This window comes from Somniosus microcephalus, chromosome 5, assembly GCF_052327205.1.
Source record: "Somniosus microcephalus isolate GS21.2 chromosome 5, FLI_Smic_1.0, whole genome shotgun sequence".
NCBI lineage: Eukaryota > Metazoa > Chordata > Chondrichthyes > Squaliformes > Somniosidae > Somniosus > Somniosus microcephalus.
The window spans coordinates 283,835,215-283,907,303 of record NC_140991.1 but is presented as its reverse complement, the minus strand read 5'-3'; the positions used below and the strand labels follow the sequence as shown (position 1 = coordinate 283,907,303).

The following is a 72,089-nucleotide window of genomic DNA, read 5'->3' as shown; positions in this document are numbered from 1 at the left end:
CAATCCGCTTTTCGGTCCGTAGACTATAAATCAGGCGTCATGCCTTTAAGAAGTATCACACCTTTAAGAAACTCAATCTGCAACATAGTTAAGCCCAGAGCGGGGGAGGAGCAGTCGAAGCTGTGGACTGATGAAAGACAGTCAGACTTGGTGTAGTCTCTGATGCCATTTTTGTGTTCAACATGTGGTCTCAACAATTAAACCTTTTCTGTGAACCTCTCCGAGTTCAGTATATTTTGTTAGGAGTACGTAGACTCCTACACCCCATTCTTACTTTCCCTCCCCCATTTCCCATCACCTTCCTCCCATAACATCCCCGACGCCCCTCCTTAACATCTCTCTAACTTCCCCTTCTTCCCCACTGCCCCCAACATTGCACTCTGACTCCCTTAAAGTGCGGCGTTCCCCCTTTCCCTCCTAATATCTCCTTCATTGGGTCGGTGGCAACTTTTGTCTGGTTACATTTCTGTGAAGCACCTGGGGATATTTTTCAATGTTAAAAGCGCTATATAAATGCAAGTTATTGTACTACACAGTAAAAGGATTTCTCTCAAGATTTTATCATTGTGTTTACCAAGCTATAATTGACAGCAAAAGCAAAATGAACTAACACTGGCGTGGTAGGTAAATGATTTGCTGCTGATATTTGAGTACCAGAAAGAAAATGGGATTGTTGTTAAACATCCTGTGGAAAAGCTAAAATAAAATAAGCCATCTGTTTGCAACTTAGAGGAATACCACACTACTTGGCAAAGAGGTAAACGTTCCTGAACTTGCAGTTACCATTTCATCATAATCAGCTCCTACAATCATGGGATTTCAGCCAGTTTGGCATGTGACCTTAAAGCACTCACATCCTGTCTGACTGCTGTTGGTGACGTCGATTTAGGGAACAGATTCTCCTTTGGGTGAACTCAGTGAACAAGATGGAACGAAGAGGAACAACCCATTGAACGATCTCTGCGGGGGAAAAAAACATCAGGATTTTCCGACTCGAAGAAAATCAATAATAGCATACTTCAACTCTACTGCATGCCACATAACTGACGTAAGGCTAAAACCAGAAGTCCTAGGGCTTTATGGTGAAAACAACTATTTTGAAGGAAGTGGAACACACACATACACAAGTACTAAGTGCGTACAGTACTTCTGGGGGACTCAGACAACTGCGAGAGTAAGACAACCGTAGCTCTAAGTACTAATGACTCCAGTACAGGCCCTAAACTAACAAGGTTTTGTTTTTTGGTTGAAATATTCAGCAATAGTAATGCTTGGAGTTTAAGAGGGTTAAGCTGTGTTACTTAAAAAAAACCTGCAAACATTTTGTTCACCAAATGTTGCATCACTGTGATCTGAGGGCGTGTAATTGTCAACTGGTGGTTTGATTTCGTAATCCAGGGTAATACTCTGGAGTAGTACGGAGTGATTCCTGAATTATTCAGTATTGCTGTCTTTCAGATGAGACATTAAACTCTGGCTCTGTTCCCCTACCCCATTGGTTCAGGTGGATGTTAAAGATCTCAAGCCCCTAGGTATTCAAGCCCCTATTCCTCCTACCAATTAATACAACCAGATCAGCTGCTCATTCATCTCGCTGTTGTGTGTAAAAGGTTGCTGCTTCATTTGTCTACCCGAGGCTCACCACCCTTCAAAAGTAATTCATTATGGAACATGCTTTAAACACTATTTGGTCTCGTTGGAGAATCAGTCACAGGTTAACATTTAAATTTTTTTATTTTCATGGGATGTGGGCGTCGCTGGCAAGGCCAGCATTTATTGCCCATCCCTAATTGCCCTTGAGAAGGTGGCGGTGAGCCGCTTTCTTGAACCGCTGCAGTCCGTGTGGTGAAGGTACTCCCACAGTGCTGTTTGGGAGGGAGTTCCAGGATTTTGATCCAGCAACGACAAAGAATCGGCGATATACTTCTAGGTCAGGATGATGTGTGACTTGGAGGAGAACTTGGAGTTGGTGGTGTTCCCATGCACCTGCTGCCCTTGTCCTGCTAGGTGGAAGAGGTCGCGGGTTTGGGAGGTGCTGCTGAAGAAGCCTTGGCGAGTTGCTGCAGTGCATCTAATAGATGGTACACACTGCAGCCACGATAGGCCGGTGGTGGAGGGAGTGAATGTTTAAGGTGGTGGATGGGGTGCCAATCAAGCAGGCGGCTTTGTCTTGGATGGTGTCGAGCTTCTTGAGTGTTGTTGGAGCTGCAGTCATCCAGGCAAATTGGCACCAAGAGAGTGAGTAGAAAGGTTAAATGAAATTTCTTTTATGGGTTTTTTTTCTCAGTTGTTTTGCCTCTCCCAGGAGATTATATGGCTGTGGGGGAGGAATTGTTTAGTCACAATGCTCTGGCCATCATAGAGTGCGGCAGGCTTGTTGGACCAGCTGGTCTTTTCCTGCCCGTTAATTTCATATTGTGGCGGAGCCGCTAAGGGACTCTGATCAACTGTATATAATTCCCTTTAACAATATGTTAGCTACAGCCTGAGTCTGTATCTTTGTATATACTGTTTGCATGTACAGAGCGCGGTCCCTTTAAGAGCGCGGGCAAACGCGATAACGTCACGCCGTTCATCACGTGATCCCCCACCGGCGGGAAAAACGTGATGACGTCATGACGCCAGCCACTGGACCACCCAAGCAGTCCTCGTGGAGCCTCCGAACTGACTAGACCTGTATTCGTAGTTCTCGTGCATTTATTTGTTAAACTCAGTTAGTTTTACATTAAACATCGTTTGTTTGATCGCCTGAGTCAACCTCAGTCTCTTGATAGGAACTAAACATTCCTACATTGGTGACCCCGACTTTTGCGAATGGTTTTCGCAGAAGGAACGAAGCATGGAAACAAACGCCGTTGCATTGAAGCTACCGCAATTCCAGGTCGAAGCCCAGTTTGCACTACGGAACATCGTTGCGGATCAGACCCGTTACTTTTACGTGGTCTCTACACTCGACAGCTCCACCGCCTCGCGGATCGTCAGCCTGCTTGAGAACCCCCCGGATGACCGCAAGTATGAAACAATCAAGGCGCGGTTGTTACAGGTCTTTGGGCTCACGAAGGCGGAGCGCGCCCGCCGACTGCTCGCTATGCCCGGCCTCGGGGACTCCAAGCCGTCTGAGCTCATGAGCCAAATGCTCACGCTCCTTGGCTCCGAACCGGAATGCTTCCTCTTTAGGGAGCTCTTCCTCAGTCAGTTACTGGAGCAAGTACAAGCTGCCCTGGCCAGGTCTGAAGTCACAGACTGCGCAGCACTTGCTGCCGAAGCGGACAAGATTTTCGTGGTGACGCAGCAGTACTGCACTGCCACAAGGCGCCCATCCCCCACAGACGCCGCCCCAGCTCCTCAACCTTTGGGGCTGTGCTTCTACCACGTGCGGTTTGGCGCGAAAGCCAGATGTTGCCGCCCTCCCTGCAGCTTCTCTCCCAAAAATAAAAAACCACTGCAACCTCGGCAAAAGAAGAACGGGTCTGACGGGTGCCCCGTGGCTGCGATGGCAATCGGAAATGCTGGCAAGCTACTGTTCATTACCGATTCCATCTCTGGTCAGCGATTCCTATGCGACACCGGCGCACAGTGCAGCATTCTACCCGCGTCCGCTATTGATGTACAAGCTGGGAGGCACGGCCTCTCCCTCGAAGCGGCTAATGGCGGAGCTATCCGGACCTTTGGCTAACGGCGGGTCCAGGTGTGCTTCAGCGGCCAGCGATTTGTTTGGGAATTTGTTACGGCCAGGGTTTCACAAGCCATCCTCGGCGCGGATTTCCTGTGCGCCAATGGCCTCCTGGTCGATGTGCGGAACCAGCGGCTGATCAATGCGGCCACGTTTCACTCTATTCCTTGCCACCGTTGTAACACCATGTCGTGCACCGTCTCCTGCGCTTTCCCAACTCCGGATGAGTTCGCTCGCCTGCTCGGTGAATTTCCAGACCTGACCAGACCTACGTTCTCCTGTACAGCCATGAAGCATGGCGTGGAACATCACATCACCACCACCGGCCCCCCGGTCCACGCCGGGCCCGGCGCCTCGAACCTGGCAAGCTGGAGTTCGCTATGATGGAACGCCTGGGGATTATTCGCCGGTCCAATAGTCCCTGGTCTTCGCCTCTCCACACAGTACCGAAACCTGGCGGCGGATGGCGGCCATGTGGCGACTATCGGTGACTTAACGATGCTACCACTCCTGATCGATACCCGATCCCCCACATTCAGGATTTCTCTGATCATTTGGCTGGGAACACCGTGATTTCTAAGGTGGATCTGGTCCGAGGCTACCACCAGGTCCCGGTACACCCACAGGACGTGCAGAAGACTGCAGTCATCACCCCATTCGGCCTTTTTGAATTTTTGAGGATGCCTTTTGGGTTGAAGAACGCCGCCCAGGCCTTCCAGCGCCTCATGGACTCCATGCTGTGGGTCCTCAATGTTATGTCTGACATTTGGTGATAGGTACTCGATTGCCTTGGCCTGAGCACATGGAGTTTGATAGTGCTGTGATCATTGTATTGTGTATAGGTATTCGATTGCTTGTGCCTGGAAGTGTGTGTGTGTGGCAGCCATATTAAAAGCAGCATGAACTGAACTCACTGATGGTCTCTGGATTATCTTTGCAAACGCAACATTTGGCGACAAGGATGGCTGAAATCTCTCTTCCACCACCTCCTCCCTTCCTTGCACTACCCGGTGAGCCCCCGATCCCATGGGTTCACTGGTTACAGTCCTTTGAAACCTACCTCATTGCTCTTGGACTAGAAACTGTGAGTACGGCTCGGTAAAAAGCACTGTTATCCCATTGCTTGGGAGCAGAGGGCCAGCGTGTTCTTGGGACATTATGCACAGCAGACTCAATCCAAACATATGATGAGGCTGTGGCTCTGTTAAGCACACACTTCTCTGCCCCACAAAGTGCCCTCCTGCGGCGATTCATTTTTAGACAGCGTCACCAACTCCTCGGCGAGTCAGTGCATCAATACGTGGCTAATTTGAGGGGGTTAGCTAGCTCGTGCAAGTTCGGTGCATTACAAGATGAGATGGTGCGTGATCAACTAATAGAGCACACAAACAACGTGAGAGTGCGTGAAAGACTGTTACTCGAGTCCGACGATCTGTCGTTGTCACAGGCAGTCAACATTGCCTTTCAAGTGGAGTCTGCAGCCGAATGTGCAGCGAAACTAGCACACACACCCAGCGACAGCGCCCTCGGCCCCGACAGCTCTGACACGGTAATGCTCGCGCGACGGCAGCAATGCGCGCTACCACGGCAACAGTGTGGAAACTGCGGATCTCGTTCACATGCTACCAGAGCGCAGAATTGCCCCGCGCGCGGCCAAGCCTGTCGCAATTGTGGAAAACAAAATCACTTTGCCAATGTCTGCCGCTCTGCCCCGGTTGCTACAAATTAACACTCTCAGCCCTCAAACACTATAATTCACAACGTGAGTTCTGGGCCAGTAGTGGCTTTCAAATCATGCACAACTAACCTGAATGATGCGTGCATCCCGCTGTTGTTGGATACTGGTGCCAGCGTCTCACTGCTGAATGTGGACACATTCAAACGCTTTTTCAGCTCCCTGCCACTCTCTGCGCCCTCCACTACCCTTTGCGGGTATGGTCATTCGAAAATTGGACTAGTGGGCTCAGTCAACCTCACAGTACGCTATGGAACAAAAGTTTTGCCAGATTTTTGTTTTCATGTGGCACGCCAAGGAGCTAACCTGATGGGACTGGATCTTTTCACTGACCTGAGTTTTTCTCTCTTGGACACCGGCGGGTCTGCGATTCTGCACGTCGCCTCACCGTGGCACCAAACATGGCCAGCACTCTTTGAGGGTCTGGGCTGCCTGACTGCCATCACCCACCAGCCCATGGTTGACTCCACCGTTACCCCTGTCATTCAGCCACTGCGCCGCATCCCGCTTACTCTCCGTGACGGGGTCACAGCTGAACTAAAGCAGCTACTGGAAGCCGGCATCGTCGACCCAGTTGATGCCTCCCCATGGGTCTCCAACCTGGTGGTCGCAACGAAAAAGTCAGGTGGTCTACGCGTCTGTGTCGATCTTCGAGCAGTGAATAAGGCCGTAATCCCTGACAAGTATCCACTGCCCACGTCAGAGGAACTCACAGCGCAGTTCTATGGTTCCATCCTGTTCTCGAAACTGGACCTTCGACAGGGCTATCTACAGGTTCCCCACCACCCCAGCAGCAGGGACCTCACTGCTTTTGTGACACATGCTGGCGTCTTTCGGTACACCAGGATGCCATTTGGACTTAACTCTGCACCCAGCTGCTTCCAAAAGGTGATGTCCTCTGTGCTCGTGGGCATTCCTGGGGTGGCCATCTACCTGGATGTCATCGTCGTGCATGGGCCCTCGACCTCCACTCATGACGATCGCCTTCACAGAGTTTTCACAGCTCTAGCAAAACACAAGCTCACACTGAATGGCGAAAAGTGTGTCTTTGCTGTTTCAGAGATCGAATTTGTGGGGTTTCGGTTGTCGGCTGACGGTATATCCCCACTCCAGTCAAACGTAGATGCCATTCACAGCATCCCAGAACCCAGCTCTGCAGCACAGGTTGCCTCCTTCCTTGGTATGACTGGGTACTACCTGAAGTTTTTGCCCCAGTACTCAGCCACCACAGTCCCACTGCGCCAGCTCCTGCGAAAGGATGAGCCCTGGGTGTGGTCACAAGCCTGTACGGAAGCTGTTCACCTCCTCAAATCGCAGCTCACGTCGCCTCCAGTGTTGGCTCACTTTGACGTCGCCAGCCCTACCCTCGTCACCTGCGACGCGTCCGCTGCAGCTGTGGGGGCGGTGTTATCGCAGATACAGAATGGAGTGGAGAAACCAATCGCCTTTGCCTCCCGAGCCCTTAGCCCCACCGAACAGAAGTACTCAGTTAGTGAGCGTGAGGCACTGGCGTGCGTCTGGGCATGTGAGCGGTGGCACCTGTACACGTATGGCCGTGCCTTCACCCTGCGAACCGATCACCAGGCTCTCACTGCCCTGCTGTCGACATCCGGCACGGGCCACAGACCACTGCGTCTACACCGCTGGTCTGACCACGTCCGCCAATACAATTTCAGTCTCCAGTTCACACCAGGACGTGACAATGTTGTTGCAGATCTGCTCTCCCGCACTGTCTCTGCCCCAGGTCCACTCGTCGGGTCTGAACAAGTGGAACAGGATATCGTCCAGATGCTGCACATGCCTCTCCAAACCACAGTCTCTCTCCAGGTGCTCAAAGAGGCCTCTGAACAGGATCCGGCCCTCTCCCAGCTGTGCACCTTCATCAGAGATGGCTGGCCTCGCAAGGTGCCTGAGGAACTGTCTGCCTACTCCAGAGTTAAAGAGGAGCTCTCCTGCTGGAATGACTCGTGTGTTGCACGTGGGCTCTGCACTGTGGTCCCAAGTGCCCTTCGTGCGTGTGTTTTATCCATGGCGCATGAGGGCCACTTGGGCATAGTGAAGCTCAAACAACGATGCCGAGACCTAGTGTGGCGACCGGGTATCGACAGGGAAATCGGGGCCCTGGTCAAGGACTGTGCAGCCTGCCTTGTAAGTGGCAAGACTGGCCACCAAGCTCCCCCACCCCTGCAACCCCTTGCCTGGCCCTCTCAGCCCTGGGAGCACCTGCAGCTGGACGTCTGCGGGGAGATCCATGGTGTCCCCCACCATCAACGGTTCCTAGTGGTGACCTATGACCTGCACTCAAAATGGCCAGAGGTCACTGCCGTGGGCTCCGTCGCCTCTCGGGTCATCATTGATATCCTTGAGTCCCTCTTCTCCCGCTGGGGGCATCCAAAGGCCATCACCACAGACAATGGCCCCCAAATGGTCTCTTCGGAACTCTCCTCTTACCTTGAGAGCAAGGGCATCCGTCACATTCACACAGCGTACTACCACCCCGAGTCAAATGGGGGGGTGGAGCGTTTTAACCAGACACTGAAAAATGGCCTCAGAGCACACCTATCCCAGGGGTGTGCGTTTGACAAGGCCCTCCTCCACACACTGCTGCACTACAGAGCCTCCCAGCATTCCACTACAGGGGTCTCACCCGCATCCCTCATGCTAGGCCGTGAGCTCATGCTGCCCCTTGGCAGGCTCCGCCCCTCGCTAGCTCAGAGCCCTGCTCCACCGGCTCAAGCCACAGTCGCTAGACAGCAGGAGAAGATGAAACTCCGCTTCGACCAGTCGAAGACGGCCAAGGCGCCCAACATCTCAGTCTCCGATTGGGTCAGAGTCCGCAGGCCTCACCGCAATAATAAGATGGCGTCATTCTGGTCCTCCCCTCTCCAAATCAGCCACCAACTTGGACCAGCCACTTTCACAGAAATCACAGAATCACAGAAACCCCACAGTGCGGATAGAGACCATTTCGGCCCATCGAGCCTGCACCGACACATATCCCACCCGATCCCCGTAACCCCTACACCAACACATATCCCACCCTATCCCCGTAACCCCACGTATTTAATCCCCCTAACACTAAGGGTCAATTTATCATAGCCAATCAACCTAACCCGCGCATCTTTGGACTGTGGGAGGAAACCGGAGCACCCGGAGGAAACCCACGCAAACACGGGGAGAATGTGCAAACTCCACACAGACAGTCACCCGAGGCCGGATTCGAACCCGGGTCCCTGGCGCTGTGAGGCAACAGTGCTAACCACTATGCCACCGTTCTGCCTCACTGACGGCTCTCGGTGGCATGCCAGCCACCTTTGGAAGGTGCCAGCACCCCCTGATGCGGGATTATACGGACCTAACCCCCAAGCCTTACCCCCAGAGTGGCGGGATGCACATTTGGCTCAGCCAGCCAACCCTCAAGCAGATGTTGTGCCTCAGCCTGCTCCTCACCAGTCCCCACCTCGGCCTACTCTTCACCAGTCCCCACCTCGGCCTGTTCGTACACGTTCTCGCCCTGGCCACCTACAGGACTTTGTCACTACATTTCATGTTTGAAATTCAGTGCGGGGGGAGGAAATGTTATGTCTGACATTTGGTGATAGGTACTCGATTGCCTTGGCCTGAGCACATGGAGTTTGATAGTGCTGTGATCATTGTATTGTGTATAGGTATTCGATTGCTTGTGCCTGGAAGTGTGTGTGTATGGCAGCCATATTAAAAGCAGCATGAACTGAACTCACTGACGGTCTCTGGATTATCTTTGCAAACGCAACACTCAAGTTCCTTTTCGTCTACTTGGACGACATCCTCGTGGCCAGTCGGAATAAGGAGGAAAACATCGCGCACCTACGCACACTCCTTTGACGCCTCAGCCAACACGGCCTGATTCTCAACTCGGCCAAGTGTCAGTTTGGTCTGCCCCACATTGATTTCCTGGGACATCGCATTACATCGGCGGGAGCGGTGCCTTTGCAAGCGAAGGTAGAGGCGGTGACATCCTTTCCGCGCCCGCAGACCACCAAGGCCCTGCAGGAGTTCCTCGGGATGGTAAACCGTTTTGTGCCTAAGGCAGCTCTACTCATGCAGCCCCTGTACAAGGCCCTCAAGGGCAAGTCTGGCAAGGATCCGGTAAGCTGGACGGTCGACATGGACCGGGCGTTCGTTGACACAAAAAGCGCCCTAGCCAACGCGACCATGCCGGCGCACCCGCTGCCAGGTGCCACCATCGCCCTCACCACTGACGCGTCAAACTACGCCATCGGCGCAGTGCAGGAACAGTGGGTAAATGGCACGTGGCAACCGCTGGCGTTCTTCAGCTGTCAACTACGGCAAAACGAGCGGAAGTACAGTACCTTCGACCGGGAGTTGCTGGCTCTTTTTCTGGCCATCTGCCATTTCCGGTTCTTGCTGGAAGGACGTCCCTTCACTGCTTTTGTGGACCACAAGCCACTAACGTTCGCTATGGCCAAGACCGCCGAGCCGTCGTCAGCCCGACAACAACGTCAGCTAACGTTTATCTCCGAATTCACTACTGATATTCAGCACGTGGCTGGTAAAGACAACCTGGTGGCAGATTGCCTCTCCCGCGCGACCGTTCAGGCTGTCCAGCTCGGCATCGACTATGCCCTCATGGCTGCGGATCAAGCCTCGGATCCAGAGGTGCAAGCTTGCTGAACCAGCCCCTCTAGCCTCCAAGCGGCCGAAGTCAAATTCCATGCCGCAGGCACCACGCTACTTTGTGACGTCTCCGTAGGAGATCCTCGCCCTATCGTGCCAGTCGCCTGGCGCCGCAAAGTTTTTGACGCCATACACGGGTTGTCACACCCTGGCATGAAGGCCTCGCAAAGGCTGATGTCATCCAAGTTCGTTTGGCGGGGCATGCATATGGATGTCCGCGACTGGGCCAACACCTGCGTGGCCTGCCAAAAGGCCAAGGTGCAGCGTCACGTCAAAGCTCCATTGGCCACCTTCGCTGTTCCGGAGCGACGGTTTGATCACGTGAATGTGGACCTGGTGGGGCCACTTCCACCTTCTCATGGGTTTACACATATCCTTACGATGGTAGACCGCACCACTAGATGGCCAGAGGCAGTTCCCTTGTCACCCACCACTTCGGCAGACGTGGCCAGGGCATTCATCTCCTCTTGGGTCGCCCGTTTCGGGGTACCGGCGGACATCTCTTCTGATCGTGGACCGCAGTTTTCCTCTGAGCTCTGGAACGCAGTGGCTCAGGATCAAGCTACATCGCACCACAGCCTACCATCCACAGGCGAACGGCCTGTGCGAACGATTTCACAGGTCGCTCAAAGCCGCACTGAGGGCCAGCCTCCAAGGCACTGGATGGGTTGACAGGCTACCATGGGTCCTGTTGGGTCTTCGCACAGCACCCAAGGAGGATCTTTGCTCATCCTCGGCAGAGCTCATCTATGGCCAGCCGTTACGCATACCAGGGGGTTTCCTTCTGACTCCAACAGAGCCATGGTCTGCATCCAATCAACTCATCAGCCACCAGGAGGCAGCCAGGTGTTTTGCACCAGTACCAACGTCGCATCATGGCTTTCACTGCTCCCACGTCCCAGCAGAGCTGAAGAACGCCGAATATGTGTTCATCCGCCACGACGCTCATCGGGATCCGCTCAAGGCCCCTTACACTGGTCCTTTCCGCGTGCTAGAGCCGGGAGACAAAACTTTCTCGGTGGATATCAGAGGTAAACCGGACCACATTTCGGTTGACCGGTTGAAGCCGGCACACTTGGACCTTGACCGCCTGGTCGAGACCACATAGCCGCCAAAACATGGCCGACCGCCCACAGTCGCCGTGCCAGATCAAGTGCAACCACCCGCCAGCCCGCCCGCCGTCCAGCAGCTTCCACTTCAAGTGTACAGAAGTCGCTCTGACAGGCTTGTCAGGCCTCCTCGCCGTTTCACTTTTTCTGGTAAAGACAATTCTGGGGGGAGCGCATGTGGCGGAGCCACTAAGGGACTCCGATCAACTGTATATAATTCCCTTTAACAATATGTTAGCTACAGCCTGAGTCTGTATCTTTGTATATACTGTTTGCATGTACAGAGCGCGGTCCCTTTAAGAGCGCGGGCAAACGTGATGACGTCACGCCGTTCATCACGTGATCCCCCACCGGTGGGAAAAACGTGATGACGTCATGACGCCAGCCACTGGACCGCCCAAGCAGTCCTCGTGGAGCCTCCGAACTGACTAGACCTGTATCTGTAGTTCACAGAATCACAGAATCATAGAAACCCCACAGTGCAGATAGAGGCCATTTCGGCCCATTGAGCCTGCACCGACACATATCCCACCCGATCCCTGTAACCCCTACACCAACACATGTCCCACCCTATCCCTGTAACCCCACGTATTTAATCCCCCTAACACTAAGGGTCAATTTATCATAGCCAATCAACCTAACCCGCACATCTTTGGACTGTGGGAGGAAACCGGAGCACCCGGAGAAAACCCACGCAAACACGGGGAGAATGTGCAAACTCCACACAGACAGTCGCCCGAGGCCGGATTCGAACCCGGGTCTCTGGCGCTGTGAGGCAACAGTGCTAACCACTATGCCACCGTTCTCATGCATTTGTTTGTTAAACTCAGTTAGTTTTACATTAAACATCGTTTGTTTGATCGCCTGAGTCGACCTCAGTCTCTTGATAGGAACTAGACATTCCTACAATATGTTCATATGTTAAAGGGTTGTCGAAGCTTGATGCTTTGCCACAAGGAGTGGTTCAGACAGAGACCATTGCATCTTTTAAGGGAAAAGTGGATAAATATTTGAAACAGAGGAAGCTACTGAGCTATGGGGAGAGAGCAGGGCAATGGGAATAGTTTTTGGATTGCTTTAGCATAGAGGCTGCACAGACACTATGGGATAAATGACTTATTTCTGTGCTGTGAACGTCTGTGATCCCAAGATGTTTCAACATGAGAATGCACTGTATAAATATTTGCATTATTATTAATTGCTCCATGAAACTGTGTCACTTGTGTTTGTGGTGACATGGTACCGGATTTTGCGGTCAGCGGTGAACGAACGACATCAGCTGTTCATTACATTTGCACTTGCCCACACACTTTTTATGGACTTTTGCACTGGAACTTGTGGTCAGTGGAGAGCCAAAACAGCGTAGGACCCGTGTGAACAGGACCAGCAATGGTATGTCTCTTTAACCAATCAGATTGAAGAATCCTTACTGAGCCGTGCAGAGTCTGAACTTGGAAATGTCGGTTAGAATATTTTAATCAATGTAAAATCATGTACAGAAAGCGAAATAAAGAGTGGGGAAGAAAGATGGGATTAAAAGAGAGATAAAAGAGACAGAAAAAGTAAAAAAAAAAAAATTATTTAACTTTATAAATTAAAAAAAAATCATAATTATAATTTGAAGGAATGAGACTCTGCACTTGTAAAAGTAAACTTTCAGTGCCAGAGGTTTTTTTGGCAATAATTAAAACTTAACATGCCGTTAAAAATTCACTTACACTTGGATGGACAAGCCCTAATTTTTCCTGGTGTATTTAGTGGGTGTCTAGTGGGTAAATACCACAACTTCACACCCTTCGTGTGTTTTAATGCCGTGTAATTTCATGTATTTCAATGCCGGCCCAGTAATTCCTGTCGGGGGCTTGCCGCGCGTGCAAGCCCCCGATGTGCCCTTACCCGGCGCGCCGACATCTGAAACCTGGCCCGCAGTGGATTTCCTGTAAGTGGCCCGGTTATGATCTCGGCACGCTGTGCTAACCTGACCCAGCGGCGTAGTTAGTGCGATGTGCCGGCTGGGATCAGGTGAGCACTGTTCAGCCAATCAGGGGAGGGGAAACTTCATTCATAAGTTTGATAGTAAAGACTGTCAAACTCATGAAAAATATGGCACCCCAAAACACTACTTAAACTTTAAATAAAATTTTAAAAAGCATCCCAATAATTAAATTAACTATGAATAACTTTAAAAAACTATTTTAAACAATTAATCAAATTTTTGAAAAAAATAAATTTTTAAAAAATAGGGTCTAAAACTAAACTTACCTTACTGTAGACTCTTTAAAAATAATAAACCTGTGGAAAAAAAAATTCTAAATTGTACTAAAAGACCACTTACCTGTAAAACTAAGTACTTACGTGTGGTTTTTCAATGCGTAAAAACCGGAGCCCTTTACACATGCGCAAATCTGTAAAAATACAGGAAATCCAAGTCGCACGCGCGGCCCAATACCGTGCATGCGTTCAGCCTCTTAATCCCTTGGGTCAGAGGACAGGAAATGCCGGTTTTCAGAGCATGCGCTGTGCATGCTGAAAACCGGCAATTCCTCCTGGCACACGCGTGAGTATCCTGTCCGTACTCACGCGTTGTGACAGGAATTACTGGGCCATTGGTGTAGTGCAGCTTCTGGAAGAGCAGTGCAACTCGGACAACAACTTCCTGCTTTCCGGGTTTAACTGCGCATGTGCGGTCGCCGGTAGTTGCTGTCCGCTTTACTCTCTAATGGTGAACGCTCACCATTAGTCTTACTGCAAAATTCAGGCCCTTATACTGTAAATGGCCTAGCTCTACTGTTGACCTGGTGGCTGAGTGACTACACCACTAGAGGCGCAACTGAACAGTGCAGATCCGAAGTTCCTGGTTCAATTCCCAGTTGAGTTACCAATTTCAGCTGCGATGCTTGAGAGGGGGAAAATTAGGCAGGGTCATTATTTTGTGACCTATGCTGGGAAGTGTGGATAAGTGAGAAATTCAGGTGAGAACAGGGATTTGGATCCGCTGTGATGCCCTCCGTGGTCAAATAGGTTGTTGACATTCACCGACCAAGCTCCCGCGTGAAAAGATGGCCAATTTGGTGGTACTGGAGGGAATTTGGCGCCAATGGGAGTTATGTTGCTTAGCTGGTTTTGGAAGTAGCCCCAACCTAGTGCCATCCAACAAAAAGCTTCTCCCAGGCAATGTTTGCTAATCGTGACAGTTTAAAAAGACAGAACCGAGCAAGATCTCTCTTTTCCTTCCCAGTTGTACACTTGTGACAGCTCATTCTGAGAGGAGGTTTTGAACTATATAAAGGTTATACAGAGGGGAAGCTGCCACAAACACCACGGCCGCAATTTCCCCTGCCTGGGCGGGTCCGTGGCGGCCGAGGTCGGTGGCAGATCACGGCCTCGTTGCTGACTCCATCCTGCCCTCCGACATGACTTTCCTGGCATTGGGCTTGTTAAGCCCGCCCACTGCATTTCCTGGCAAATTGAAGGAAGTGGGTCTGATGATGTCATTTGATGACGCGTCATCAGCCGGTTTCCTTAAAGGGACCATGCGCAAATTTACTTTGACATTTGTGCTGTCAGTGTTCTACAGCATTGAGATGCTGCAAACACCGACAAGAACTGCACAAAGGTGCACGGCTGCACTCAGGCTCTCCCATGACTCCCTCCATATGCTTATGGAGGGAGTCACAGCAAGCAGGGAGGTTCTCTTCTCTTCCAAGGGCGGAAGAGAGCTCTCCAGGACACCAATGCAGCCTGGTTGCACATTGCACAGGAGGGAAAACGCAGGGATGTTGTCAGGGGTCCCTGGCTGCAGTGGTGCCAACCTTTCAATGATCTCAGTGGATCACGAAACATTACTTCAAAGCCACACTCAAACTCACCCTGCTGTACCACTCAACACATCCCCATCACTCTGCTGTCCATACCCTTCTCCTGTACATCCTTACTCACACCAACTTACCTTGCACCTCCACCCATCCCTCTCTATCTACATTATCACTTCCCCATCTCACTAGCCGCTATTATCATACAGTGAAATCTATATTTTCAACACAGCCTCTTATTGGACAGATCTGTGTGCACCTTGAGAAGTCTCTTACTGGGTTCCAGTGAATGTTGAGACTTAACTTCCCCCCCTCCTCCGCTATAGTGATAAGTGTGCATAGAATGGCTTGGACATTAAAGGGATGCTTCACGGTGCTGGTGTGGGATGGCGTCAATCTGGCGCATCATGTGGCAGCCAGGGTTTACAGCGTCAAGTAAAGTTAATCTGGCCATGGTGATGCCATCGCTGGCCTCCCGGGCAGCAATGTTGTCAGGGACTGATTCCCTGTGACCTGTGCAGCATCAGGTGATGGCGGAGAAGGTTGGTGATGTTGGTGTGCCTGGTGATGTTGGTTTTGGGGCTGATCGTGGAAGGGTTCAGAGGACCAAGGTGTGATTTTTTTCAAGGGCAGCTGCAGGTGAGATGGCAGAAGCAATCTGTCAATGGTGAGTGAGGTTGTTCCAATGCAGTGGCAATGGACATACAGTTGCCTCTAAACATTTGCAAGTTAAAGAAATCTCTATATGTAATACAAATACAGCAACCAATAGTTTCTGTGCTCTGAAACTGACCATCTGCAACATGACATCCTTTACACCACTTCTGCAGCTGTCAGCTTATCAGAAACACCAGAACAGACTCAACTCATGCCAGGGTAAGCTGGCGTGTTCCCCGAACAGCGGGTAACCCGTGGGGGAGAACGTAAAATTGGAAGGAAGCCTCAAAATAGTATTAAATTAGCTCTTAACAAGCCATTTAACTAGCTCCATTGTATCCCCCGCCACTTGGAGTCAGGTCAGTTCTCCGCCGACACCTGGGAGACTCGCGTGGAGGCAGATTGACAGCGGGTTTCCTACCCGGTCAAACTTTGCTATTTTGGCAGCAGACCCACCTCCAAACCCCGTCCTCTGAGCGCCGGCAAAATTCCGGACGAAGTATTTGAATGCATGGAGTATGGCTGTACTGCGCTAGTACACGAGCAGGAGAGTGGTAAGGCTTTCATTAGTGTAAGTGTTGGGGGGGCGGTGCGGAATACAGCCAATCCCTACCAGAAATCACCAAACCCCTTAGAATGGCACTTCGCCTCTCTCCTCCTCTTTAACAGCCCCCTGAAAGCCTAGCTCCTTGATCTTTCCTTCAGTCACCCCCTCCCCTCAATCCTTCCCCCACCACTGCTTGGTTTCCAGTTATTTTTCGTCTCTATGGCGCACTCCGGGATATTTTATCACACTAAAGCCTATCAATAGGGTGAATGAGCAATCCAAGTGTAGTAATTCACAGAACGGATTTACTGTAAAATCAGTGCAGTGAACCTTTCAAAGAAGTGTTTCCGCCATTACAACAGTGCCTACACTTCAAAAAGACTTCATTGGCTGTAAAGCGCTTTGGGACATCCTGCGGTTGTGAATTGCAAGTCTTTCTTTCAAATAAAAGAAAACAATTATCCATATTATGAGCTATGGGGGACAGTAGTACAGTGATACTGGAGTAGTAATCCAGTGGCCTGGACTAGTAATCCAGTGGCCTGGACTAGTAATCCAGTGGCCTGGACTAGTAATCCAGTGGCCTGGACTAATAATTTGAACGCAAGTCCACCTTGGCAGTTTAAAAAAATCTAGAAATAAAAAGCAGGTATCAGTAAAAGTGCCCATGAAGCTGTTGGGTTGTCATGAAAACCCAACTGGTTCACTAATGCACTTTAGGGAAGAAAACCTGCCGTCCCTCCCCGGTCTGGCCCTAGGTGACTCCAGTCCCACACCAATGTGGTTGACTCTTAACTGCCCTCTGAAGTGATAGAATATTCACCACCGCCTTCTCAGGCAACTAGGGAGGGGCAATAAATGCCAGCCTTGCAAGAAACTATTACATCCTGAGAATTAATTATGATTTTTTTTTTTAACAACTTGCATTAATATTGCCTACAATGTAGAAAAATGTCCCAGGGTGTTTCACAGAGCTGTAATCAATGGGCACCCAGCCGAAAGAAAGAGCCACAAGGACAGGTGACTAAAAGCTTGGTCAAAGAGGTAGGTTTTACGGAGCATCTTAAAGGAGGAGAGAGATGGAAAGTTTTGGGGAGGGAATTCCAGAGCTTAGGGCTTCGAAAGCTGAAGGCATGGCCGCCAATGGTGGGGAGGATGCACAAGAGGCCAGTGTCAGACGAAGGGAGGGTTTAGGGTGGAATAACCATTCAGGGATTTAAACAGGAGACTGAGAATTTTAAATCTGAGGTGTTGGGGGGGACCGTGAGTCTAGACCAATGAGAACAGGGGGCGCAATCTTGCCAGCCCTGGGGAGGCGGGTATGGAGGCGGGACTGCCGGGAAAGTGAGTAGGAGGCAGGTAGCCGACCTGCGCCGGGTCCCATCTCCTTGGCGGCGGGAAGGGGATTAGTGCCAGTTATCTGCCTGTTAACAGGTAGTTAACAGGCAGATAAGAGGATTATCCCCATTTTACCCACACAAGTGTGGGCTTCCCGAAGGCTCCGAACCCCGCCAGGGTCACTGAAGCGAGTAGTGGGTCTGTGGGGGTCGGAGGGGTGTAAAAGTTCGCTGTGAAGGTAAGTGATGGGTGCAAGTGTGGAGAGGTAAGTATGTGAGGTAAATGGAAAGTGTTAGAAAAAGTTTACTTACCTTTGTTTCTTCCTGCAGGCTTCAAGAGTTGGGTATGCGGAGAGTCTTGCACCTCCGCGGTGGAGGTGACAGATGGCCGCTGCATTCTCCAATGCAACAACCATCTAATTTCTGCAAAAGAAAGAGGTTTGATGAGTCTTGAATTCAAGAACTCATCAAAGTACAGAGAATGTCAGTGTTTGACAGCTTCACAGAGCTGTCAAACGATGACAATTCATCTGTCAAAAAATTGACAGATGAAACATCATATGCTGACGTTCTCTGTAACCGGCTTTCCCTTAATTGGCCTGCTAAGCCTGCTGGGCGGGTTTAACAAGGTCACTCAAGGGAAAATAGCATGGGTTGGCCAGAAGTCGATGGAGGCGGGACTGAAACCCGACAAGTGGGAGTTCTGCCTCCAAAAGCTCCCCATTGGCAAAATCCAGCTCTTGGTGTGTGTTAGGATACAGGCAGCAGAGATTTTAATAAGTGTGCTTCCTTAGTCCAGAACTTTTGAATAAAATCTTTCTTAGGACAATACAACTTTAAGCAAAGAAAGGGTTTGTATGAAATGTGAGAATTCTGTACCTAGCGAGAACGACGCTGTAGAAAGTTGAATGAGATCACCATTATGTTTTCAGGATTAACAAGAATTAAAGTTATTCTCAACCGTTATAAAGACCCACTGAAACTCAAGAGTTTAAAAGAGCAATGTATAAATGGCAGACCTGGATTATCCGATTGCCAATCAACTATAGATACATATTTAAAAAATTGACATAGGCCACACTTCCTGTTCACAAACCTTACTTCCTATTGTCATAATATTTTGGGCATGTCAGAATCAACAATTACCATTCAATTTTTCTACGTAAACTGTCACAATGTAGTTGCAAGCTCTTACTACTAGGTGGCTCTGTGGTATGAGATTCGGAAGTCTCTCTCCCAACTCCCTTACCATTTTGTATATAAAAAACCCTCATATTTATCAACTGACTGTGGTCAATTTACTAGTTTAAAATAATATTACTGACCATCCTAGTATTTGTTTCCTTTAGGAAACCTGAATTTGAACTTCACCAAGACGTGACATTACTATGGAGCAGATTGCAGCCCATAAACAGCAGCTTGCCTCTTACCTCGATCTCCTCACAGTGCATCGGGTGGAGTTAGTGAATGGAATTAAAAACACTGAGTGCATCCTGGATAACCTGCTACAGCTGGGATACTTCACGACGGAAGATACAGAGTTTATACAGCAGAGTCCAACTCAACATGAAAAGGTACAGCCAGCCAAGAAATGATAGGTCATTTACCTTTAATGAGCGGCCTGGATTTGGAGATTTGTGTATTCACTAGGTTCAGTTAGCATGTTAATTGTAGCAAAAATATTGCTCAAGCAAAATTGGTTTACCGTGTGTGGTAGTCTTCTTGTGTGATTCATCTCCCGAGTTACTCCCACCACATCCAACACCAGTAACAGATCTTTAGCTGCCAGTACTTCACCCTAGTTTTTCTATAGTTCCAGATACTCCCTCAATGCTCAACCCCCATATTTGCATGGACAGAATCTATAACGTACCACTGCCTGTGTTTCACGGTTCAGGTAGACACAGTATGAAAATTTCACACCTCTATGATTTACTGAACTCCTAACTTCCTCCTTCGAGGTGAAGGGATACTTACTAGTCCGAGCCCCTTTAGGGCTACCCCGGATCAGGAGTATTTCTCAGACATTCACTTTCAACTAAAGTTTGAGGTAGCCGAATCCTAAAGACGCTTAATTGGGTCTAAAGGTCCGGGCTACCTCTCCCTAAAGGAAAGGAACAACCCGAGAATGTTACCATCCTCCAGATAGCACTTTTAATAAGTTTAGCTAGACTGTAACATTCTGGATATTATGAGGGTCCGGAAAACTCCCCCAGAATTCTGTAACTCTCCACCAAAGAGTGTACAGAGATTGAGTTTGCGAGTTTTTGATACAGAAGTCTTATGTGAGACAATTCTAAAAATATATAGATTTATTAAAGAACTGACATGCAATTTACAGTTGGTGAGTCAATTGCAACATTAACAGTTCCAAAAAGAGAAAACATACGATCTTTTTAACAGAGAATCTTACTTTCAAATCTTAACTTCACTACAGTATTACAGTTCTTAAAGTTTTCTACAGCATATCCACCAATATCAAATACCTTTGATCCCCGAGGTACAAAGAGTTGGAGACTACAGAGCCGCCTCTGAAGCCGAGAATCGCTTTGCCCGATTAAAGCGAGTCTGTTATCCCATTTGAGAGTTCAATATTTATACCCTTTTCCAGTGGTATTTCCTTTAAGGTTTTCTGCTGATGCCAGCTAATTATCTCTAGTCATTTTTCTGCCAACCTCTGCAACTCTTACTGCCACCTCAGCCAGAATCATGTCTCATCTCTAGGTGTTCTAAGTTTACCATATAAAAACGGTGTGACGGCAAGTGTTCCTTACTTTGTCATCTTTACGAGAGCAGATGTTCCTTATCTTATTTGCTTCTTTATGAAGTGTAAATTAGAACACCTTATCCAAGGTGAACTATTGTTTTTTTCCCAAAAAGTCAGCCTGTCGGAGCCCTTCACCTTCTGTTTCAATAAGGTTATTTATTCAGGGTCAACAACTGTCTTATCTCAATAGCCAGAATGCTTTCACAGCTATTTCATAGTTAGGTTTCTAAATTTCCAAACCCAGTTTGTCATGTTTAAATGAGGCCAGAACTCTTTCATAAGATAGTGTATTTTTCTGAATAGGTTATATGGCTTATTCCTTCACAGGGGTTTGTGATTCACCAAGTACACCTTGCTCAAACTCACTCCTGAAATTCTTTGGGCTGCTTACGGCTATGTTGGTGCTGAGGGCAGGGCGGGTGCTTGGTGCACAGAGCGAGATTAAATGGAGTGGACTTGAACAGTGTGTTTTATTTGGGAATTGGAAAGAATGGGAATTCGGGGAAGGAGTTGCTGCTTTTTGCCTACACTACTTGTAGTGCTTTGTGTTACAGGTAGATATGTAATTTCAGTACCCATAACTTAATCTAGATCAAGTAAGTAGTCAAGAAACTACACTGTAAACTAAGTGACCTACTTACAAATTTAATTACATTTAATTAAATAAAACAAGGTCATATAGGGATGGCAGTGCAGGTGGTGCGCCGCAACTGAAGTTTGTGGGAGTTTGTGGAGAGCATTGTGATCCCGAACAACCACGTTTGCAGTAAGCGCCTGCATCTTGAGGAACTCCAGCTCAGAGTTTTTGCGGGGCAACAAGGATGGGGAGAGTTACCTGGACACTTTGATCCAGGAGGCAGCCACATCCCTTAGGTTAGGTAGTGCTACAGGTCTGGTTAGTGGTCAGGGACAGGAGGGTGTGACTGTAACTCAGGCAAGTAAGGGGACCCCAGGTGCAGTGTGGGAGGAGCCTCGGCCTTTGCCCTTGTCCAACAGGTATGAGGTTCTTGCTGCCTTTGTGGATGAGGGAAAAGCCTACAGGATGGATGAGCAAGCTGACCATGGCACCATTGTGCAGGAGGCCATTCAAGTGGGGGGAGTGAAAGGGAATGTAGTTGTGGTAGGGAACAGTATAGTCAGGGGGATAGATACTGTTCTCTATAGCCGCGACTGAGAGTTCCGAAGGTTGTGTTGCCTGCCCGGTGCCAGGGTTAAAGACATCTTCTCATGGCTGGAGAAGAACTTGGAGTGGGAGGGGGAGGATCCAGCTGTCGTGGTCCACGTAGGAACCAATGACATAGGTAGAACTAGGAATAAGGTTCTGCTGAGGGAGTTTGAGGAGCTAGGATCCAAATTAAAAAGCAGAAGCTCAAAGGTAATAATCTCTGGATTGTTACCTGAGCCACATGCAAATTGGCATAGGGACAAACAGATTAGAGGTTTAAATGTGTGGCTTAAAGAGTGGTGTGGGAGGCAGGGGTTTCAATTCATGGGGCACTGGCACTAGTACTGGGGAAAGAGAGAGCTGTTCCGTTGGGATGGGCTCCACTTAAACCGGGCTGGGACCAGGGTCCTGGCAAACCAAATAACTAGGGCAGTAGACAGGGCTTTAAACTAATGAAGGGGGGAATGGGAGGATTCAGGAAAGAGTAAATTTAAAAGCAGTGAGAGAAATGTCAAGGCTCTAGAGCAGAGTTTTGGGTAAAATGGTGAGAGATTGGGAAATGTTGGTGTTCAGAGGGACTTGGGTGTCCTTGTACATGAATCACTGAAAGTTAACATGTAGGTACAGCAAGCAATTAGGAAAGCAAATGGTATGTTGGCCTTTATTACAGGAGGATTTGAGTATAAGAGTAAAGACGTCTTACTGCAATTATATAGGGCCCTGGTGAGACCACACCTGGAGTATTGTGTACAGTTTTAGTCTCCTTACCTAAGGAAGGATATACTTGCCATAGAGGGAGTGCAATGGAGGTTCACCAGGCTGATTCCTGGGATGGGGGGGGGGGGGGGGAATTGTCCTATGAGGACAGATTGAGTAGACTAGGCTTATATTCTCTAGAATTTAGAAGAATGAGAAGTGATCTCATTGAAACATACAAAATTCTTACGGGGTAAATGCAGGGAGGATGTTTCCCCTGGCTGGGGAGCCTAGAACCAAGGGTCACAGTCTCAGAATAAGGGGTCGGCCATTTAGGACTGAGATGAGGAGGAATTTCTTCACTTAGAGGATGGTGAATTTTGGAATTCTCTACCCCAGAGGGCTGTGGAGGCTCAGTCATTGAGTATATTCAAGACAGAGATCGATAGATTTTTTAATATAAAGGGAATCAAGGGATATGGGGATAGTGCAGGAAAGTAGAGATGAGGTAGAAGATCAGCCATGATCCTTATTGAATGGTGGAACAGGCTCGAAGGGCCAAATGGCCTACTCCTGCTCCTAATTTTTATGTTCTTATGAAAACCTGCTGCATTGTGTAAGAGAGATTGGGCTACACTTGGTCCTGCCTTCTCACCCTGGAAAGAACCTACTGGAAGGGTAAAGGTGAGGATACTCAAGTCTTCTTGAAAACCTTTGAAACAGCAAACTTAACAATGTGTGTGGAAAACAATTTACATCACATCGTATGGTCAGGAGTTGTGTGCATCCTGTTATATTTTTTTAAGTAAACCATCCTTGTGGAATTGGATTTTGCAAGGTTCCCAAGTTCTGTGTGTTGCATAACTCACAGGTAACCATCAATTAACTGTGTTTCATGTAACTAATCTAATATTAGTTATGAGTTACATAATGGGACAGATCTTGCTGGAGCAGGCCATCTCGTGGCGTTCCCGGTTAGTTAGCCTTTTTTCTGCATCCTTCAGCTCAAACTTGCTGGAAGTACGAGCTGATAATGACATGGAAAAGGCCATGGGACATCTGGGACCTCAGTGAACAGCGGGACCAACAGTGTGCCTCCTTAACCAATGACATTTAAGGGTTGAAAAAGAAACAGAGGAATGACTGAGAAGGAGGGTGAATTAAGAATGGGTAAATTAGAGTCAAATTGGGTACAGAAGGAGAAATAAAGAGAGGAAATAAAGATTGGATTGAGGGAGATAAAAGAGACAGAAAAGAAAAGTAAGAAGAAAGAATTAAATTTTAAATTTGACACTTTAAAAATCTCTAACAACAATTAACTACTTACAGGAATGAGATTGAACAGTTTAAAATGTTTGCTTTCTGAGCTAGAGGTTGATTGGCATTGCATTAACAGTTGTTAAAAGGATTCTTCAGCTGTTAAATATGAGCCCTAACTTTCTGAGGTGAGTTTAATGGGCAATTAATGTGCAAATCCAGCAAGTTCTTAAAAATAACGGGGAGCTTGAAGGCGAGCTGCCCTTTGTGCAAAGCAAACTGCAGAGCGGCATAAATCGACCAGCAAGTTCTGTTGATTTGCAACTCACGGAATATCTCTTAATCTCCCAAATTTGCTGGCCAATTTGTGAATTAATAATGGTGTGCGTTGTTCACATATCGTTATATTCCCCGCCAGATTCAGCCCAATATTCTATTCCATAAGAACAGACAGGGCAGCATGGGACCATGGTTTCAGATGTCGTATTAATACCGACCCTGCACTCTACAATGCAATACCATTAACGAGGGGAACATACGAAAACGGAGGACAGGTAAAGACCAAGTGGACCATCCAGCCCAACCCATCCAGAAATGGTGAAGACTGTTCCGCCATTCAGTGAGATCATGGCTGATCTGTATCCTAACTCCATCCACCTGCCTTGGCTCCATATTCCTTAATACTCTTGGCTAGCAAAAAATCTATCAATCTCCAATTTAAAATTGTTAATTGAGCTAGCATCTTCTGCTTTTTGTGGGAGAGAGTTCCACACTTCTTCCACCCTTTTGTGTGAAGAAGTGTTTCCTAACTTCACTCCTGAATGGCCTGGCTCTGATTTTAAAGTTATGTCCCCTTGTCCTAGACTCCCCCACCAGCGGAAGACATTCTCTCTAACTATCCTATCAATTTCTTTCAAAATCATAAAATCCTCAATCAAATCACCCTTTAGCCTTCTATATTTCAGGGAATACAAAAGCCTAGTTTATGTAATCTCTCCTCATAATCTAACCCTTGGCGCCCTGGTAACATTCTGGTGAATCTGTGCTGCACTCCTTCCAAAGCCAATATATCCTTTCTAAGGTGTGGTGCCCAGAACTGTACATAGCACTCCAGATGCGGTCTAACCAGGGTTTTGTATAGCTGTAGCAACTCCCTTTATATTCTAGCCCTCTAGTTATAAAGGCTAACATTCCATTAGACTTTTTGATTATTTTTGTTTCTGGCTACTACATTTTAGTGATCTGTGTACATGGACACCAAAATTTCTTTGGATCTTGACTGTTCCTAGCTTTTCACCATTTTAAAAATACTCGGATCTATCCTTTATTGGTCCAAAATGGATGACCTCACACTTACCTGCGTTGAAATCAATCTGCCATTGTTTTGCCCACTGACTCAATCTATCAATGTCTCTTTGTAACTTTATGTGCCCGTCTACACTACTTACTATGCCATCAATCTTTGTGTCATTGGCAAACTTGGAAAAATGGCTCCCTATTGCATTATCTAATTTGTTAACAAATATAGTGAATAGTTGAGGGCCCAGCACAGATCTTTATGGGACAACACGAGTCACTTCCTTCCGATTAGAGTACATACCCATTATCCCCAATCTTTGACTTCTACCACCTAACCAATCTCTTAAGCAGGTCAATAATTTGCCTTAAATTCCATGAGCTTTAATTTTAGCTAAAAATCTCTTATGTGGAACCTTATCTAATACTTTCTGGAAGTCCATATGAACTATATCCATAAGCATTCCCCTGTCTACTACTTTAGGTACTTCCTCAAAAAATTAAATTATGTTCATTTGACATGACCTACCCTTTACAAATCCAAGTTGGCTCTCTCTAATTAGTTCAAATTTCTTTAAGTGCTCAGTCACTCTGTCCTTAATTATAGATTCCAATAACCTCCCCACAATAGATATTAGACTAATCAGTCCAATAATTTTCTGTTTTTTTTCACTCAGCTTTCTTAAATAATGAAGTTACAATTGCAATTTTCCAATCTAATGGGACAATTCCTGAATCAGAGCGCGTTGGAAGATTATGGCTAAAGTTGTGATACTTCAGACACTTTTTGCCCATTTTCTCCCCATTCCTCCTGGGCTACAGTTCAACAGGCTCCAGTCATTCGATTCTTCATGTAAATATCTAAGACAGTCGCTATTGGCAGCATATTCATCGAGGGGGTGCTTCACAACTTAGCTCATGCTTCATCCACACACACACACACAATCACACACACACACTCGCACACACACTTTACACGTGACAATAATTAAGTGTTTTTATTTGGTCTAAGATGTAACCTTCCTGAATTCCACCTTGGTACATAAGGCACTAAAACCCAGTTTCACCCGCAGAAATCATATCCTAGTCTAACATGACACATTTATTGCAGAGATTGGCTAGGCTGTTTTTGGGCAGTTGCCCGAGGGCGTTGTCCAGGCCATTTAACCCAAATACAAACTGATATGCCATCAATAACTCAAAGACAAGGATTCAACTGAAGGCTTTTAATCACTAAGAACATTGCAGCATTGCAGGTCTTCCCACATCGGGTTCGTCTGGTAGGAATGACTCATACAGCTCTTGAGACCTTTATATGGCAAAAGACAGGGGCGTAGCCAATACACACAATAGGAACAAAAGGGGACGGTTCACACAATACAAGCAGGTAAAACACATGGGCTGATGAAAGCATATATTTCATCACATTCACCCCTTCTACAGATTTAATCTGTCCGGGGGTGTGATAGTCCTTCCTGAACGTCGCAACAGTACCTCGGGTTCCGACCGGGAGTCCGTGGTGCCCTCCTGGGCATACCCATGTGCTGGGGGTGTTGCAGGTACTTCTGGGGGTGGTGAGGATACCTCTGGGGATGGTGGAGGTTCTTCTGGGGGTGGTGGTGATGGGTCGTCGTCGTCGCTTCCTGCCGAGGCAAGGTCCTTTATGGACACGGTGTCTTCACGCCCGTCGGCGTGCTTGACGTACGCGTACTGTGGGTTTGCGTGGAGTAGGTGTACTGCCTCCACGAGGCGATCCGTTTTGTGGCCCCTCACATGCTTCTGTAACAGGACTGTCCCTGGGGTGGAGAGCCACGAGGGTAGGGATACTCCAGAGGTTGATTTGCGGGGAAAAACAAACATCTTCTTGTGAGGAGTGGCGTTAGTAGCAGTACACAGTAGCGACCTTATCGAGTGGAGTACATCTGGGAGGACCTCCTGCCAGCGGGAGGTGGGGAGGCCTTTAGACCTTAGTGCTAAGGTGACCGCCTTCCACACTGTCGCGTTCTCCCTCTCCACTTGCCCATTACCCCGGGGGTTATAACTAGTGGTCCGACTCATGGCTATCCCCTTCGACAGCAGGTATTGGCGCAGTTCATCACTCATGAACGACGCCCCCCTGTCAGTGTGGATGTAGTTAGGCATGCCGAACGTGCAAAACAGGTTGCCGAGGCACTTGATGACCTTGGCACTGGTCATATCTGGGCAGGGGTAGGCGAATGGGAAGCGGGAGTACTCGTCCACAATGTTGAGAAAGTACACATTGCGGTCGGTGGAGGGGAGTGGTCCCTTGAAATCTAAGCTCAGGCGCTCGAATGGCCATGTAGCTTTGATCAGGTGGGCTCGGTCGGGCCTGAAAAAACGGGGCTTGCATTCCGCACAGGTGCGGCAGTCCCTGGTCATAGACCGGACCTCCTCGATGGAATAGGGCAGGTTACGGGATTTTATAAAGTGGAATAGCCGGGTGACCCCCGGGTGGCAGAGGCCATTGTGGAGGCCCTGTAGCCTGTCCCCCTGGATGCTGGCACACATCCCTCGTGATAGGGCGTCGGGGGATTCGTTGAGGGCCCCCGGCCTATATATTATGTCATACTCAAACGTGGAGAGTTCGATCCGCCACCTGAAAATTTTGTCGTTCTTGATCTTCCCCCTCTGTTTGTTGTTAAGCATGAAGGCTACTGACCGCTGGTCGGTAAGCAGGGTGAAGCGTTTGCCGGCTAGGTAGTGCCTCCAGTGCCGCACTGCCTCCACTATGGCCTGGGCCTCCTTCTCTACCGAGGAGTGCCTGATCTCGGGCCCTTGGAGGGTTCTTGAGAAAAAGGCTACGGGCCGCCCATCCTGGTTGAGGGTGGCTGCTAAAGCGAAGTCGGACGCATCGCTTTCGACCTGGAAAGGGATGTTTTCGCCCACTGCCCGCAGCGCGGCCTTCTCAATGTCATGTTTAATGCTGTTGAAGGCGGCGTGGGCCTCGGCCGTGAGCGGGAAGGACGTTGATTTCAGGAGGGGACGGGCCTTGTCGGAATAATTGGGGACCCATTGGGCGTAATAGGAGAAGAACCCCAGGCACCTTTTCAGGGCCTTGGGAGTGTTTGGTAGGGGTAGCTCCCGTAGGGGACGCAATCGGTCGGGGTCCGGACCGATTTCCCCGTTTTCCACCACGCAGCCCAGGATACAGAGGCGCGTGGTGCTAAAGACACACTTATCCTCGTTGTAGGTGAGATTGAGTCTGAGGGCAGTTTTCAGAAATCTCGCGAGGTTCGAGTCGTGGTCTTGCTGGTCGTGGCCGCAGATGGTGACGTTGTCTAGGTATGGGTAGGTGGCTGTTAACTGGTTCTCATCGACCATGCGGTCCATCTCCCGCTGGAAGACCGAGACCCCGTTCGTTACCCCAAAGGGGACTCTGAGGAAGTGGTAGAGACGTCCGTTCGCCTCGAAGGCGGTGTATGGACGGTCCTCCGGCCTAATGGGGAGCTGGTGGTATGCCGATTTTAGGTCAATGGTGGAAAACACCCGGTATTGCGCGATTTGGTTAACCGTATCCGCTATGCGGGGCAGAGGGTAGGCGTCTAGCTGGGTGTATAGATTAACCATCTGGCTATAATCTATCACCATCCGCTTCTTTTCGCTACCCTTAACTACTACTACCTGGGCACGCCACGGGCTGGTACTGCATTCGATGATACCCTCCCGCTTGAGTCTTTCTACTTCCGACGCAATGAACCGTCTATCCTCCCAGCTGTACCGCCTGCTCTTGGTCGCTATGGGTCGACAGTTGGGTGCGAGGTTGGCGAACAGAGAGGGCGGCTTGACCTTCAGGGTAGCCAGACCGCACACTGTGAGGGGCAGCTGGGACCCACCGTAGGTAAGCGTGATACTTTGGTGGTGGCACTGGAAGTCCAGACCCAAGATCACGCTCACACAGAGATCTGGCATTATCAATAGTTTAAAATCGCTGTAATCATTGCCTTTTACCGACAACATAACCGCGCAGAAACCTGTAATTTTTGAGGTATGAGTCTTATCGGCCATGGCGATTTTGCCCTGTGTGGGGACTATCGTTAGTGAAAGTCATTTTACCAGGCTAGGATGAATAAAGCTTTCGGTGCTCCCGCAGTCAATCAAGCATTTAACCTTGTTCCCGTTTACCTCTATGTCCATCATCGATTTAGACAACGGATGCGGCCTGGATTGATCCACTGTGATCGAGGCCACCAGTGGGTCCTGGAGGTCCGTGTAGTCGGGGCAAGATGGTGGACTCCATGAGGGTGGACAAGATGGCTTCCAAGATGGCGGCCCCCACAGCGCGCACAAGGCGGAGTGGGCCGCGTGGCCTGGGGAACAGGATTCAGAGTTCTTCTGGGCCATATCCAGCGATCGCGCTATATCTATAGCCTGTTTTAAGTCCAGTCCCTCCTTTTCAAACAGTTTCTGCCGAATGTAATTTGAACTGAGGCCCGCAATAAGGGAGTCTCGAATCAGCTCCTCCGTGTACACGATGGCAGACACGGCCTTACAGTTACAGTCTCTGCCCAGTACTTTTAGGCTTAGTATAAAGTCCTCTAGTGACTCACCATGCCGCTGCGTGGGAGTAGTCAGAAGATGCTTGGCGTACACCTCGTTTATTGGCCGCACGTAGTGGGCCTTCAGAATGGCGCAGGCATCCCCGTAGCTGGTGGCATCTTGGATGAGGGGGGAGACCCGATGGCTCACCCAGTTTCACAGGATTCCCAGTTTCATGTCTCCAGTAGCGGTTGCGGCTGCTATGGCGGTGGATGAGTTTGCAATGAAAAATTCGAAGCATTGGAACCAGTGTCCGAACTGTGTGGCTGCGTCTGAGGCATGGGGGTCCAGATCCAAGCGCTCTGGTTTCAGGAGTCGATCCATCTTGGTGTTTTAGTGATTAAAATTGATGTGCCTTCAATAACTCAAAGACGAGGATTCAACTGAAGGCTTTTAATCACTAAGAACATTGCAGCATTGCAGGTCTTCCCACATCGGGTTCGTCTGGTAGGAATGACTCCTACAGCTCTTGAGACCTTTATATGGCAAAAGACAGGGGCGTAGCCAATACACACAATAGGAACAAAAGGGGGCGGTTCACACAATACAAGCAGGTAAAACACATGGGCTGATGAAGGCATATATTTCATCACACAAACATCCCATGTGACTTGTTCAATTATGTGTTTGGTTGGCAACTTCTTTTGAAATTAACAGACAGTTATTTCAATCACTGGGTCCCAGTCAATACCAATCACCTCTAGATGCTTCATAGTGTGTGGACTGATGGCAGCTTAGACCTTGGGATGCTGCTGTAGGTTTTGCTGTTAGATACTCATCTAGTTTGCGATGATTAGTGCTGGCTGTGCTGGTTAAGTTGGTTGGAGAAGGATCAATGCTGAGGGGTGGTTCAAGGCTAGGTTGATGAAAGGGCCTTTAGTAATAAGAATGCGTCTCACCTAGGATTTGATGTTTTTCCATTACGGTTATAAACAAACCATTTTGCAGAGGCTAAAACATTTAATAAATTGATGCAACATGTACAGCAGAAAAAAATGAACCAGGTCAAAACTTGCCTCTGCAACCTTGCATAAAAAATGTTTTTCAGGTTCGTAAAACGCTGGATATAATATCGGCTAAAGGAGAAGAAAGTGCGGAGTACTTTGTGTATATCCTGCACTGTGCCAAAGAGGTTTACTCCGATTTCCACCCTTGGTTGAAAGAAATTCATTACTGCCCATCAGACCACCTGCTGAATAAACCAGTGCTGATTACAGATGCCGGTGAGTGAATGTTTCACAAATGCATTCGGTTCCCGCGTTAATCAAACGATCCAGGGCCGAGAATTAATTCAACGATGACCAAATACCTTTGTTGCCATCAGGCAATCTAGTGTTATGATTGATCAGACAGTTACTGTGGCTGAGAGCCATTAGTCCACGGTGAGATAGGTATCGATACTGTAACTAGTGATTGCAGCATTGTAGGAACCCCAGAATACTCTCAGAAAACATTGCAATTGGTGATAATTATCTCCTCTACATAAGCACATTTTCTCCAAGCCAATTAGACGGTCACATCACAGGTACAAATTTCATTCATGGTTACGAATTAAAATGAATTATAATAAAAATAACGGTAGTATTTTAGAACAGTGCAGTTGATTTGATTGGGGTCTGTACTGCTGACCCTCAATATCCACTCCCTCCACCACTGGCGCACAATGGCTGCAGTGTGTGTGATCTACAGGATACACTGCAGCAACTCGCCAAGGTTACTTTGACAGCACCGCCTTTTCCTCCAAGAGCATCAATATGGTGGAATACCATCACCTCCAACACACACTGTCCTGACTTAGACGTACATCGCTACTCCTTTATCGTCGTCGGGTCGATATCCTGCAATTCCCTACCTAACACCATTGTGGGAGCACTTTCACCACACGGACTACAGAGCTTCAAGGAGAAGGCCCACCACTACCTTCTCAAGGCAATTGAGATTGCCAATGAATGCGGCCACAGCCCGAGAACAAGTGTACATAAGGAGATAAAAACAAATAGTGGCAATAATGAATTCATAAATGTGTATCAATTTTGAAAACTACTTTTCCCCTTATCCTTCAAGACAACCTGGACCCATTCCTCTGCTGCTGAGAAGGCAGTCAGGCAGTCTGCTCCCAGACCGCTGCCAGTCGCCCCCCTATCTAGTTCATGTCTCTTCTGGCTGCTATCCAACCAGAATATCCCCATCTGATATTTGCTGTCCTCTGCAGAGAGATGCCGAATCTTCTAGCGAGCACCTTCTTGGGAGATCACATCTGAATCCTTCACACTCTATGTGGCTCGGCATTATAGGAACAGGAGTAGGCCATTCAGCACGTCAAGCCTGTTCCCCCATTTAGTTGGATTATGGCTGATCTGTATCTTAACTCCATCTACCCACTTTGGTTCTGTAACCCTGAATAGCTTTGCCAAAGAAAAATCTATCAATCTCAGTTTTGACATTTTCAATTGACACAGCTTTTGGGGAGAGAGTTTCAGATTTCCACTACCCTTTGTGTGAAGTGCTTTCTGACATCACCACTAAAAGGCCTAGTTCTAATTTTAAGATTATGCCCCCTTGTTCTGGACTCCCCCACCACAAGAAATAGTTTCTTCCTATTGATCTTATCAATTCCTTTAATCATCTTAAACACCTCAAGTAAATCACCGCTTACTTAATCTTCTACATTCAAGGGAATACAAGCCTAGTCTATGCAACCTGTCCTCAATAATGTAACCCTTTTAGCTCCAGTATAATTCTGGTGAATCTGTGTTGCACCACCTCCAAAGCCAATATATTCTTCCTGAGGTGCGGTGCCCAGAAGTGAATCAACTGGTGCTTGATTGCTTGATACCACTACACTCTCCTTGTCAATCGATTGTTTTAAAAACAAAACACATCGGTGGTTATTTTACTACTCTGCTTTTCCTCACATGAAATTAATCACAGGCATGGTAATACCATGGATAGATGCACAACTTTTGTTCATTATTTCCTAATGAAATCCCCAGAACATTCAAAGAAAGCTTTATATCAAAGTGTAATAAAGTACTGGAGGTTCTATTCACCTGATCAAGTTTAGGCTGTGCTGTTAATGTAAGCAATCCGAGTTATATTTAGAACAAATCACTGTACAATGTTTATATCAAATCTGTGGATTATTTATATATACTCTGCCATTCTAGTAGATTAAGGCAAAACTAATATGATTACACTTTGCATTGGATTACAGTAAATGGATTACAGTAAATGTATTATTTTCATGATTGTGAAATTTTATTTTAAGCTCAAGAAAACACCATGGAAAGTAATGACAAAAATAAACCTTCCTAGAATTATGTCACTGATATACCAGTCACAAAACCTCTCACTAATGTATTGTGTTCGTCTTTCAGTTTGTCAGTATACTGAAAAGCTCCGTGATGAATTGCAACGAGATACAAGGTTCACTTCATCATATGCCCAAAAGGAAGATACTCCATTTGATGACATTTACACTGAGACTCTTATGGAATTAATCAACGCAGTCAATGAAACCCAAGGAAGCATCTCCCACTTGGCAGATTTGTTCAGTGACACGGGAGTCATCAATGAAGATGCAGAAACGGTGTTTGTAACTGGAGACGCTGGGGTTGGTAAGACCATACTGCTCCAGAGACTTCAGAACTTGTGGTCCAAGGGAGAGCTGTCCATTGATGTTAAATTCTTCTTCAAATTTAGATGTCGAATTTTCAATAGCTTTAAGGAGGAAGAGAAGATCTCTCTCAGAGATCTACTGTTCAAGTACAACTGTTACCCTGACAAAGACACTGATGAGATATTCAGTTACATCCGGCAGCACCCAGCTTCTGTTCTCTTCACACTGGATGGGTTTGATGAAATTAATGTGGACTGTGACTTTAATGACATCCCTGACATCTCTTCACCCTTTGACCGCACCCATCCTGTGGCCCTGTTGATGAATCTTCTCCAAGGAAAGTTATTAAAAGGTTCCAAAAAATTATTGACTGCAAGAACTGGCACAAACCTACCGATGAGAATGGTGAGAAAGAGAGTGACACTGAAGGGCTTTTCCAAGGACCATTTGCTGCGGTATTTGAAGAAGTTCTTCAAAAACGAGGCCCATCAAACTTTGGTTTTGACCCAGCTGGAGGCGAACCCTCACCTGTGCAGTCTATGTTCAGTGCCGTTGTTTTGCTGGATTATATTTAAATGTTACGAACACTTTCAGTCCACGTGTAGCTCCCAGCGGTTGTCGCATACCGTTACACTGACTGACATCTACCTGGTCATGATTGAGGTCTTCCTTAACCATTCTTCCCAGGCCAATCTAAATAAGAAAAATGCCAGAAGCCAGATAAACTTGTTCACAACAAAAAAGGAAGCACTAATACGGTTCGGTAAACTAGCCCAAAAAGGCATTGAAAACAACATTTTTTTATTCAGCCAGGAGAAAATTGCAGCAGCAAAGATTCGGGAAGAGGATTTACAGTTGGGCTTCATCAAAACTGTAGGCCATTATAATGGATGTGGGAACCAATCGACATATGAATATATTCACTTAACACTCCAGTCATTTTTCACTGCTTTTTCATTAATTCTAGATGATGAGATCAGTTCGCGGGACTTTCTTGCACTATTCAACGATGGGAATGTACCAGCACCGTCAACCAACAAACTAAGTAATGTGGTTTTAGCTTTCTTGAGCCCTACGAGGCATTCCTCCACAACTGTCCTCAAGCCATTCAGCGAACATCTGCAATTTACCATGCTGTTCCTTTGTGGCTTGTTGTCCAACAGCAATATTGGCCTGCTGCTAAACCTTGCCTCTCCCGCAACCGTTAAGGAAAAGCAGTCAGTGCTGACGTCCTACCTGTTCAACTGCATGAAAATGCACTTGCAAAGTCTTCCTCGCTCGCACCTTGAAGATGGCTGCAAGGTTCACGTCCTACCACGTTTCATATGGCTGATAAGGTACATATTCGAAATGCAGAATGGAGCAGCAGCCAAACTGGCAGCCAAAGGAATCTGTGCCGATTACATAAAGCTGAACTATTGCAATGTCTCCTCCGCTGACTGTAGCGCTCTTGCATTTATCTTGCGCCACATCCAGAGACCCCTGGCACTGGAGATGGACAACAACAACATCAATGATTATGGTGTGGAGCAACTGGTCTCCTGTTTCAGACAGCTCACAGTCCTCAGGTAAACACTGTCACCAGATATTGGTGTTTTCTGTCCCAGTCATGTGGAACTGAGGTTCTTCCAATAGAACTATTATTACTTGGGATGTTAGAATTCACCCTTGTCTTACAGGATTAGGCTTCACCTTAAGGTGTCAGCCATGGCTCAATTGGTAGCACTCTCGTCCTTAAGTCAGAAGGTTGAGGGTTCAAGCCCCACTCCAGAGACTTGAGCACCTGATCTAGACTGACCCTTCAGTGGAGTATCCAGTTTTTCTCCGATATGCCCTCTCCGAGCTCATCTTGTCCATGCTTCCTGCTCCCTCAACCCTATTCCCACTAAACTGCTGACCACCTAGCTTCCTTTTCTGGCCCCCATATTAGCTGATATCATTAACGGTGTTCTCTCTCCTCAGGTACTGTCCCCCTCTCCCTCAAATTTGCCATCACCACCCCTCTCAAAAAATCAACCCTTGACCCCTCTGTCCTTGCAAACTACCGCCCCATCTCCAACCTCCCTTTTTCTCCAAAGTTCTTGAACGTGTTGTTGCCTCCCAAATCCATGCCCATCTTTCCCGGAACTCCATGTTTGAATCCCTCCAATCAGGTTTCTGCCACTGCCACAGTACCAAAATAGCTCTCATCAAAATCACAAATAACATCCTCTGTGACTGTGACAAAGGTAAACTATCCCTCCTCGTCCTTCTCGACCTGTCTGCAACCTTTGACATGGTTGACCACTCCATCCTCCTCCAATGCATCTCCACTGTCATCCAGCTGGGTGGGACTGCACTCGCCTGGTTCCATTCTTATTTATCTAAACGTAACAAGAGAATGGCTGCAATGGCTTCTCTTCCCACTCCCACATTGTTACCTCTGGTGTCCCCCAAGGATCTATTCTTGGCCCTCTCCTATTTCTCATCTACATGATGCTCCTCAGCGACATCATCCGAAAACACAGCGTCAGTTTCCACACATACGCTGACAACACCCAGCTCTACCTCACCACCTCTTCTCTCCACCCCTCCACTGTCTCTAAATTGTCAGACTGCTTGTCTGACATCCAGTACTGGATGAGCAGAAATTTCCTCCAACAAAATATTGGGAAGACCGAAGCCATTGTCTTAGGTCCCCACCACAAACTCTGTTCCCTAGCCACCAACTCCATCCCTCTCCCTAACATCTGTCTGAGGCTGAACCAGACTGTTCGCAACCTTGGTGTCATATTTGAACCTGAAATGAGCTTCAGACCACTTCCGTAACATCTGCGGCTGAAACCCTCATCCATGCCTTTGTTACCTCTAGATTTGACTATTCCAACGCGCTCCTGACTGGCCTCCCATTTACTATATCAAAACCACTCACGATCAAATCTCCTCTTAACCTTCTGTGCTAAAAGGTGCACAACCCCAGCTTCTCCAGTCTCTCCACATAACTGAAGTCCCTCATCCCTGGTACCATTCTAGTAAATCTCTTCTGCACCCTCTCCAAGGCCTTGACATCCTTCCTAAAATATGGTGCCCAGAATTGAACACAATACTCCAGCTGGGGCCTAACCAGTGTTTTATAAAGGTTTAGCATAACTTCCTTGCTTTTGTACTCTATGGGCTGGATTTTCATTGAGGAAATAACAACAGAAAATGCTGGAAATACTCAGCAGGCCGGGCAGCATCCGTGGAGCGAGAAACAGAGTTAACGTTTCAGGTCTGGGAACCTTCATCAGGCCAATTAAGGGCCACCCGGCAACAGGTGATGTCACAGATTGATATTTCAAGACCTTTTGACAGATGAAATATCAGCGTTTGAAGCTGTCAAACACTGACAATCTGTACTCTAAGTTAAGTTAATTCTTTCCTCTCCGGATGATTTAGAGATCTCTCCGGAACAGAAAGCTGAATGCTGCAATTTTTGACAGATCGCGGCCATTCTGCTTTCTGTGCCGGTGAGATGAGGGACTCCCGAGATCTGAAGGAAGGAAGGCTGTAAAGGTAAGTAAACCTTCTTTAAACACTTTAAACACACCAAACACACTTACCTCTGCACTCATCACTCACCTGAACACCGGACATCTTGACCCCTCCAAGCCCTTCAGCCCGACGGCCCGCCTCGCTAACTTGGCGTGGTTTGGAGCGGTCGGGAATCCCACACTTCAAGAATGAAAATAGGGATTAGGCTAAAAACTGCCTGTTAACTACCTGTTAACAGGCAGTTAATTGGCACTAATCCCCTTCCCGCCTCGGGGAGGCGGGTCCCAGCACAGGTCGGGTATACGCCTCCTTTGAAACTGGCATGGAGGCGGGTTGGGGGCGGGATGGGTTAGTGCCCCCCAATTTCGGGATTTTAACCCCCTACACGCTTCCAATCCTGCCTCCACGGCCCAATGAAAATCCTGCCCCCATGCCTCTATTAATAAAGCCAAGGATTCCATGTACTTTTTTAACTGCCTTCTCAACTTGTCCTGCCACCTTCAAAGATTTGTGTACATAAACCCCCAGGTCTCTTTGTTCTTGTATCCCCTTTAAAATTGTACCATTTAGTTCATATTGCCTCTCTTCTTCCCAAAATGTATAATTTCACACTTCTCTGTGTTAAATTTCACCTGCCATGTGTCTGCCCATTTCATCAGTCTGCCTATATCCTCCTGAAGTCTGTTACTATCCTCCTCACTGTTTACTACATTTCTGAGTTTCGTATAATCTGCAAACTTTGAAATTATGCCCTGTATACACAGATCCAGGCCATTAATATATATCAAAAATGTATTTCTAACATGTTATTCCTCAACCAACATCACTAAAACAGTTTATCTGGTAATTTATCTCATTGTACCTTGATTTGCTGAACAAATCTGTGTTTCTGAAGTTGCAAATGAAATAGCATCTTTGCTTGGAACAATATTTATTGTTAAATTAGTCTGTTTCTAACATGCTTTTTAAATGAAACAGGTTGAGCGTGAATCAGGTCACAGATCATGGAGTCCATATCTTGGTAGAAGAACTCAAAAAGCATCAGCAGATCAGATCACTCGGGTGAGATCCTAGTATGCCTGTGTGGTATTTTCCATTAAAAAAAAAAATTGATTGTATTTCTTCTCTATCCCGTCTTTGCTTTTCTTCTTCCTAGCTCCTCAACCCCACATGTTCATGAGCAGCTGCAGAGTCCTTCACTCCTTTTGGTGGCACAACTGCTCTGTGGCTTGGGTGCAAGATACAGCACTTCTGTCTCTCGGTTGAGACGTTAAACCGAGGCCCCGTCTGCCCCCTCAGGTGGACGTAAAAGGATCCACGGCACAATTTCAAAGAAGAGCAGGGGAGCTATCCCCGGTGTTCTGGCCAATAGTTATCCCTCATCCAAATGATGACTGAAACATCTTATCTGGTCATTTATCTCATTGCTGTTTGTGGGACCTTGCTGTGTGCGAAGTGGCTGCCACGTTTCCTACATTACAACAGTGATTACACTTCAAAAAAGTACTTTTTTGGCTGTAAAGCGCTTTGGATCGTCCTGAAGCTGTGAAAGGGGCTATATAAATGCAAGTTCTTACTTTCTTACAGGCCCAGGCAGGTGGATTGCCAAGATGGGTGTGCCTTATCTACCAGTTTATGTCTCATCTATCAAATTAAGAAAAAAATGTAATTTAAACAGAAAGAGAAAGCATGCAGTGGTTCACCTGTTGATTGATGGGTGTTAATGTTGCCCTGCACTGGGATGTGAACAATAATAGGAGAAACTTGCTTGAGATGTCCGAGTTAGATTCAGGGAGGCAGGAAGTATTGATTCATTCAAAGGAAAATTAGATGGCTTTCTTTCAGAAATTAATATTTTGGGATACACTAATATGACTAATCTCAGACATGAAATATGGTAAATGTCAAATGTTTGAGAGAAACAGGTGAATTTGAACTTGGTACGGATGATGGCATATTTGGCAGAACTGGACAGATGTCAGGAAAACTCTTCCTCATCAAGGAGTAATCAGCACATGGAATGGACTGCCAAACCCAGGAATGAGGGACTTCAGTTATGTGGAGAGACTCGAAAAGTTGGGATTGTCTCCTTAGAGCGGAGAAGGTTAAGGGGAGATTTAATAAGCGTGTTCAAAATGGTGAGGGCTTTTGATAGAGTAAATAAGGAGAAACTTTTTGCACTGGCAGGAGGGTCGGTAACTGAGGGACACAGATTTAAGATAATTGGCAAAAGAACCGGAGGAGAGATGAGGAGAAATGTTTTTATGCAGCGAGTTGTTATGATCTGGAATGCACTGCCTGAAAGGGTGGTGGAAGCAGATTGAATAATAACATTCAAAAGGGAATTGGATATCTACTTGAAAGGGAAAGATTTGGAGGGCCACAGGGAAAGAGCGGGGGAGTGGGACTAATTGGATAGCATGATGGGCCAAATGGCCTCCTTCTGTGCTATAAGATTCTATGATTCAATGAAACTGCTGGAATCATTTAAGAAACAATTGGATGCTGCAATGGGGAAGGGTGACTGTAGAGTGCTTCTGGGTGGATGAACTTAGGTGGGCTGAATGGACTTCCTCACCCCTAATTACCTCACGATGTTAGTTTGACACTTGCTTTTGAATGGCTAAAGTCCAATTACGCCTGCTCCACTTCAGACTTTACAAGAATCGCATAAGTGATGTTGGTGCGAGGGATGTCGCTGAACTGATCGAAGGTTGTCCCAGTCTTGTTTGTTTGAGGTGAGTCACTTCTATTGTGTTTACAAGTTCTTGCTCCTCCCGAAAAAACATTTTTCAGACAACCGCAAAATTATTCATATTATGCCTAACCAGACACATTATTATGTTCAAACAGGATGGGAGCAAACATGATTACCCATGAAGGGGGAACTTACCTAGCTAAAGCAATCCAAAAAAGTAAAACTGTGAAAGACATCGGGTAAGTTGGATATCCGAGTACAGTGGCATGCAAGGGGCTGAAATTTATACTAACTCAAGGCTAACAAAATATTAATGCAAAATGCTGCAAAGCTACTAAATCTGACATATTGGAAGAATGTTCTATTTCCCCTGAGGAAATCCCTATTATGACAATGAATGTCTAACACAATCTTCATGTGGTAGAAATCTGTTGACAACTGTGATATATTTTACCCTATGGAGACTCTGTTAGAAGAAGTCTATGGAAGATAGGAGATTAAAACTCATAGGCCTAGAAATTCGGTTGGTTGCGCCAGCGATTAGCGCCTAAAGAGGCCAAGAATTGGGGCGTTACCCAATGTTCGGGCGGGCGCAATGAAGATAGCGACACCTCCCATATTGCGTATCCATTTAGCGCCAGCGCTAACTCTTAGCGCGCGCCCGCGTGCGCAGGCAGTTCATGACGTCATTTCAGTGTGCAACGCCTTTTTGGCGCCCCTGACCGGATATTCGGTGGCGCCCGGAACCTTTCCGCCTGGCGCTATTAGTGACAGTTGGATGGAACATTCCCAGGCCCTTCTCAGAGTCGGGGGGCGCTATTTAAAGGGGACAGCTCTAGTATAAAAGCTGCAGCCATTTGGCCTGTTCATTCTGTTCGTTGCTGGAGAGAGTTGGTGAACTACTGTTGCACACTATTTTTCGGATTTAGCCTTCGAAGACTTGGGACCTGCAGGCCTGTCCGGAGCAGTTGGAGCGCTAGACATTACTGCGTGTTGCCCGTCTGGCATAGCAATGGGAGCTGCTTTGGAGGGGAACGTCCTCATGGCCGGACACTTGTAAGGGGCACAGAGACGGTGGGAGAGAGGACCGGGATTGGCCAGAAGGAGGAGGGGCAATGGAGGTAGGCCGATCCGACGATACGCTGCAAGGGTTTTCAGGCAGCAGGTGTCATACCTTACCATGTCCGAGGAGCAGTGTCTGCGAAGGCTCAGATTCGGTAAGGAGGTTGTGACTGAGCTGTGCCACCTGCTTGCTGAGGATCTGCAGCCGCGTCTACGGTGCAGGACCTCTCTGTCGGTTGCCGTCAAAGTGACTGTTGCCCTGAACTTTTACGCAAGCGGATCCTTTCAGTCAGCCACTGGGGACATCGCGAATATAACACAATTTGCAGTGCATTGTTGCATCTGGCAAGTGACAGCTGCCCTCTATAGAAGGAGGTGTCAATTAATCACCTTCCCTGTGACCCTGGAGAAGCAGGGGGAGCGCGCGCAGGGCTTCGCGGCTATTGCAGACTTCCTCATGGTGCAGGGGGCCATTGATTGCACACACGTGGCTTTGCGGGCACCATTGCAGAATCCGGAGGAGTTCTGCAACCGCAAGGGGTTCCACTCCCTCAATGTCCAGCTGGTCTGTGACCACCACCAGATGATCATGGCAGTCAACGCACAATTCCCTGGGAGCAGCCACGATGCGTTCATCCTGCGGCAGACCTCAGTTTCTGACCTTTTTGAGGGCCCGGTTCACCCACGAGGCTGGCTTCTGGGCGACAAGGGCTATCCTCTCTGCCCATGGCTCATGACCCCACTCCGTTTGCCCGCCACCCCGGCAGAAGAGCTTTACAACAGCAGCCATCAGGCGACCAGGAACATTGTGGAGCACACTATTGGTGTGCTCAAACAGCGCATCTGCTGTCTGGACCATTCGGGGGAGCCCTGCAGTACTCGCCGGAGCAAGTGGGTCGCATCGTCGTGGTCTGCTGCATGCTCCACAACTTGGCCATTCGACGAACCCAGCCAATGCCAGCCGACCCTCAAGGTCCAGCAGAGCAGGCGGACGGGGAGGAGGAGGAGGAGGAAGAGCAGGCGGACGAGGAGGAGGAGGAGGAGCATGCGGACGAGGAGGAGGAGGAGGAAGATGGGAGGGCTCCTGAAACTGGAAGGGCCGTCTGTCAGAGGCTCATAAGGACTCGGTTCTAGGCCCCTCTGACGGAATGATGGCTGTCATTCGTCCTGCGCACTTTGGATCATACAAAGCCTATGATGGCCATCATGAGTGTAAATAGTTACGAGTACCATTGTAAATTAAAAAAAATCTTTATTGTCAAAAAAGTGCCTCCTTCCAGCATAACAACGTCATGTCAACAGAAACCATAACTAACAAAATAACAGTGAACTCTCTGGCAAAGCCGCAAAACGAAACAAACCATCACAAACAATCACAACAGGTGAGGGCGTCCTTGAATTTGGAGGAAGAAACGTCTCAGCAACTCACTCTACTGCTGGCCCCTTGATGGAGACCGACTTCTCTTTCGCGGTCGGCCCCTTCCCTCCCTGCTGCTCCTACGTAATTGAACCCCAGTGGCGGCGTCAAGGCTGGGGGACTCCTGCTGACTGTCTGGAATCGCAGAAGCCCCTGAGGGACGGCCTGGACGACCTCTGGGCTTGGATGGTGCGGAGGCTGGCTGCTTGATCTGGGCATGGCTGGAAGCAGTCTGCACTGCAGGTGGTGGCAGCTGCACTGCAGACGTTCCAGCGGTGGCATGAGCAATGGTCACATGCCGAGAGAGGACACCTGCACCATGGTCGGATGACACACTGGCTCTCTGAGGGGACCGGTTTGGCTCAGCCGCCACAATCGACTGCTCCACTGATTCCTGGCCTCGTGTGGTACTGGAAGGGCTCGGGGTGATCCTAACTGATGCAGATAGGGTGGCTGCAGTGAGAGTTCGCGTTGCCTCAATCTGGGTGTGGACGAGGCCAGCAAGTGACTGCGTGGCAGCAGTGAGGACCTGTGTGGCAGGTGCCAGTGCTTCGGAGAAGCCCTGGACAGTTCTTTCCATTGCTTCGGACAAGGCCGGAGCAGTCCGTTCCACTGCCTCGGACAAGCCCTGGACAGACCTTTCCAGGGATTGTCCGAAGCTCTGAACAGTCCTTTCCATAGCGGCCTCGAAGCCCTGGACAGTCCTCTCCATTGCTGCCCCGAAGCCCTGGACAGTCCTCTCCATTGCTGCCCCAAAGTCCAGCACACTCTTTTCCAGTGTTTCTATTGACTGAGGCATCCTCCCCACTGCAGCCATAAGCTCAGTGTGCCTGAGCCGGGCCTGGGTGCTCATTTCAGCCAGACTCCGCACCTCCTCTGCACTCTGTGCAGCAGTCATCGTTCCCTGCCTTGCCCTCCGGGGAGCCGGTGGCCGAACTTGCCTACCCCCCTCGCGTTGCTGCAGGCCGCTTGTTCCGGCAACTGGCTCCTCATCAGAGCCCCCCCCTCCCCTCCAGGGAAATACTATACCCAGTCTGCAGATGTGAAGGCTCCCCTGAGGCTGGAATGGATGGTCCGGCTTCCTCCTGATCCTCTCCTCCGGAGGCACTGGCACTGGCAGCTTCAGGGCCCGGATCCCGAGCTGGTGATGCAGCATCTGAAAGCAGGGAGATGGAAGAGTGGCTTTAGCAAAAGGACAGGTTGGCAGCAAGGCATGGCAGATTGCGGCAAGGCTCCGACATGGCTCCACAGTGAGAAAGCATGCTGGCGGGGGGACCAAGTGGAAGGAGACAGCTGTAAAAGGTGAGAACCTTACCATCGCTGTCGACAATGGGGTCGGCAGCTGCAGTGGTAACAGGACCACTCAGACGTCCTCCAAGAATCTGATGCACTCTCTCCTCGAGATCCGTGAGAGTGACCACTTGTGGAGGTCCTCCACCGGTTCGAAGCTGGTCTTTGCGATTCTTCGCCAGCTTGGACTGCAGGGGAAAGAAGGGGAAGTTATGTTACATGATGCCCTGAGTGATCATCTCATGCCCCCCATAGTGGAAGAGCCCTTACCTGATACCCTGAGTGATCATCTCATGCCCCCCATGGTGGAAGAGCCCTTAAATGATGCCCTGAGTCAAATGTGCATGTGTGTGCCCAGAAAGGGCCATGGCTGCTTGCTGACACATGGCCATTGGGGCATCGCGCACCCTGTAGCCATAAAGTCAGGTGCAGATGGAGGGATTCAGAAGTTTGAATAAACACCACTCACCCTCACGACCCGAGTGAGGTCGTTGAATTTCTTCCTGCACTGTACAGGGCTCCTGGTCACCATGCTGCTGGAGTTGACCCTCTGAGAAACATCCCTCCAAGCTCGGCGGTATTCCTTTTGATTCGGCCTCCTGCCATTGTCTGGGTACAGAACATCTCGACGGCGCTCCACTGCGACCATCAATTGCTCCAGAGCCTCATTGCTGAAGCTCTCTGTCTCACCTTCTCCATCTGGTCCAAGGTTTTTGCGCCAGAGAAGGGCCTGCGCCGATTCTGAGGCCTACAAGGCACTGAGTGTGGAAGCTGAGGCTGACTGACCCACCCCTTTAAGAGCCGGCCGGCGCCTGGAAGTCTCGTGGTTTTCGGTAATTGAGAGCACCTGCGCTGCGCCCGTCCGTGCCGATATTGGGTTGCGCCGGAAGTTTTGCGCCTTAGGAGCCCCGTGCAACGTCTGAAGTCGCGCCTCAATCACCTTTGTGGGCGATGCAACCCAATATCGTGCCAGGCGGCGATAAGTTGCGTCTGGCTATAAACTTTGCGCAGCGCCAGTTCTAACGCCTCAAGCGGGGCTATACCCAATTTCTAGGCCTTATAATTAATGATTTAAGTTGGGTACTGTGGAGACCTATCAAACTTGACAAATAGGGACCATGACTGGCTTCAATTTAAAAACAAATCGAATGTGTTCCCTTGTTGATATGCTTTGGGTGATTTTTTTTTTTCTATCTGTGGAATACTCACTAAAAAGAGAATTCTCCCCCGCCTTTTCCTGTGACTAACTCTCGTTCCTGTAGAGCAGGTCAGATAGCTGGACCTTTTGAGCTGTCAACTCGTCCATTGCTGTGAAAGCTACTCTGTGATTGAAAGAAAAGAACCTGCATTTCTATAGTACCTGTCATGACCACAGGACATCCTAAAGCGCTTCACAGCCAATGAAGTACTATTGAAGTGTAGATACTGTTGTAACGTGGGAAATGCGGCAACCAATTTGCACACAGCAAGGTCCCACAAACAGCAATGAGGTAATGACCAGATAATCTGTTTTGTTATGTTGGTTGAGGAATAAATATTGACCAGGGCACCGGGGAGAGCTCCTCTGCTCTTCTTCAAATAGTGCCATGGGATCGTCTACATCCACCTGAGGGGCAGACGGGGCCTCGGTTTAACGCCTCATCCGAAAAAAGGCACCTCTGGCAGTGTAGAATTCCCTCAATATGGCACTGGAGTGTCAGCCTAGGGTTAGGCTGACAAAAACGCTGCATCTGTGCGACAGAGCAAACCCCTGAGCTTGTTGATAGCTGCCCTCGAAATGGGATGGGATTTCCCACATTGTAGCTCAGAGTGTTAGATATAGTCCTACAGCAAATAACCAATACACAGTTACCATTCAAATTATACTCTGGACAAAGGAAAATATCTGTCCAAAGCATCTGTGTAATAATAATAGATTAATTCAGTCCTCATTGCCATCCACTAGATAACACCAGTATATTTAGTAACTGCTATTTAAAAATCTCTTCGGCATAATAGCCTACTCCACCAATTTGTTTGTCCACTTTTGTATCTCAAATCTAATATTTGCAATCCTGAAATTAACTTGGAGTCTGAATGAATTTCTACTCTCTAAATTATGTTCTAACGGTGGTGAGATGGAGCTGGTTGGTTATCTACTAGTGATACCAATGGAAAACGCTGCTCTTGCAGAATTCTTCAGATTTACACTGTCAAAGCCAGAGAGAGTGGGGAAAATTTGTTATCTTATTGATTTCCATTTCCTCTTCCCTTATTTTCTTCCTACTCACCTTTTGGACTCAACACCATCCCCTATGAGTCAGAGCATAAGCCAAAACTAGCCTCAACATTACAAAAACAAAATACAGCGGATGCTGGAAATCTGACATTACTTCCCATCAGTCAGTTTTTTTTTACTTCACAGTGCTGAATAGATTTTCCAATCGTTAATTCATCTTTTCCTTCCCTTCCCAGCCCACCAGAAGCATTCCACAGTCACAGGATGGGCCACCCAGCAGGCCCAGCTGAGGAGCAGGTTGCTGGAGAGTAGCGGACTTCTTTACATCCGTCAAGGCTAGGATCAGAAACCAAGCCTTGTAAATGAGAATCCAGCACTGCACATGCCAAATGTCAGCATGGCCTTGTGGTAGCACTCCTACCTCTGAGTCCAAAATCATGGGTTCAAGTCCCACTCCAGAGGCTTGAGCACAAAATCTAGGCTGGCACGCCAATGCAGCACTGAGGGAGTGCTGCACTGTTAGTGATACCACCTTTCAGATGAGATGCTAAACTGAGGCCCTCCCTGGTCAGGTGGATATAAATGATCCATTAACACTATTTGAAGAACAGCAAGGGAATTGTCCTGGACAATATTTATCTTCAACCAGCACCACCAACATAGTCATTTCTATCATTGCTGTGTGCAAATTGGTTGCCGCATTTAGCTACATTATAACAGTGACTACACTTCAAAAAGTAATTCATAGTCTGTGAAACACTTTGGGACATCCTTCGGATGAAAGGTGCTATATAAATGCAAGTTCTTTCACCATGAAAACCATGATCAATCCAATTGTATTAACCACCTTTATCACAGTATGTGTTTATTTTTTTGAAAATACTCATTCCTCTCTTTTACTTACAGTTTGTAAATCTCAAACAATTCGCCAAAGTAATTTAAGTTTTAATGATTGACAGGTTCTGGGGAAATCAGATAGGAGACAGAGGAGCTAAAGCCTTTGCAGAGGCATTGAAAGATCACCACAGTCTGAAGAATCTGAGGTAACGGAGTTCATTATCATGTGGCATTTGTGTGCAAAACTTCCTGAATGTTTAAAGAGGCATTTATGTGCCATGTCAGAAAGCTTAGTTCTACATCTTCACATCAGGGTACTTTTTCCACCTAAAGCGATCTATGGAAAAAAAGTAGAACCCTACCAGTCCCCTCATTACCAAAGTACCGGAAGGTTGGCTTAAAAAGAGTAAATGGAAGAAAATATATCCTCGATCAAACTCTGGTTGGAGGCACTCCTGGAGATTTGATCACGTGACATTCTGACCACATGCCGCCTGATCACATGGCGCCTGATCACATGGCATCTGATCATGTGACATTTGTTCACATGACTTCTACAAGTGTTATTGCACTTGCCTTATGAAGGTCGGGCCCCCTGTAGTTTAACTTATTTGCTCGTGGTTTCACGCCAGCAGCTGTTGTGCGACAACGTCCAAGAACCAGGAGCAGACGAAGAGGGGAAACTGAGGGCGGGGAGGGGAGAAACCCGAGGGGGCACAGTGGCATAGTGGTTAGCACTGTTGCCTCACAGCGCCAGGGACCCGGGTTCAAATCTGGCCTCGGGCGACTGTGTGGAGTTTGCACATTCTCCCTGTGTCTGCGTGGGTTTTCTCCGGGTGCTCCGGTTTCCTCCCACAGTCCAAAGATGTGCAGGTTAGGTTGATTTGGCTATGATAAATTGACCCTTAGTGTTAGGGGGTTAAATACGTGGGGTTACAGGGATAGGGTGGGATATGTGTCGGTGCAGTCTCGATGGGCCGAAATGGCCTCTATCTGCACTGTAGATTCTGTGATTCTGTGATTCTGTGACCACCCCCCCCCACCAACCGGCCAGAGTGCTGGAACCTGTGATTCTCGACTCTCGAGCCTCCTCCACGTGGTTGCGGCTCTCTGCCGGTGAAATCACTGGGTTCTGCCAGTGACATCACTGGGCGGGGGATGCACTGCAGTGGGAAATTTAAATTTCTGAATTTCCCAGGCTGCTGGAGGCAGTGCATGGAGGAGGAACACCCCGATTCCAGGAAACTCCTGGTCATTCTGGGAGGGTTGGGAATCCTATTGTATCATGATTGGCTTGCACTATTTATAACCAGAAATACTACATGGGGTGTTGCTGGGTAGTAATTACTAAGATACTGAAGGGATAATTACTAGTCCTAGCCCTTTTCGGGCGTATTCCCCAGACGTTCACCTTCAACTAAAGTTAGAGATAGCTGAATCCTATAAGACGCTTAATTGGGTCTAAAGGTCCAGACTATCTCTTCCTAAAGGAAAGGAATGACTTGAAGATGTTACCATCCTCCAGATAGCACTTTTAATAAGACTGTAACCTTTCGGATATTATGAGGGTCCGGAATACTCCCCCAGAATTCTGTAACTCCTCACCAAAGTGTGTACAGAGATTGAGTTCACGAGTTTGATACAGAAGTACTCTGTGAGACAATTCTAAAAATATATAAATTTATTAAAGAACCGACATGTAGTTAACAGCTGGTGATTTCAGTCACAACATTAACAGTTCAAAATACAAATAGCTTACAATTCTTATTCTCAGAGATCCTTATTCTCAAATCTTAACTTTGTTACATTTTTACATTTCTACTTATTTCTAATCCAGGATATCCATCAAAATCAAATAAAAGTACCTTTTGATCCCCGAGACTCAAAGAGTTAAAAACTTACAGAACCTGTCTCTGAAGAGTGGGAGAATCGCTTTGCCCCTTTCAGTGACTTCTGGCTTCCTATCTGAAAGTTCCATATTTTATACTCTTTTTGCAGTGGTATATCCTTGAAGTTTTCTGCTGATGTAAGCTAATTATCTCGTCATTTCTCTGTTGACTTTTTTTCTACTCTTACTGTCATTTCAGCTGTTAACTTGCAGACTTCTGTCTACTATGTAGGTGTTCAAAGTTTATCATAAAAAATGGTTATAACAGATGTATTTATTTGATGCCATTCTTACAAAGTTCTTCCATTCAATTCTTAAATCACTTCAGCTGGTTATAAGCAGACGTTGTCTCCTAACTGTTCCAAGTTCAATACAAACACAATGTGATTGCTTGGTGCATCTATTGATATCATATTTACAAAGTCTTCTGTTGGTATCTTTTACAACATGTAAATTAAAAACACTTCCACTAGGGTGTTCTATGCATTTCTTAGCTACTTCAATTGGTTGTATTAAGAATTATGTCTCCTGTCTTTCATTTGATGTTATATTTATGAAGGCATATGGTTCTTTAATGTTCTGAGTTTCTGTTCGAAGTATTAGTTTTTAACACTTTAAACTGGGTATAGCTATTGTGTTTTTTCCAAACGTCAGACTTCTTGGAAACTCCAACCCTTTGCTTCAATAGGGCCATTGTTTTAGTATTAACAACCAATTCCCATTTCAAAAGCTTGTATGGTGTTTACAGCTTTGTGTCAACAAACCATCTTATCTCAAAAGCCTGTATTCTGTTTACAGGCTGTGTCGTTGAGGCTTTTAGATTTTTAAACCCAGTTTTCATGTTTTAATAAAGTCAAAATTCCGTTCATAGGATGGTGTATCTCTTGGAATATGGCTATTTCCTTTACAATACTGGCTCACTCCTAAGCTCCATTGGTATTCCATGGGAAGGAAGGAAAATCATAGGGAGAGTCAACTCAGCTCTTGGGGATCTCCCTCTGTGGTTGGTTCCAAATCCACATTGGTGGAAGCCTGAAAGTAGGCTGTCCAGCCACTTCACTCCGCTGCAATGATTCATTAGAAAGAGCCAGGGAAGAAGATACAAATGCCACAAAGAAGGATTTTAACTCTGACTGCAACAAAAACCTGAAGTATTTAGTTGTGTCTCTGGATGAAGAAGATCAGTACTTCTTTTTCTTTCCCTGTCTGGTACTGCTTCAACCTCAATAAAATAAAGGGGAGATAGATGAAGTGAAATTAAATGGTCGCATTTCTTTTTCTTTATTTGTTCTGTGGATGTGGGCATTGCTGGCAAGGCTGGCATTAATTGCCCATCCCTAGTTGTCCTTGTACAAACTGCGTGACTTGCTCGGCCACTTCAGAGGGCAGTCATGTTGGTGTGGGATTGGAGTCACATATAGGCCAAACCATGTGAGGACAGCAGGTTTCCTTCCCTAAAGGACATTTTAAAGGACCAGTTGAGATTTTACAACAATCTGACTGCTTTGTGATCACTTTTGCTGGTGTTGTTTTGAAACTGAATTCAAATTCTCAAATTGCCAAGGTGGGATTTGAACTCATGTTTCCTGGGCAACTAGTCCAAAACCATAACCAATACCCTAACGCCAGAGACCCGGGTCCGAATCCGGCATCGGGTGACTGTCTGTGTGGAGTTTGCACATTCTCCCCGTGTTTGCGTGGGTTTCCTCTGGGTGCTCCGGTTTCCTCCCACAGTCCAAAGATGTGCGGGTTAGGTTGATTGGCTATGATAAATTGACCCTTAGTGTTAGGGGGATTAAATACATGGGGTTACGGGGATAGGGTGGGATATGTGTTGGTGCAGGCTCGATGGGCCGAAATGGCCTCTATCTGCACTGTGGGGTTTCTGTGATTCTGTGATACCGCATCTAATTGACTTTGTTTAGAACTAGGTCCAATTTTTATTATCTTCATCCATTAAAATAAATCATTAGCTTGCAGTCCTTTACAAAATAAATTTAAATTAATTTTTGCGTTAATACAATTGAGACAGAATAATTGTTACTTGACCAGTGGCAGTTCATAGAAAAGTAATTAGCCTCTGAAATTCTTCACATATTACAGAGGATGTCTCATTCATTCTTTACCATACTTCCATTGAATTCTCAGCAGCTGGATTCAATTGTGAACAACTTTAAGTTTATAATCGATCTTTTCAATGCTAAACTTGAGCTCACCTAATACTCTGCTGCCTGTATCCTGTTACCAAGTCCTGTTCACACATTATCCCTGTGCTTACTGACCTACAATTGCTCCTGGTCTGGCAACGCCTCAATTTTAAAATTCTCATCCTCGTTTTCAAATCCCTCCATGGCTTTCCCCCCCCCCCACCCTATCTCTGTCACCTTCTCCACCCTATAACCCTCCGAGATCTCTGTGCTCCTCCAACTTTGGCCCCTTGGGCATTCCCAATTTTGATTTCTCCACCTTCGGTTGCCTAGGCCCTAAGCTCCCTCCCTAAACCTCTCTGTCTCACTGCCTCCTTTAAGACACTCCTTAAAACCTACCTCTTTGACCCAAACGTTTGGTCACCTGTCCTAATATCTCTTTATGTGGCTTGGTGTCAAATTTTGTTTGATAACGCATCTGTGAAGCGCCTTGGGACGTTTTGCTACATTAAAGGCGCTAGATAAATACAAATTGTTGTTGTTTTTGGTTCTTTCCATTGAATTCAAAAACCTTTTAAAGTCACGGTCAGGGTCTGAATTCACTGCAAAAGTAAATCAATCACTTGTTTCCATATTTTCCCAGCCTTGCAGCAAACCAGATCTCATCAGAGGGCAGCAAGCACCTGGCCAAGGCACTCTGCAGCAACAGCTCGCTGAAGATACTCTGGTATAAACAGGCACTTACATAGCTGCTCAGCATGCTGACTGATGGTTGACTACTGAAGGCAATAATAGACATCACACTAAAAGCAATCACTCAGAGAAAAATGTACTTTTCTGTTCATTTATTCCAAAAATAATTGAGTAAAATCAAATGTTAAAAACACTTTCTTTACAAGTTTACAGGAAATTCGTTTTGAGATGTTTAAGAATATTCAGAACTTCCATAGTGTTAAATTAAGGAGACATTTATAAGAAGCGTATAAATATATATTTAATTTAAAGCATTCCTTTTACTAAGAACCCAGTCATGTTGCTGCAAAGTTAAGGACAAAGTTTAAACACATAGATTAACCTTAATCCATGTTCAATATATTAGCGGATATGTGGACTTGGAACAAAAGCTGGATTGTAACCAATGACTATCAAGTTTAAAGAAATACTTTGTATTAATAACTAACTTGTATTATTGTTTATAAGTAATGATTAATGCTCTGGATTTATAATGATTTATTACATCTTTAAAAAATGTTGATTATAAATCACCTCCGTGCCAAACTGGGTGTGGGATAGTTACGCGCCTAGGAACTGCCTTGCAGCGAGATTCCCATCAGGAACGCAGACTTTGGATTTACAGTATTGACTTATTTTCCTTCTTGCAGGTTGACACAAAACGATTTAGACGATGAAGCAGCTGAAAGCTTTGGCAAAATGCTAAGAGTTAACTCCTCGCTGGAAAAGCTTTGGTAATGCTTAATATACGCCCCCCCCCCCCCCCATGGGAGACTTACACACATTTTCACGTCACAGCACTGCTGCCAGAGGCTGAAGTTGTAGTATAAAACAGACGGTGTGCACCACTGTAAAGGAATGTCGCAAGTTTTTTTTCATGGTTGCTTGGCTCCAGAGATAAAGTGCAAAGAGCCACCAGGCTCCCATTTGGTTTTTGCTGTCTTCTCAAGTAGGTGGAGCTCTCAACCCACCCATGCAGAACAGAAATGGTGTTTCCTTATTGCTGGCCTGAAAACCCCTTCTGCACATGTTGGGGAAAGTCCGCACCGTGAGCCCAAAGGTGCAAATGCAACATTTGAGCGACTACGCATATGGAAGATTATATGCGCTCAGTTGCTTTAAGGGTGCCTTTGTGACTTTCGAATCACATGCACTGAGATAGCAGCTTTAAATATGGCACAATATCCCAAGGGACTTCACAAAGTGGGAGCGAGGGGAGCCAGATAACAAGTGAAAGTTGGGAAAAGAGTAAGGAGAGGGGACTGAAGAGATAGGCTTGAGCATTGTGCTGACTGGCAGGAATGCAAGAAATCTCTCAAAACTTAATCAGCAGTGGGAGCCTAGCCTGAAGCTGGGAGACAGGAGGGAGAGCTGGCATTGAAATATCACAGCACCAGTGGAGCAGAGCACATTGCTGAACCAGTTATTGCTCCACTCTGCTCTGCTCCACTGCTCTTCTCTAGTGCCCCGATAATTCAAATAGTAACCCTTCCTCTCGACTGCTGAATTCTGTCCTTGGTCCCACTGCTGATTTTAATCCAGAGGAGCGGAGCGTATTCCTATCACCTGCTCCTCTGTTCTGCTCCTCCAGCACTGTGATATTCAAATAGCAGATTTCCCTCCCAACTTCAGCTCTGGCTTTGCGAATCATTGAATGTCACAGCACAGAAAATGGCCAGTCCAGTGTATCTCCTCTGTGTGAGTGAGTCCCCTAATCTAATCCCACTTTCGGGTTGGTGCTTGGGGTGGGCATCCCCTACTGGAAGGGTAGCCTCCGTCTTTGGCATTGACCTGCCTCTCTCATTCTACTTCCACTAGACTCCCAGACCACTCTGCTCTGCCTTGCCAGTTTCCCCACGCTTCCCTGTCTACCGATCCCCCTTTAGCGATTGACACACTCTGTGTCTCAATGAATATGTCCTTTCTTTGACTTCCCTCATTAGACCTTCTGCCAACATCAGGTCTGCCATTCAGTCACCTCCTGTCCACCACTCGAACTCTTCACAGGTCTTTATTTCTTGTCCTGTGTGGATGGGTCTTCTTCCGCTTCTCCCTTTCCCCTCGTTGTGTTCCATTTTAAATGCTGCTCATCTGTAATATCTCCTGGTCTCGAGGCAGGACCAACAGCTTGGAACATTGACTGCTGGTTTTCCTCAGATGCTGCCTGACCTGCTGAGTGTTTCCAGCCTTTTCTGTTTCTAATCCCACTCTCTTGCTCATTTATTACTCCCCATACCCTTTAATAATTAACTCTTTCTCAAGCAACTATCTAATTCCCTTTCAAAAGAACTTATGGACTCTACTATTTCACCAACATTTTCTAATCACCCTCCGTCTGAAGATATTTTTTCTACCCTTTTTGTGATTATCATAAATTTGCACCTTCTCATTCCCTCTAATCAGTGGAAACAATCCATCACTATTTACCTCATCCTAGCCCTTCGTAACCTTGATGCTGATGTTAAACTGTGACTATGGTCTAAAAATTGGTCCACGCAACACCTGTTTTTCAAGCGCTGCTTGGACTACTAAGGCCCCAAAATGGTGGGCAAGAAGCGTGTGTAAGGACAAGCAAGAGGCGTCCTTTACCCACGCCTGAAGCAGGCGTTGATCCTTCGCAGAAGCCTGTTTCAAGCCCCCCCTTCTGTCAGATTGGATTGCCCTGAGGCAGCCAGCTGCACGTGGGGAAACCAGCTATACAAAACGTTTGCAACAAAGAAGGCAAGTAACTTATGTGGAGCTGGGAGAAGCAGGTGTGTTCCTCCCGCCCCCGCCCCACCTCCCACCCCCGCTGCGATGCTAGCAGTGGCCCAAATTTGGAGTCCTCTTCACCAGTGGGGGCTTTTGATGCTTCTCCGGCAACATTGCAATGAGGCCTGACCCGTAATTTTTGCAGAGCCTCAAGCCTCCCCCGCCCCCCCCCCCACCCACATGGACCCAAAAATTGACGCGGCCCAATTTCTAGGCTAATGTATTTAGCACTATCTCAACAAAACATATAACAGCTGCTCACAATATTTTCCTATGCCACCATCAGTATCATAAACATCAGATTCTGAGTGATGAATCTTTAGGTTGATCTACTTTCAATCTTCACCAGTTTGGATTAGTGACGTTCGACTATGTTTGACATTCTATTGCACATCTAACCTCGCTAGTTCAGTCTCAATGCACCCATGCCTGCACATTCACATTTACCTGCATATGTTACTTTTTTCTAGAAAGAGAAAAGATTGCAATGGCCAATAAAAAAGCAGCAATTAGCTTTGCAATGGTAAAATTTGCAGGAGGTGGCATTGTATGTGTGTGGTCGCAGGCAAATCACCAAGAATGTGATGAATTTTTTGCAGGTTGATTGAAAATAAGATAACAACCCGTGGAGCTACATATCTCCTCCAGTCACTCAAAGGAAACACCACCATAGATGAGATCTGGTAAGGCAAAAATCTCAATCAGCATTTCTGTTGCGTCAGTGAGCGTCCACTTGATACTGAATTTTAATGAGCGTTAAGTCATAAGGTCAGGCAACTAGCAATTCTATGTTATTTATCCAGTTTGCTCCCATTTCTCTTGAAGCTGTACACAGCCTTCAGGCACCATACCTGTCCAGTACCCCATCAACAGTCTTTATATGTCAACCTATTCAGCGAGTGTCGACAGGCTATGTAATCAGGGGCAGGTATCCAATATCCTGGCCTCCTCCCAGTGTCTACACACTGGTCCTTTCTTAGCCCAGATTACTGCATCACAATTAGGATGGGAACCCCCTCTCTTGCTCAGTGGCACTGAGGCCAACTGTAGCATCCTCTGAGATCAGATAATTCAACACAGACTGACTAAGCCTTTGACTGAGTGGTAGCATTCCTGCCTCTGAGTCAGAAGGTGCAGGGTTCAAACCCCACTTACTTCACACTGTTCTCCAAGGGAAGAGCATGGGGATATGAAATTAGATACATTTCTTTCAGAAAATAATATTTTGAGATGCAGTACTGTATATGAGTATTAGAGACATGACATGTGGCACGTGTAGCATGCTTAGGAGGAAAAAGTTGACTTTGGATCTGTACTTCCCAAAGCTCTCCACCACTGGAGGTTTTTATCATGCCATTTCTGGATCTGTTATAGACTAGATAAAAGATTGATTGCTATGATTAGTCAACAACTCCATTATCGTTGTGTCATGTGACTATATGGTGAAAGGGGAACTAGATGGATCTTGGTCTCTTTTCATTTAGCAATTCCAATGTTCCTACGAAAACAATAGCAGAGTGGGAATTGAACCTGAGACCATATGGATCAATCACCCACTGCCTTTACTAACTGATCCATTGGATGAGCTCAGGAATTCTGTATACAACCTATTGTGAGCACTTCTCCTGTGACACGTTTATCGATCTCACTATACCAAATAACGGTGACCGCTTCTATAGGCAGATGTATAATTTTCACTTTGAAACCTGGCATTACATTCGATTGAGATAATCTAATGCGATTGAAAAAACAAATTTGCCAGTGAAAGCAATATATAAAAATTATTACTGGGGTGGAGGGAAGAGAGATGGAGGCACCAATGATTGGGACTCAGGAAGTTGTGTTCCGAGGTCAACCATTTCTGTTCCGTCACTGAGCATTAGAGGAATTGGTGATACTTCAGGGCAGAACCAAAGAATATGGGATTTCCGCCGCACTTCTTCAACAACAACAACAACTTGCATTTATATAGCACCTTTAATGTAGTAAAACGTCCCAAGGCACTGCACAGGAGTATTTTAAGACAAAAAATTTGACACTGAGCCACATAAGGATAAATTTGGGCAGGTGACCAAAAGCTTGGCCAAAGAGGTAGGTTTTAAGGAGCATCTTAAAGGAGGAAAGAGAGGTAGCGAGGCAGAGAGGTTTAGGCGGGAATTCCAGAGCTTAGGGCCTAGTCAACAGAAGGCACGGCCACCAAAGGTTGAGCGATTTATAATCAGGGATGCTCAAGAGGGCAGAATTAGAGGAGCACAGATATCTCGGGGCGGTTGTAGGGCTGAAGGAGATTACAGAGATAGGAATGGTCGAGGCTTCACCCCCATACTCTAGTAAAGTTATGGAGGTGAAGCAGGAGTGTCACAGAGTAAATTTCCAAACATGGCTTAAAAACAGGGTTCTGGACTCCCGGGAATTAAACGGGCTGCAAGTGCGAAAGCACCGAGACTATGGCCAAAAAAAAGTGATCTGTCAGTCGTGTGTTTAGCCCGAGTTACGTGGTCATTCCCAGACAAGTGATGGTGTACGTATCATAAAGCCACTTCTACATGCTGTAAGGTCGCCAACACTGGTTGGACATATTCTGGGAGGTATCATCACGAGGTCCAACCACCCCGCCCCCACACTTCCGCCATTGGTTGCCACAGACGCCCATCCTCGCCGCGCTCCACCTTTGTTACTCAATTGGACAATTCTTGACTGTCAGTCAGTCTTTCCCTCCCCCATCTCTAATATTTTAATAACTAATAAATGAAAACACTCAAAAAAAATGCAAAAGAGGACAATTAAAAAAAAAACTTCTCCTAGGTCATTCACAGCAGCGTCCGGGCGATTAATCTTCCATTCCTGGAAACTCCAGGACAATTGGGGAGGATTGGTGACCCTAATAATGAAAGGATCCATTGCTGAGGCTGGAGCAGTCTGATCAGTCAGTGGTTGATGTGATTAGAACTGCTGCACCTCAATACCAACGGGGGCAGAGGCACCGGCAAGCCTTCCCGCATGCACCAGTCTACAACGGAGATTATAAACAGTGCAGACTGGTAGTCCATGGGATTTGGTCAGACCTGTGATCTCCAGTGGTTTCCAGAATCAGCTATGGTTGGATCTGGTACAGAAACAGAAGCTTCAAGGATCCAACTGCCCTGGGAGCCAATATAAATAGGACATCAGTCACTAAATTGTCTTGCATGTGGTTGTTGTTAAGTATGTGTATTGTATTGAACAATTAACACAAAGACTTAAACGTATAACTCAAACAGGTCTTTACTGGTTGGAGGTAGGGACTATACTGAATACAAGATTACTGCACAGTGCTTATATACCGGTGTGTTCACCCCCGGTATTACGTCTACAGCAGCCTGAGAAAGTAGTACATCTCTTAAGGTGGAACAGGCTTAAGCTCTCTTAAGGTGGAACAGGTTACATACACAACACTCCTCCCTTCTTAGCTTTATAGTCATCCCCCCCATTTAACATAACGTAATAACATATATACATATATAACTTCATGTTTAACGTAACATATCACAGATTCAGTCTCTGCGGAAAACAGTTCACAGATTCAATCTCTACGAACAGTTGCAACATACTCTTAGTGGGAACAGTTTACAGGTTCAGTCTCTGTGGGAACAGTTCGTAAATTCAGTCTCTGATCTTAATTCGTTCCAGGCAGCATCTTTTCGTAGTGTTCGGCCGGAGGTAGTAGAAGTAACAATATTTTAAACAATTATTATTTTCGGCCTCTTCTTTTTCTTTTCTGCCTTTTTACAACTCTTGTCGTTCCCATCTTCTCGGCGGACAGCTGTAATGCTACCAACTCTCTATGTTCTTTAGACCTTAAGTGCTTCCTCCGGATTTCAGCACTTTGGGAGTTTCCATCACAATTTGGGCATACCACATCCTCGTAGTATTCACTATCACTCAACAGGTCGAGAGGCCCTTCTACTTCTTCCTTACCCAACTGGACGCTATCCGACTGCTGTTCCTTCTCTATCTCTCTTACTTCCCGTAGTAGAGCCACCTTCTTCCGATGTTCCGTAGACTTTTGGTGCTCCTCCATGATTTCTGCACTTTGGGGGTCGAAGTTACAAGCTGGGCAGGACAGGACATCGTAATATTCGGAGTCGTCCGACAGGTCATGGTAATATTCGGTGTCGTCCTGAGCTAGGCCAGCGAGAGGGTCGTCTATTTCCTCCATACCCAGCTGGACGTTAGCCAGCTCTTGTTCCAAATCCAGACATCTTTCCTGAAGAGACTTCTTCATGTGTACCTCTGCATCCAGCTTTTTCTGGGCTTTCAGCAAGTCGTTTACTAGTGACCTCATTTGTGATTTTAATACTTCAACTTCCTTTGGAGATTGATTGCTCGGACTATGCAGTCCCTCTACCGGAGCAGCTGTTTCAGCGGTCTGTTGTTCTACATTGACGTGAGTCAGCGTACTTTTGGCATCCAATGGCTGCTCTGTTGCAGTCGTTTCAGTCTGTGTCGTCACATCAGCCATCTCAATGACTTTTGAGAGCTCCGAACCCTTTTCCTTTGAAGATCGCAGCTCGTGTTCAAGTTTTTCCCATTTCAGAGTCTTGTCCCTCAGCATATGAAGGAGTTGGCTGACCGTTAACTCTTCTGACACCAGATTATGGCACGCACCTTCAGAACCTGAATCAGCTTTGATTCGTTCGGCCTCCTCGCGCAGATGGTTGGTGTGCTCCTGCTCCATTTTCTCCACCAGTTGCTTCTGTTGCCTTTCCAGATTCTCCCACTCTGTAACAAAGAACTTTTTTATTTCATTCATCTCTTGCTCAAAACGGCGAATCATTTGTTCTAATTGCTGTTGTAGTTTGAAATGGAGTTGAGTTCGAGCCCAGTGTCCCTCAAAAATGTGCATATCAGTAGACTTGACAGACTCAGAATTCTCTGTTAAACTATGCTGTTGTTGCTCAGTGGAATTCTGTGCTGAAACTTTGTCTTTTGCACATGGGTTGGTCTTACCATCATCAGTTCTAGAGTCTGGGCTGATTATCTGCACCGAGTTCTCACTCTTTATGGCTTTTAGCGAATGCCAGTCCATATTTATGTTTCTAAACCACTCCCGGCCTAGTAGTGGTGGACCTCCCTCCGGTAGCACATATAAGTCCATTATTTGACTTCCTTCGCCCTTGTTGGCCACTGCAACCTTTATTGTCCCGATGGGGTACACTCTCTGCCCCGTGTAGGTTGTCAATATAATCTCCGTATCCTGTAGGGGAATATGTTGGAATAACCTTCTGTAATCTTTCTTATTCATGACCGACAATGCCGATCCAGTGTCCAATTCCATTTTTACTTGGACTCCTTCTATCTGAAGAGTAACCCAAATTGTCTGGAGGTCTGCACCCTTACCAACGTTGAGTACCCTTAAGCTAGCCAGTTCAATACTGCTTGCGTCTGAATCGGACTCCTGTTCGGCCACCTTGTGTACCTTTGCGTATTTCCCTTGCGGTGACTTCTTGTTGCTGGTCTTCTTCCCTGACCTGCATACTCTAGCTATATGTCCAAGCCTACCACAAGTTCTACATTCTTGGTTTTTAAACCAACACTGGTTCTGATCATGCGTTGTCTTTCCACAACGATAACATTTAACAGAACTCACACCCAATTTGTGTGCACTGAGCTCCGGTGACCGTAGCTGCATTACTGCCGTGCCTCTCGCTGCGGCTTCGTGTGCTGCTGCCATAGTGACCGCCTTCTCAAGCGTCAGCTCATTCTCCTCGAGCAGTCGCTTTTGTGTATCCTGTTTAAATAAACCACACACAAATTTGTCTCGTAGTGCATCTGTCAGTCCCGTTCGAAACTGGCAATATTTCGCTAATTTACGCAATTCCAGCAAATATTCAGCATTGCTTTCATGCTGTAGCTGCCTTCTGTCGTAAAATTTAAATCGTTCCGCTAGCATCAACGGCGTGGGGTTTAGATGATCTTTCAGGACAGTAACAATCTCATCGAACGTCTTATCCGCCGGTTCATCTGGTGATAACAGGTGTTTCAATTGCCCGTATGTCTTCGCACCCATTAAATTTAATAATGTTAGTGCTTTATCAGCCTCACGAATTTTATTGGCCTTACAATAATTTTTAACTCGTTCAACATATATGGCCCAATCTTCGATGTCACTATCAAAGTTGCTAATATTCCCGTGTTTAGGCATTGTAGTACTTTATCAGATTTGCAATTTCTCAGATTTTTTTTTTTTACTGCTATCCAAGATGGCGGCTTCCCGCTCTTGCCGTCGTCCTCCGCCCACAAAATGGCGGTTTTCCCGCGCTTGGCGGTCTTCACCCGTCCCCCGACGCCGTCTCCCTTCAGCCACGAGTGCGGCCCTTATCTCCGCCGCGATCGATAGCCCGCGCTGTGCACCGCGGCTCTCGCACCTTGAGCTTCTGCAGCCGCCGCGCCTTTCAGCCCGAGTGCGGCCCTTATCAGGGATTTCGATCGATGGCCCGGCTGCGCCTCGCACTTGAAAGCGGCCCGGCCCTTATCAGCGGATGCGATCGATGGCCCGGCTGCGCCCCTCACTTCAAAGCGGCCCGGCCCTTATCTGCCGATCGCTATCGCCCTGTACCTCTCGCTTCCCCAGTCCTGTCTTCTACTCCGGTTCACAAGCTGATGGAGGCTTCAGGGTCCTAATGCCTGTCGCTTCCAGTGGGGTGGTGAGTGGTGAGGTTTGAAACCTCTCTTCAACCGCCGTGGAATAACTGCCGCAGGGTAAGAACCTGACTCGTCGCCAGTGTTAAGTATGTGTATTGTATTGAACAATTAACACAAAGACTTAAACGTATAACTCAAACAGGTCTTTACTGGTTGGAGGTAGGGACTATACTGAATACAAGATTACTGCACAGTGCTTATATACCGGTGTGTTCACCCCCGGTATTACGTCTACAGCAGCCTGAGAAAGTAGTACATCTCTTAAGGTGGAACAGGCTTAAGCTCTCTTAAGGTGGAACAGGTTACATACACAACAGTTGTATGTTATGAGCATTTGGGACATTTTTCATCTTTTGTTAAGATTTTTAAAATGCTTCATAGAGTCATAACAGCACAGAAGGAGGCCATTCGGCCCATCACGTCCACGCCGGGAAGTAAATCTAATTCAGTTCATGAGGGAAGTAAATCTAATTCAGTTCATGAGGGAAGTAAATCTAATACAGTTTGGAGTTTTTGGTCTATGAGAAAAGTAACAAATGGCAATTGTGTAATGATCTGTTGTTTCCTTTTCAGTCTAAAGGACAATCGAATTCCACCAGAAGATACTTGGCATCTTGTGAAAGACAAACGCATTGTCATCTAGACCTTATGTACTCTTATCAAAACCCTTCATGATTTTGAACACCTCTACCTTCTCTGCTCTAAGGAGAACAACCCGAGTTTCTACAGTCTCTCCATGCAACTGAAGTCTTTCATCACTGGTACCATTCCAGGAAATCTCCTCTGCACCCTTTCTTTCTGCTCTCTGTCCCTTAGCTAATTTTGTATTCACAAAGCTGCTGTCCCTTTAATCCTATGGGTTTCAATTTTGCTAACAAGTTTATTATGTGGTACTTTATCAAAAGCCTTTTGTAAGTCCATATACACATCAACCGCACTTCCCTCATCAAACCTCTTCTGTTACTTCGTCAAAGAACTCAATCAAGTTAGTCAAACATGATTTTCCTTTAACAAATCCGTGCTGGCTTTTATCTATTAACCAATATTTTTCCAAGTGCCAATTAATTTTGTCCTGGATTATTGTCTCTAATGCCTGACTGGCCTGTAGTTGCCAGGTTTATCCCTCTCCCCTATTTGGAACGGAGGTGTAAACATTTGCAATTCTCCAGTCCTCTGACACCACTCCCATATCTCAGGAGGATTGAAAGATTGTGACTGGAGCCTCGGCACCTTCTCCACCCTTGCTTCCCTCGGCAGCCTAGGATGCATCCCATCCAGACCGGGTGACTTTTCTACCTTGAGCGCTGCCAACCTTTTAAGTACCTCTTTATCTATTTTTATCCTATCCAATTTCTCTCCTACCTCCTTCTTTACTGTGACATTGGCAACATCCCCTTCTTTAGTGAAGGAAGATGCAAAGTCCTCATTTACTACTTCAGCCATGTCCTCTGCCTCCACAAGATGATTTCCTTTTGGGACCCTAATTAGTACACATTTCAGGAATTCCTCCTCCTCTTTGCCCTTTACACTGTTATTTCCCCAGTCTATATTAGGATAATTGAAGTCCCCCATTAGCACTACTCTGAAGGTCTTGCATCTTTCTGTCATTTCCCTGCAAATTTGTGCCTCTATCTCCTTCCCACTATTTGGTGGCCTATAGTATACACCCAGCAGTACAATAGCTGTTCTATTGCTCCTTCATTCAAACAAATAGGTTCTGTCTTTGAACCCACGTCATCCCTTTCTAATGCTGTAAGAGTATCTTTAAACAACACCGCTCCCTTTTTTTCCTTCCCTATCTTTCCTGAATTAATTGTAGTCAGGAATATTATGTGCCCATTCCTTCCCTTGTTTGAGCCAGGTCTCCGTTATTGGCACTATACCATAATCCCATGTGGCGACTTGTGCCTGCAGCTCACCAACTTTATTTAACACACTCCGTGCATTTACGCACATGCACTCCAAACCCATCTTAGTTGGACTTGCATTTTCCCCTGTCTGATCCCTCCTATTTCTGAACTACTCTTTACTCTAATGCTATTTGTTTCTCCCAGTCCTCTGTGTACCTTGTATCTCCTCTCTAATGCTTTATCTTGATGCCCGTCCCCCACAGCACTGGTTAACCCCCTGCGAGGACATTGGTCCCAGCCCTGTTAAGGTGCAATACGTCCATCTTGTACAGGCCCCTCCTGCCCCAGAACTGGTCCCACTGCCCCAGGAATCTGAAGCCCTCCTTCCTGCACCATTTCTACAACTATGTGTTAACACTGGGAGTAATCCAGAGATTACCACCTTTGAGATACTGCTCTTTAACTTCCTTCCTCACTCTTGAAACTCTGCCTGTAGGACCGCATTCTTTTTCCTAACTAGGTCATGGGTTCCAACATGGACTCAGACTTCTGGCTGCTGTTCTTCCCCCCAAGAAAGAAAGACTTGCATTTATATAGCGTCTTTCACGATCACTGGACATCTCAAAGTACTTTACAACACTTCAAAAGTAAAGAGGAACTTTTCCCCTTAGTAGGGGGGTCAATAACAAGGGGGCATAGATTCAAGGTAAGGGGCAGGAGGTTTAGAGGGGATTTGAGGAGGAACTTTTTCACCCAGAGGGTGGTTGGAATCTGGAACTCACTGCCTGAAAGGGTGGTAGAGGCAGGTACCCTCATAACATTCAAGAAGCATTTGGATGAGCACTTGAAATGCCATTGCATACAAGGCTATGGACCAAATGCTGGAAAATGGGATTAGACTGGACAGGGATTGATGGTCGGCGCAGACACGATGGGCCGAAGGGCCTCTTTCTGTGCTGTATAACTCTATGACTCTAAGTACTTGATTGGCTGTAATGTAGGAAACACGGCAGCCAATTTGCATACAGCAAACTTCCACAAACAGCAATGTGATAATGACCAGATAATCTGTTTTTGTTATGTTGATTGAGGGATAAATATTGGCCATGACACTGGGGATAACTCTGTGCTCTTCCTCGAAATAGTGCCATGGGATCCTTTACGTCCACCTGAGAGAGCAGACGGGGCCTCGGTTTAACGTCTCATCCGAAAGACGGCACCTCCAACAGTGCAGCACTCCCTCAGTACTGCGCTGGAGGGTCAGCCTAGATTTGTGCGCTCAAGTCTCTGGAGTGGGACTTGAACCCATAACCTTCTGACTCAGTAGCGAGAGTGCTACCCAATGAGACACAGCTGACCCTGTAAAATGGTCTGCACCCATTCTGTGATGTCCTTTACCCTGGCACCAGGGAGGCAACACACCATGCGAGACTCATGTTGGCGATTGCAGAAACGCCTGTCTATCTCCCTGACAATCGAATTCCCTCTGACAACTGCATTTCTACACTTCGCTGTGCCCCGTGTGCAGTCATTTGCCCCACGGTGCTGTGGATGTGCTCTAGACTGCAATCCCCGAGGTGTTGTCACCCTCACCAGTATTCAGTACTGAAAACCGGTTTGAGAGTGCCACACTCCCAGAGGATTCTTGCACTGCCTGCCTCTTCCTACTCTGCCAGATGGCCACCCACTTACTATCCTCTTGAGTTGGAGAGTGGTCTAATCAAAATGCTTAAAATGAGAAAGGCATTCGATAGGGTAAATACAAATAAACTATTTCCTCTGTTCGGGAATCCAGTACAAAGGGGCATAACCCTAAAATTAGAGCTAGGCCATTTAGGAGGGAAATCAGGAAGCACTTTTTCACACAAAGGGTAGTGAAAATCTAGAATTCTCTCCCCAAAAAGACTTTGGTTGCTTGGGCAGTTGGAGCTTTCAAGACTGAGATCGCTAGATTTTATGTTGGATAGGGGTATCAAGGGATATGGAGCAAAGGTGGGTAAATGGAGGTGAGATACAGATTAGACATGACATGTTTAATTGATAGAACAGGCTCAAGGGGCTGAATGGCCTACCCCTACTCCTTTTGAATGATTTACACAATCACTACACAGTACATTTTTTGAGGGACACCATTTCTGCTGCTGAGGACGATGGAGCAAAGAAACAGCCACATATCATTTTAATGCCATCTTGTATAGGTGCGATAACAACCTGCTGCAAACTGCACCATCACCAAACAAGACTGAATGAGGACAGTCCTATTAATGAGTCAACAGAAAAGGGCAGATTAAAAGAAATTAGCAGAAAAGTGTAAATTTTAACCTCATATCTTAATTACCTCTCGGGTAAAACCAGCTCAATCACTCATTATATTGCTAACATTGAATCTCTGAAAGACCATTTATAGTTCAGATGCTGAGCTTACCACATATAGTTAGTTTCTTAATATGAATCTTTCCCACATTACAACAGTGACTACACTTCAAAAGTACTTCATTGGTACTTTGGGACATCCTGAGGTTGTGAAATGTGCTATATAAATGCAAGTGATTTTTCAATGATAGAATTTTGAATGATTTACATAGTCACCACACAGTACATAACATATAAAACATCATTGTACTGTAGCACATATTGTGAAGTGTAACAGGGTTTGTGTGTATTGTGGATGTACTATATATAATATGCAACTTTATATGATCTATTATATATATTTAATAAAATTAACATGATAAAAAGGTACTATAGTATACATTTTAACATTTGTGACACTTATAGGTTTATATTAGCTGTTTCAATTGTTTTAGATGAAGGCTGATCAGTAGAAAATACAATATCTTATTGCTAACAACATATAATTGCAGCTAATTTCTAGAGTACATGCTTGTTTGTAGAACATAGTCTTTCACCTTTAAAATGGAGAAGGACCAAGGCACATAGTGCAGGACATGAGCTGACTGAAAAAGTGAAGATGTGGTAAGTCAAATCGGAGTGACCATCACCGGTTGTAAGGTACCAGTGGTAAAATCAAGGTTCAATTACTAGTGTTTGTATTGATGTGCTGGCAACCATATGGAGCAAGTGTGGGCCTGGACTGGACAGTTGTAGAGTGCATCGAAAAGAAATGATCGAGGTTGAATTATTGAATAATGCAGCACAGATGGAGGCCATTCAGCCCATTGTACCTGTGCTGGCTCTTTGAAAAAGCTATTCAATTAGTCCCACTCCCCAGCCCTTTCCCCATAGCCCTGCAAATGTTTTCCCCTTCAACTATTTTTCCAATTCCCTTTTGAAAATTACTATTGAATCTGCTCCCACCACCCTTTAAGGCAGTGCATTCCAGATCAGAACAACTCGCTGTGTAAAAAAAAGAAAAAAATTCTCATGTCACCTCTGGTTCTTTTATCAATTACCTTAAATTTGTGTCCTCTGATTACCTACCCTTCTGCCACTGGAAACAAAGTGTTTAAAATGAGAAAGGCATTTTGGAAACAGTTTGGAAACAATGGAGATATTTTTAATGAACGTACTTTGTCACTACCCACTTCTGCTCTCATGCACCACCCAGTACCTGATTTAAAAGCAATAGAGTAGTAGAGATGGATAGTTTTAGTCACAACTGGTGGTCTGAGATACCAGGAGAGGGAATAAAAATGGTACAACAGTCTTGAGTTGCCATTGTACTGCTGGTTTTGGCCGCACATCAAAGTAAAAGAGGCCGTCTAACTTGGTACCAGATCCCCATTGGACATCAACACACTAAAGCCAAGCAGTGCGAGATCCCACCCCGCCATCACCAGGAGGTCATCTCACATCAGTATGACTCCAGTCCACTGCACAACCATCATTTAAAAGAACCTAAGTAGTCTCCTTGGAAATTTGGATGGAATCTTTTTAACATAACTAGGAATTGGGGGCCCAAATGTCCTCCGTCCTAACATGAAAGATTAGCCGACTAGGACAGCAGCATTGGATGAGGGTCCAACCACATGTGCACAGAGCTTCTCTGCAGCTGACCTTACTCCAACCTGGAAGAATTTGCAGCTGGAACTCCCATTAGCCACCTGCGCAACTTGCTCCACAGAGACTGGTCTGAGACTGATAGCTGCGGTATAACTACAGTCTTGCACCCCATCCCCACAAAAAATACTCTACCGCTGGTCAACCCAGTGTCCTTCAGAATGATTGTGAATACAACCATCTCAGATACGGGACCATGACGTTAAATGTAGAAAAGTAACACTTAGTAACTTTAAATCTGAAGCTCCCATCAGGTACAGAGCTAACGGTCTCTAAATAGTCACAAAAAAGTTGAACATGGGACCAAGAGCATCCAGAACAGTCCTACTGCACTATACCATCCCTTTCTTCCTCTACCCATTACAGACACGTCCTAGTGTGTGAGGAACATTAGGAACAGGAGTAAGCCATTCAGCCCCTTGGGCCTGCTCCACCACTCAATCAGATCATGGCTGATCTGCACCTCAACTCTATTTTCCCGCATTTGCACCATGTCCCTCGATAACCTTTGTAAGAATATAAATGTGTGTTTATATTGTTTTAATACAGAACAACTAATGCAAGCAGAATGAGTTTAAACTGTATACTTGCAGATCTTATCTTTTGATCACAATGACACTGACAACATGGGAGAAGCATGAAACTTTAGACAATGAAACAGGATATTGACCAGGATGAGCACTGCCCCCACCCCTCACCACGGGTGTATGTCCAGAAATCTGTTTGATTACCTTGTAGTAAAAATACATCTGATAAACGAAAGCTTGATATTATTATATCGGCTCCTGCATGCTGAAAGAAAGGGACAGTTAGAAGGATTGTTAATTTATACTTCATAAAAAGTTAAAGGATAGATCACCACAGCAGCTTAACCAGAACAAGAAGAACTCAACTCCAGGTCTACTGGAGATTGTTTGAACACCTGCCTACTTAACTTGAATATGCCATAGACACCGAGAGAAAACAAGTGAAGTGCCAATTAATCAGGGGTTGTCTTTGGTGGACCCTATTGTTGACAAGCCACCACCCAGAAATGTGGTTCAAAGTTAAAGGGGGATACTGGCGGGGGCGCTAACAGAGCGCTGATGCAGTAGCGCTGGGGTGAGGTGACTCAAGCGACGCACACCAAATCTGCTCCCCCCCTGCCCCCCGTAGCACCGTTGCTATGAGTTACCATCGGGAACCTCAGCGCCAGGCAGATCGTGACATCATTGAGCGTGCAATGCTCACTGGGCACCCGATCTGCAAAATTAATTGTCACCCCCTGCCTTAGCGTCTTACTCCGACAGCTACAGGGAGAGGAGGCATCGAGCAGGCGGATGCCGGCTCCAGGGGTGCCACTTAAAGGGATCATGAGTAATGAGTCGCAGCTGTCATGTTAGTGCTGTTTCACTGCTTCCTTGTCAGTTTGACATTGAGCAACAGTTTAATTCACATTTATTCTCAACATCTCAAAGTGCTACACTTGGTTACATTAATGGGGGCTGTACTGGCAGTTGACCTTGCCCTCCAGCATCTACGGTGGAGGGAGCGGAGGCAGTGAGAAAGATTGGAACATGTGGCCAGAGGGGGGAGAAGGGCCATGAGGGCTTTCCAAGGGTATTCGGAGAGCACTTTTACCTCCAATTAAGTGAGGAGCAGTGTATTAGAAGGCTCCACTTAAGCAAGGAGGTGATCACAGAACTCTGCCACTTCCTGCAACCAGAATTCGAGCCTCAGACAAGGGCGACCACAGCTCTCTCAGTGGCAGTCAAGATCACCATCGCCCTCAATTTCTTTGCCAGCAGATCCTGCCAGTCTGCAACAGGAGATATGGCTAACATCTCGCAGTTCACCGTCCATTGCTGCATCCGGGAGGTCACTGAGGCTCTCTACAGTAGGAGAAGGGACTACATTTCCTTCCCCATCTCCAGAGAGAAGCAGGACGAACATGCACGTGGCTTTGCCAGGATAGCAGACTTCCCCATGGTGCAGGGCCCAGCACTCATATAATGAGAGCCATACTGCCACCAGGAACATCATCGAGCAGACCATCGGGGTACTCAAGCAACGGTTCCGCTGCCTTGAACGCTCAGGAGGAGCCCTGCAGTACTTGGCTGAGTGGGTGTCCCATTTTGTGGTGGTCTGCTGCATGCTCCACAATTTGGCCATAATGAGGGCCCAGCCCTTGCCACCAGGGATTGTGGGGCCACCTCAGGAGGAGGAAGAGGGAGAGGAGGAGGATGAGGAAGAAGAGAAAGACGAGGAGGAGGAGGAGGGAGGGAGGAAGAGGGAGGAGGAGGAGGAATAGGAGCGAGGGAGGGGGCAGCCACTCAATCGGCCTTCTGGAAGGTCGGTCCGTGACTGCCTCATCAAATAAATTAAACCCCAGGTCCCTGTTGCTCACCACATCCCCATCATTCCATCCCTGTTGCAGGCCATATCACAGCGCAAAGCTGAAATGAGAGACACCACAAAATAATCCAAACTGAATTAATAAATTTATCAATAATCACTGAACACATATTTACAACAATATTACCTATTCACCCTTGTGCAATCCCTTAGTGCCTGTTGTTAATGTGCCTTTGCCTACTCTAGTGCTCCTATGAAGTGTTGGCCCAGTGGTTGCAGCACGGCTGGTGGAAGGCTGCTGAGTGTCCGTCCGGGAGACTTCAGATGGCCTTGCAAGACGCCCTTGACCAGCTCTGGGCCTGTAAGGCCCGGCTGTAGACTGCACCACCTCAGCATGGGTGGCAGCAGTCTGGGCTGGCTGGATGACAGGCAGTGACAAGGACAATGGCAGAGTGGCAGCGGTGGGAGCAGGAATGCTGTCCTCCTGAGAGAGGACAGCAGGTTCCTGCTCCACTGACCCACTGCCACTCCCCCGGGGCAGCACCTCAGCATCCCGAACAATCTGTTGCAGCACGTGATACTTATGATACCGTGAAAGCCCCAGTCGACGGTGGTAGACCCAGCCACAATGGCAGCAGTCAGAGCTTGTGTTGCATCAAGCTGAGACTGCATGAGAGCAGTCTGAGATTGGATGGCACCAAGCATAGACTGCATTACAGCAATAAGACGTTGCATCGCTTCCACCTGTGCTGCAATAGAAGTTGCCAGATCGCTCATCACACACGACATCAGGTCTGGGTCGCCACCATCTCTCTGGGAGTCTACCATCCTTTGCAGACTGGAAATGATGGGCTCCATGGTGTGCGCAGAGCTCTGTGCAATGTTACATAGAAACATAGAAACATAGAAGATAGGAGCAGGAGTAGGCCATTCGGCCCTTCGAGCCTGCTCCGCCATTCAACGAGATCATGGCTGATCATCCAAACCCTAGCACCCGGTCCCTACACCGACAGCCATCCCACCCAAGCCCTATCCCCGTAACCCCACGTATTTAATCCCCCCTAACACTAAGGGCCAATTTTTATCATGGCCAATCAACCTAACCCGCACATCTTTGGACTGTGGGAGGAAACCGGAGCACCCGGAGGAAACCCACGCAAACACGGGGAGAATGTGCAAACTCCACACAGTCACCCGAGGCCGGATTTGAACCCGGGTCCCTGGCGCTGTGAGGCAACAGTGCTAACCACTATGCCAATGTTGGAGGCGGACTCCTCCACGCTCCTTACCATTGCTGAGAGGCTCTCGGCCACCCTTGCCATTGCACCTATCATCTCATTTTGCATGCCCATCAAGCTTCTTCTAAAGGCCTCCCCATCAAGGTCCTCATCTGAGTCCTGTGCAGCAGAACTCGCGCGCGAACTCGCCCTGCAGAGAGCTGGCCCCTGAGCTACCTTTTCCCCTTGGCCTTGCTGCAGCCCACTTGTCCCCGGTGCATCACCCTGTTCAGATCCTGCTACTACACTAGTCTCTAAAGAACACGTAGTGCCAGTATCTGAGCTGGTGTCTGCGGGTGAGACATGCAGTGACGCGGTGTCTTCTTCCTCCTCCTCTTCTCCCGCCTCGCTCTCTGCGGTGCCCTCAGGGACAGGCTGCTCAGGTGCGTGCTCATTAGCTGAAAGCATAAAGGCAGAAGATTTGGGTTAAGGTAAGGGGAAGTGAGGGGGCAGGAAGGGAGAAATGCATGCATACAGCATGATTAGCTGGAAAGTGCGAAAGGCTTGTGGGGTGAGGGGGAAGTGGGATGAGAGAAGAAGGAGTAAGGATGAATGTACTGCTGTTGTCCCCAAGGGGGTCAATGTCGCTGGTGGCCATGGCGCCCATCACTTGGTGCCCAATAATCTTCAGCACTCGAGTCTCCAGCTTAGACAGTAGTTGGGTGTTGGTTTGTCCCCCGCCTGTGCACTCCTGCTCCCTCCTGTTGTGAGCCACCTTGACCTGCAAGAAAAGGAGTGTGTGCGAGTGTGAAGCAATGTGTTTGGATGATGTGCCTGCCATAGTTGAATAGCTGTCATTGTGTGCAAAATGTGAGATGTGGGTGTGAGTGTTGGTAGGTAGAGATTGTTGGTGGGTGAGTGCTGGGGGTGTGGTGCTTTGGGCATTGTGTGCAGACTGTGGTTCAGATGGTGGTATGTAGCATTTGTTGAAGTATTGACTCACCCTGACCACCCGAGTGAGGTCGTTAAGTTTCTTCCTGCACTGTGTGTGGGTCCTGGGGACCACAGTGCTACCCGAGACATGCTGGGCTACCTCCCTCCACGTGGTGTGGAAGACTTGCGGCGAGGGCCTCCAGCCACTTGTAGGGTAGAGCACCGCCTTCCATCTTTCCATTGTGAACACCAACGTCTCCAATGCATGGTTGCAGAATCTACGGGCTCTCTCGCTGGGGCGTGGATCTGCCATCATTACAGCTGCTTGAGTCATCCGGCTCCTTCTCCTTGACCTGCTGCTGCTGGCTAAGACAGCTGCACAGCCAGCAATGATAAGAATGAGGTTCTGCAGCATCAATGAACCTCCCCTTTAAGAACTGGAAAAAGCCTGTGACAATGATGACTTGTGATTAGACTGCACCTGATATTGGTCAGTGCTTCGAGTTTAACGCCACTGAGCTAGGCCATTAGCGCTTGATTTAATGCTCCAATCCTTTCTTTGTGCAATGAGACTGAATTTTGTGTGCAGTCTGAAGCATTAGCGCCCAGTGCTATTTCTCAAACTTTTCAAAAGTTACCGCCCATTCCTGGGCGATAATGAATTTCTCCCCCAAAGACTTTTAAAGCTAAGCAAAAATTAGAATTGGGGAGAGACACTCATAACCGCGACTGATCCAACCTCACCTTTTCCCTCCTGGCAGCACCACTTCACTTGGAATCTTCATGACTGCTCGCTACCCCTCAGCTTCATGCCTCGATACAGGCTTACAGATTGTGACATAGATGACCTGGTTACAAAAAAAGCCATGCTACAGTACAACAGTATACAATCAAAATATTTGGAATCTTCCTGACAAGCTTGGACCAACCATGAGCATATAAGAATTTTTGTTATGGGTGTAGTGTATGTGCTTTAAGTCAGAACTACTTTTTACAGCTCCTGTATACTGTAGTACCGGCAGTAACCACACCAGTATATAATCTGTGCGCATGCCTCTGTACTCCAGTCTAGAGATTGCCCTCCTCCAGTAAAGACCTGTTATTTCTTTATGTACAGCATCCGTGTAATTATTTATCCACTGAACCACGGATCTAACAGTGGCGACGAGTGTTGATGCGAATCTACCTGCAACATTAAACAAAACAAAAAAAAAATAGTCGAGTCCAGGAACACGGGCGTCGACCGCGAGCAACCGCCCAGCAGTCAGGCAGAAATCCAACTTCACTGGGGAGGCTGTGGAGAGCCGGGCTTGGTTCCCCAGCCACAACGAGCAGTAAGAGACCGACGACAGGTCCAGAGCAGACCCTTCCCGAGCAGCGGTGGCTGGAGCCAACCAACGGCAGAGAGAGAGAGCCGGGCAGCGTCGATGGGGTAAGAAAAAGGGTGAAGAGAGCAGGGCGCAGCCGGGGGTTGATCACCGAGCGGCGTCGAGGAAAAATACTGCAAAACCAGAGAGAGAGAGGGTAAGAAACAGCCGGGTTCTAGACTGAGCGGCGTCGACAAATATCAAGAGAAGAACGCACAGAGCACAGC

At 47.1% G+C, this 72,089-nt stretch overlaps 1 protein-coding gene across 1 annotated transcript; it reads left to right on the top strand.

Moving 5' to 3' along the window:
* Positions 1 to 18,900: 18,900 nt before the first annotated feature.
* On the top strand, positions 18,901 to 64,733 carry LOC147117778 (nucleotide-binding oligomerization domain-containing protein 1-like). Its single transcript, XM_085989046.1, has 11 exons — positions 18,901 to 19,121; positions 30,334 to 30,508; positions 32,663 to 34,472; positions 37,396 to 37,479; positions 39,072 to 39,155; positions 39,271 to 39,354; positions 46,062 to 46,145; positions 50,618 to 50,701; positions 51,357 to 51,440; positions 54,057 to 54,140; positions 60,715 to 64,733. Exons 1-11 carry the CDS (start codon positions 18,936 to 18,938, stop codon positions 60,782 to 60,784), a joined length of 2,829 nt encoding a protein of 942 aa, XP_085845172.1. The 5' UTR covers positions 18,901 to 18,935; the 3' UTR covers positions 60,785 to 64,733.
* The last annotated feature ends 7,356 nt before the right edge of the window (positions 64,734 to 72,089 follow it).

Excerpts from the sequence above, each read along its gene's own strand:
- LOC147117778 (XM_085989046.1), top strand. The coding sequence starts at position 18,936 with ATGGAGCAGATTGCAGCCCATAAACAGCAGCTTGCCTCTTACCTCGAT. Across the intron at positions 39,355-46,061 it reads AAAACTGTGAAAGACATCGG|GTTCTGGGGAAATCAGATAG; the intron begins GTAAGTTGGATA and ends AATGATTGACAG. Across the intron at positions 54,141-60,714 it reads ACCACCATAGATGAGATCTG|TCTAAAGGACAATCGAATTC; the intron begins GTAAGGCAAAAA and ends TTTCCTTTTCAG.